Here is a 63631-nt window from a genome sequence, read left to right on the forward strand (position 1 = left end):
TGACACATAAGTTTTGGGACAAGCACTTGACAAATAGCCTGTATGAATGTCTAGCTTAAGTTTGTCATGGCCTATCTGTTTAAATGCCTGTTTGTATACTCCGAAGGCTTGTCATTAATTTCCAAGCACAATTTTGTTCATTTTATTTTGATTTTAGTACTTTCCTATGGCTAAGCAGCACTGCTTCTCACAGTGCCACAAAAGCCTGCATCTACCAAGTCTGATGCACAGGTTCAGTGCACAGCCCCAGTGGCATGGAAATCTACGCAGGTGGCATTCATGCCTAAAACGAAAAGTGTTGGTGTGCAAACAGGGCATGCAGCACAGGAACCTGGTACGTGTGTAAAGGAGCACTTGTCACCTTTTTCAAAAATAAGAAAGAAAGATATTGTAATGCATGCATTGCGATTTTGAGAGTAGTTGGTGTTTATCTCTGTAACAGCAGCACTAATTATACATTATTTTGCCATTACGTGTGATTTTCTAGCCTAACATTCTTTGTGTTCTAGGAACGAGTACTAACAATATTGTCATTAGCCCCGCTGCTGACCCGAAATATATAGGTTCGATCTGGGCCTAAGCGGTCGCATTTCGGTGTAGGCGAAATGCTAGAGGCCCGTGTACTGTGCGATGTCGGTGCACATTAAACAACCCCAGATGGTAGAAATTTTCTGGAGTCCTCCACTACGGCGTTGCTTATAGCGTGAATCGTTTTGGGACGTTAAACTCCATAAACCAAACCAGCAAGCACACTAGCGTGAGGTCTTGTTTGGAATCCTTTAACAATTATGTGAATTGTTTGTTGAGCAGCACTCTTCTCTGAGAGAAGCGTCAAGGTGGTTTATTGTTGTTGGGAAGCCAGAGATAACCTTCTTTCAAGTAGCTGTAAGCGAGCTAGTTGTTGAGTTGTTCATTACCAGGGAGCAGCCTCAGCATAAAAGTTGTGTTTTGCTCAGCAGTTGGACACCATTGTACTGTGCCTAAAGAAAGAGAAATCATATGCTTCTCTGGTGTAAACTTACCAGTATGCACACAAAAGGCTGCTTTCTTTGCACTGAACAGTCGAGGTACACCAATGTAATGTATCTCTGATACTAGACACACGCACTGCTCATGTGTGGTACAACTCTGCCTTTCTGGATAATTATTTTGACAATGTTTGCAACTGCACCTTGCTCTTAATTCTCCTGCAAATTGCATAATCTCAGACACACATCAAAGTTGCGGATATTTTGCTGCAAGAGGACACACCTCCGAGGTGTTCGTCGCCAAACTGAGATAGGTTATCTGCCACATTCGAAGAGAATCATCATGAAAGCATTTACCAACCAAGTTTGAACACCTCAGCAGCGTAAGTGTATTAATAAGCAAGACCTAGGCACACATATAAAAGCTCAGCAGCATGTAGGTAAATTCGTCAATGGCCAAATTTGCTTCAGTAGAACCTCTGCGTAACATCAACATCCAAATATTTTTGGTGCACCTGATGGTGGTCGTTCTTTAGGAATTATGGTAGTTGTCAATTGAGCATATTGTTTCATTATATACATGACAATACTAAACTGCCTGCAGGTCTTCCTCTGAACCATCACCACCTCGGAGGTTCATTGTTTATGAGGACTGCTTGCTGCCATCACCCTACACAGTCTTCACTTAAGGTGTGTAACTGAGTCTCCCTTATCCATAGCAGCGGTTGCAGTAATCTTTTTTCAGGTGATCACAGTAATATGATAAATATGCTGTTTTATACTTTCCTGCCATCATTAATTGTTTAATCTTGTCCTGTTTGTTTTTCCAGGTCATCGGCTTTCTTGTTGTGGTGACAGCATGTCCAAATATGCCCAGAACTAAGTGGTATAGCCAATATCCAACCAACACAGAGGCGGATTGGACATGGCAACGTGCTTCTGGCCTCTGCCATTTTGTTGACAAGATGCAGCTCAACGCAGTCCCTGCGACTCGTGGAGAATGCCGGCATCTTCTCCTTTTCAAAGCGCACATACGACAGAAACCAATAGGACATCTTGTTCCAGCAGTGTATAAGGTTTGCATGTTTAATTTAAAAATGCCTTGATTACTGCTATTGTAAATGTGGACATTATATATTCTTTCTTCAAATATGTTTTCAAGCACTGTGTGCTGAAAATTTAGTATGTCTGTGTGACATCTTTTAGATTCTGCTAATTTTCTTGCTGCGATGAATGTTTTATTCACACCGCTGTAGCATTCTTTTTGTTCTGGAGTTAGTGTTTTAGCTGGAGTACTGTTATGTGTACAGTCATGACCACAACTTGCTTTGATTATATAACTACTTTTACTACATAAGAATTGTATGGCACCTAATAGATATGCATGAGGATGCCTTTTGTCCTACAAAATGCAGCGCAAACCTTCCATTGTTTCATTGATGTCATTCTTCGAGGTTTTCCGTTCGTATTCACACACATCGATAATGTCCTTGTCGTTAGTTCCTCTCCCGCTGAGCATCTCCGTCATCTGCGCCTCGTCTTTGAATGTTCTGCCGACAGCGGATTCAAACTTAACACTGACAAATGTGTGTTTGGCGTTTCATTCTTGGCATTCCTGGGACATCTCGTCGACGCCCACAGTATCCAACCTCTTCCCGACAAGGTCAAGGCAGACGCGGACTTCCCCTACCCAAACTCGCTATGTCAGCTCCACAGTTTCCTTGGCATCGTCAGCTACTACAGATGCTTCATTCCTGGACGGGCTGTCGTTGTACAACATCACAAAAGTTTACTTTAGATGGCCAAACCAAACGCACATGTTTTCTCCTGGATTGAGGCTGCCAATGCTGCATTCATTGCTGTCAAGGAGCGTCTCGCCTTCACCACCCTTCTAGTTCACCTGCCACATATCGCACCCACGAGCGTCACGGTCACTTTCAGGTTCCGCTGTTGGCGGCGTCCCGCAGCAATATCTTAACAGTGAGTGGTGCCCTCTCGGTTTTTTCACGAAGAAGCTCTGGACTTCAGAGCAGCAGGACAGTACTCTTCGGCAGAGAGCTGATCGTGGCATACATCACTGTGAAACACTACCGTTATTTTGTTCATGGAAGGCCGAAATTTTGTGATCTTCACGGACCACAGACCACTCACGAGCGCTTTCTCTTCATCCGAGACCACCTACTCACCCACGGAAACTCGACATTGGGCCTTCCTGTTGGAGCTTTCACCGACATCCGGCACATCAAGGGCGCCCATAACATTTCTGGCGATACCCTCAGCCATGTTTGTTTCTTGCAAACACATTCTTTTACCCAGCAAGTCATGGCCCGTTATCAACAGCAGGATGAAAACCTTCAAGCAGTTTGTTCATCATCCTCGCACCTGCGCCCTGTACATTGTACTCATCCTAGAGTCGACCTTATTTGCGACGTGAACCCTGTCACTGGACACACATGCCCTTATATAGGTACCCGTGCTTCTATGCCGCAACCTTTTCAGCGATGTTCACCACCTTTCTCATCTAAGTATCCGTGCCTCTCAGCGTATTGTTGCGGAGCATTTCGTGTCGCCGGGCCTCAACGCCGACGTTCGCATCTGGGCTCAGGCGTGCCTTGTTGCCCGCCAGCTGTTCAAAATTTATCGTCACACTGTGACTCCTCTATGAAGTTTCTAGCCTCCGGACTCCCATTTTGCAGTTATTCACATCAATCTGGTCGGACCATTACTATCATCACACGGTTACCGTTATATACTCACCGTAATTCACTGTTTTACGCGCTGGCTGGAAGACAGCCTTATACCGGACATCAATGTGGAAACGGTTGCCTCCGCCCTCATTTCCCCGTGGATGGCCCGTTTCGCCGTTTCGGCGTGCCAAGGGAGATCATCACCGACCGAGGCCGCCATTTCGAGTCTGCACTTGTCGCCAGTTTGACCCAGGTTCTCGGCATCACCCTCCTCAATACTACCGCTTACCGTCCTCAAGCCAACAGTTCGGTCAGGAGGTTACATGCAGCCGAAGGCATCGCCACCTCCTTGCCAGTTGTCCTTTTAGATCTTAGTACGGCCATCAAGGGAGATCTCGGAAGTGCCCCTTCTCATCTCGTCTATGGCACATCGTTGTGTCTACCAGCTGATTTCGTGTGAGCGCCTGCCCAAAGCGTTGTCTGTCTCGTCCTGGAATACATTATATTGAACGTCTAACCATTCTCCTGTCCCGTATCACCGCACCTCCGACACGTGCTCACCAGTGCAAGCTGACATTTGTCCACTGTGATTTGTGAGACAGCGCCTATGTTTTCTTATGCGTGGATTGTGCTTGCCGTCTGCTTCAGGCACCCTATACTGGACCCCATCTCGTCGTCGCGCGGGGTGACAAAACGCCGTGTGTCATCAGTTATGACACAGTCATCACCGTCAACCACATAAAGCTTGCCCACGTCGACAACACCGTGCTTCCTTAATCAGCTGCCCTTTCACTTCTCTTTCCACTTGTTCTCAACAAGACATCTCCCTACCCTCTTTAACCCAGCAGGAAGACTTTGCTGGGACAATTAAATCTCCTGAGGGGGAGGCATTGTGGTGACATGTTAGCGCTGTGCGCTGTGAGGTGAAGAACTAAAAGAAGAGACACGCAGCGGCTGGAATAAACCAGTTTGGCTGCAGTTGTTGTGGAACCAATACCTTCTACTGCAGCATAGCAGCCAGTCACACTGGATCAGTGCTGTGGAGAAGAGAACTGCGAAGTGCAAGGGACGCTTGCAGACCTAACATTTACCTTGAAGTGTTGTTGGACGTTGCAGACTATGTAGTTTGAACTGGGCCAGAATTTTATCTTACTCATTGAGTGTAAGACAGCAGAACCTTGTGCTATACTTTTGTACGTTCTATAGAGGCAGTAAAACTGCTCAGTGAGGCATGTAAATGGATCCTTTAGGTGCTCATCCTTAGCACTCGAAGGATGAGGTGTGAATATTTGCACAGGATGGTGTATGCAGGGCCAAAGTACACGCAAGTAGAACTACAGCACAAATACTTTCTGCAGCTGAAGCTTCAGAAACATTTTCTGATAATCAAGCAGCTGTAGCAAACCTAAGAGACAAGAGAAATCGTAGCAGTAAAAAGTAGGAGGGCCACAGAAAATAGCTTCCACTCATCATAAAGTAGGTCCGAGTAGCGCCGCCAGAAGACCGGACGTGTTGGGGTCAGGATGAAGTAGCATTTATAACCCGTAATTGTCTAAGCTGCATGATACCTGCCCTCTACATAGAAGCTGTCTTTTGCTTTCTTTCTCGTTGTAAAGTTGATTCCACAGTCGAAGGCTTAGTGACATTTTGTACTGTTTTCTTTGGAGAAATTGTTCTGTCCAATCAAAACTTCCGAAGTCTGTCATCCTTTTGGTGTGTGTTCATGTGCTTGCTTAGTATCATAGCCTCTGAAAATCCCACAGGTGTATGCTTTCCGAAATAATGTCTTGCATGTGTGCTCATTGTACTACTGCATTAGCAGGTTCATTTAGATGTTAGGGTGTTGGGTAAAAAGTATGTTTTTTAACCGTTTGTAATGCAACTCCGCCCTCCAAGTATGGACCTGGTTCCTGTGTTACGATTTTTTTTGTATTCTGACACGTTGAATCAGTGTTACGCGTCTGATGGCCAAGGCAATTTTTACACAGAATCACACGTGACAGGTGCTATGCAGCACGTGATGATGATGATAATGATGAATTTTTATGGCGCAAAGGCGTCTGAGGCCAAATAGTGCCATGGCACAAGGGATTATCGATTTCTCAAGGTGGGGTCAAATACCCATTTCCCAAGCATTTCACCCTAAATAAGCCGAGCACCAGACCAGGGGAAAGCTTCTAGCCATTGTATCACCGGTGGGTACCCGGCGGCACTGGGGATCGTGCCCCGCACCTCCCTCATGCCCGGAGGATGCTCAAACACTCGGCCAGTGCTGCGCTCGTCTATGAAGCACGTGTCGTGTGAAAGTTCTTTATATTTGTGCAGGGCAGAAAGTGGATGACAAAAGAGAGGTAACACATATTGGTTCAGGTGGAGATGTTTTGGAAAAAGAAGTATTTTTTGAAAAATATTAAGTGAAGTAAACGGCCAAAATGACAATAAAATGGGACAAAAAAGGCAACTAGAACCAGGTGTGGAACTATAGGCTGCAGTGTTTGCAAATGGTTAGGGAAGCCTGTCTTGTTTCATCTCATCCTGCAAGGTCGGCGAGCACTTAGATTTTACTTTTTTATTTATTTGGTTAGTTCGCACCTAAAGGCTCTCTTTCATGGGTATCACGTGGCGGGTTAGTGTACAGGGCGTATCCAGATCCAGAACAGCAACAAAGATATATTGTTTACCTTCTGAAAGGCTTCTTCTGCTCTGCAAGTGCGATGATCAGTTTGCATTATGAAAGTCAACTTGATAGCGCCACAAGAGCAACATTGGAGAAATTAATGAGAGTTTGGGACAGCTTTAAAAAATTGAAACGTTCTTCCAAATATCACACAGTGCCCTTCATGTCTGGCAGTTATATATTCTTGCACAGGTGGCAGGAACTCTGCAAACAACACCCATGAAGCACTGAGTAAAATGGGCTATGCATTTGACCTGACATATTGTCGTAATGGCCCCAACTGCTCGCAACTGATTTTTGTTTTATATAGATTAGACGATTTAGGCTGGGCTATCTTAAACAGGTATAGACAGCGCAGTGCTTGGTTTTCTAGTAGCTTGAAGGTTGTCTTTTTTTCTCATACAGTGCTGGCCAGTGATTGAATATCTCTGATGATGCCCCCGTGCATAATCCTGCAGCTGTTCCAGCGAGCCTACAGTGGGATACAGCCCTGCAAAAGTTTAACACTTACCTGCTGCTCACTTCTATTGTTGGCAGGTCTGGCACTGCCGCAAGAGGTAGCCCCAGAATGGATGCTTAGCGTTATTTGAAAATAGAAACACTTTTTTTTACTCAATATTGTTTTCATAACTCACCTCTTACTATAAAACACTTTGAATGGGTTGCCACCACACCTGCCATGCTTGATGCGCTAGCTTGCTTCAGGAGATATTTGGCCATGCGCAGGTTCTTATTTACCAGGGTATAGCTTTCTCGAGAGTTCAGGTTAAATTGACAGCATTCCTATCGATCTGCTGTGCTCACTGATGTGCGCAACACCTGCATAAAGAAAATGTAGCTGCCTGCTCAAAATTCCCCAAATCAAGCTAAAATTTGAAATCTTTCACAGAACTGCGAGAAGCTGGCGCTCCTAGTGATACTACACCCTGGCTTTCTCGACTTTGGAAGTTCCTTTCACAGTGAAAGCTCCTTGATACACGCAAACAGTCTCTGCTTAATCGTTCATAATGTCTGCCAACTATTACCACTCTTTTTCATTTTGTTCCTTCGTCTGCTTAATTTTATTTAGCTGCAATTTGTTCCTTTTCCAAATTACCTTCATTCAATTAGAACAAGTGTCACCTTTCTGCTGTCCTTGTCTTTCAAAAAGGTGCCCACTGTATCTTGTCCAACCCTCAAGTCTTCATTACTTGCACTATTTGCTGTGTGAAGTGCGCTCAGGTTGTTCTGTATTGCTTGTACAAAACTACATTATTGTACTGCTGATCAGGGTAACATTTGTTTGCTTTTCCTTTCAAACAGAGGTGAGCAAATGGGAGAAAAACAAGAAAATGGGAGAGGGTTTGATCCTATTAAACTGGTTCGTCCGGATAACATGGATATTGAGGAAGTGCTGACATGATAATAATCAATGCTTTGCAGAAGGCAAGGCATGTGGGATTTATGCACTTCTCAGGAATTTCCAAAAGTGCATGCAACTGAGGAAGTCCATTGTACAACGATGTCTGTCATTGTACCAGCATATGCTTTGCACAGACTGGCTCGACTAGGGGTCATCCCTAACGCATAGGAGCTAATGCAGGTATAGCTGTTCTGTCATTTTACTGTTGGGTATGAAAATGTGTGTTCATTCATATTGATTACAGAGCAGTGGGATATTTTATCACATGTACAAACCCTGTTATATGGTGTGAATTTCGGCAGTCGTATTGCTAAAGGCAGCATTTCTTGAATATGTTGTATGTGTAGCGAGGACAGCCCAAAGTATGTATATGTATACGAAGTGCACATTTCTCCGAAATATCACATCTAATAATTCAGCCTAATGTACACATAATTTTTTTGTTTTAGATGCAGTTCATTGTTTCGCTTTGCATTTTGATGTGAAATAAATAACTGTACACCTTGTTACCCTCAGTGGGCACAGTTCATTTCTGAAACTGATTTATTGCAGGTAGCGAAACCCACAGTATCGCTGTGCGGGGAAAGCATTTCTCATTTCTCCTACGACACAGCTTGGCAGAACTCTGCGATTCCTCCTCACAAGGCGACGCCAAATCCAGCGCACAAACTGTCGTTATGCCGCGTACCAGTAACGACTGAAAAAAATAGTCGCTGCATTATGATGATGATGTGAAAAACACAAAAAAACTGTTAGCTACAGAACTCTGATTCAGTTTTTCTATTAGTTGTTCAATATCAGTGGCAAGGGCCAGCAATCGAGGTGCCAGACGAGGTGTATAGACAGAATAAGAGAGTACGTTGCGATATTATGTAGGAAGCTATATTTTCACTGCTTTCAGCCTTGCTGTCAGGATTTTCAAAATTTCAACAACTGTCCTCAAACTTTAAAACATTGCTCATACGAAGGTGGCTGCATTCAAACTGCATAGCTGCAAGCGAAATGGTGGCGTAGTTAGGTTTGAAGATGAAGACAAACGTGGAGTTTAATGCAAGAGACACAAATGTCATCATTGAAACTGATACAGGAGTGGATCATGACAAAATCGCAAGTGCTTCGCATGTATGATCAAACAGCCCAAGGAATATGCGTCTTACAAGCCCCTTCTTGTTTCTTATCCAGGCCGTGCACTTCATCGCTGTGAAGCTTTCACCAGGCGAAATATGCTTCGGTTTTCCTGTCGAAGCGACCGAACATCACGTTTTCTTGACCAACCAGTCAGCGGAAAACACCTGCGGAACTGAAAATCCGGACCTGCCCGCCTGGAATCTACCACACGCTGATTATCACCAGCCACCATCGTCTACGTCACCAGCTCCGACGGGTATAAAGACGGACCTGCGGTGCAGCCTTGTCAGTGGGCGCGGCGGAAGCCCAAGGAATATGCGTCTTACAAGCCCCTTCTTGTTTCTTATCCAGGCCGTGCACTTCATCGCTGTGAAGCTTTCACCAGGCGAAATATGCTTCGGTTTTCCTGTCGAAGCGACCGAACATCACGTTTTCTTGACCAACCAGTCAGCGGAAAACACCTGCGGAACTGAAAATCCGGACCTGCCCGCCTGGAATCTACCACACGCTGATTATCACCAGCCACCATCGTCTACGTCACCAGCTCCGACGGGTATAAAGACGGACCTGCGGTGCAGCCTTGTCAGTGGGCGCGGCGGAAGCCCAAGGAATATGCGTCTTACAAGCCCCTTCTTGTTTCTTATCCAGGTGAGGGACAAGCGTCCTGTCCACGTTTACCATAGCGATGATGCCTTTCTTTTGCTTCTGCCGTGCCCACGGCCCCTGAGCGTAGTGCTTTTGACGACTTACCATTGTTTCGTGGACTTGCTTTGTTCTTGTGGTGACGTCGAACTTAATCCTGGACCTGGCAATGAAACTATGTTTAAACAAATTCTGGCTGAACTGAATGTCCTAAAGCAAACCACGCAGTCAGTACATCAACAACTTGGCGAAACAAATAACAGGATAGCTGCTATCGAAGGAAAACTGGACGGATTGACTTCTACTGTTACATCTTATTCACAGAGAGTCGACGAGATGCAAAAAACTGTGGAAACTTTGCTTCGTAAGGTTGACGACTTAGAAAACAGAAGCAGGAGAAATAATCTAATTGTCTACGGTGTGCCAGAAAATAATGAAGAGCAGCACGAGGACCTAGAGGCAATTGTGTCTGAAAAAATTCTCAACGACATACTGAAGGTGCCTAATGTAGCTATCGAGCGAATTCACAGACTTGGAAGACCTGCGGAAAAGAAATGCCGCCCACTAATCTTTAAACTGTTGAACGGAAGGGACAAGGGAAGGATCCTTCAAAATTGCAGCAAGCTAAAAAACACGAAATACGTCATCTCGGAAGACTTTTCGCCACGGGTTCAGTCGATACGTAAGAAGCTTTGGAACAGCGCCCAACAGCAAAAAGCAAATGGTGCGAAGGTCGGGCTCTTTTTTGACAAGATAAAGATCAACGGAAAACTGTTCCGATGGGACGAAACTCTCGAGGAAAGAGTGCCCGTAAATGATCCCTGACCAGTCTGTTCGGACGCTCGCAAATATCACAGACATGTGCAGACTGTGAAGTTACCCAACCAATGCCTCAAAGTCCGCCCCACTGCGGGCCCTTTTTCTTTGTTGAACATTAATGCCAGAAGCATATGGAATAAATGCGATGACTTAGAAGGTCTTCTTATCACACACGACGCTGACATCACAATCATAACCGAGACTTGGTTGAACGAAGCTATTCCTGATTCAGAAGTAATACCCAACACTCATGAGATAGTACGGCACGACCGTAGCAGACGGGGAGGGGGCGTAGCCATAGCTATAAAAAAGGGACTAGATTACACAGTTATTCCTCATAATACAGGCATCGAAATGGTTTGGATATTGCTTCGGTTTAATAATTTGAACATTTTTATTGGTTCTGTGTATAGACCCCCGGATGCAGACGTCTCGGTTCTAGAACGACTGCACGAATTTTTGTTAGAACATGGTAAAAAATATGCTTATGTAATGATGTGTGGTGACTTTAATTTACCAAAAATCAACTGGGAACTTCTGCGTACTGTAGCTTCATGTCAACATTCTGATCTTTTGCTTGATATCGCCTTTGCAATTAATTTAAAGCAGGTCGTGCAGGGGCCGACACGTACTGCATCAGGTTCAAGCTCCCTTCTAGACCTTGTGTTTGTTACCGATACTATTGAAAAACTTGGCTTCTCCGTTGAAATCATACCAGGCATTTCTGATCACAAAGCTGTACTCTTCAAAAGTAACATGATGCGACCGCCTGTCCCTGAGTTAAGAAAACCATTTCTTGACTTCAACAATGCCCTAGACGAAAGTATCTTAGATTTATTGGAACAAGACTACGATGAATTCGTTGAGAAACACGCGGCTGGTCTCATGAAAGTTAATGACCTATGGGTGCACTTCAAGTTTATTGTACACAAATGTATCACAAGATACGTGCCGACTAAACTTAGAAAAATGAATCGCAGTAGTCCCTGGATTACTCGCGAACTGCTCCAGCTCAAGCGACGTATCAAGCGTCTAGGATCCAAGCGATTTAAAACAGGGCACATTTCCCTACAGTCACTACGCACAGAGTTGCGCATGAAAATTAAACAGTCTAAGTACACTTTTTTTAACGTTAAAATGCATAACTTTCTCACCACAGACCCACACAAATTTTGGATACACTTAACAAAGAAGAAGGATACAGTTAGTAAAATTCGTTTGAATAACAGAGAATGTAAGGATCCTTACGACATTGCATCAGCTTTCAATAATTACTTTTCTTCAGTGTTTTCTACTGACAGTAGGCAGGAGCCTGAATTTCAATCCACGTGCCTTATCTTACCAGACCTGCAAATATCTGTCGAAGGAGTTTTTTCAGCTCTACTCAGTTTAGACAAAAAGAAGTCTCCTGGGCCCGATGGCATTCCAAATGCGTTTCTCTCCCGCTACGCAGAATGGTGCGCGAAATATCTTGTCATCATTTACAATGAAAGTCTTCTAAATTCAGAAGTTCCGGCTGACTGGAAGACTGCAAAGGTCGTCCCTATCCACAAATCGGGTGACAAACTTTGTCTAAACAACTACAGGCCAGTTTCACTCCTTTGTACCTCGGGTAAGGTTATGGAGCATTTCATTTTCAAGCACTTGATTTCTTTTCTAGAAAGTAGTAACTTCTTTTCTAGTAACCAGCATGGGTTTCGGCGTGGCCTGTCCACCGTAACACAACTAATTCACACAACCAATGAACTTTTGGCATGCATTGATAAGGGTGGGCAAGTAGATGCAATATTTCTCGACTTCGCGAAGGCCTTTGATCGCGTTTCGCACCGTAATCTAATAATAAAGCTCAAATATCTATTACAAAATCAGCGTCTTGTTCAATGGCTAGATTCCTACCTCTCTGAACGGCACCAGTACGTCCAGATCTCAGGTTCCAATTCTGTGCCAGCTCCAGTTCTCTCAGGAGTACCCCAGGGCTCTGTTCTCGGTCCACTATTGTTCCTTATTTACTTAAACGACTTAAACTTCGACTCCCCTGTACGGTGCCGTTTTTTCGCTGACGACTGCGTTGTATATCTGCCTATTCAAAATGCGGAGGATCAATATGTGCTGAATGACTACCTTTCAGAGGTCTCAAGGTGGTGCCTAGTCTGGCAAATGTCACTAAACACGTCTAAGTGCTCAAAAATGACATTTACGCGTAAAAAGTGCGCTCTTAATTACACATACACAATAAACGGTGCAGCTGTCTCCCCCGTAAACGAATACAAATACTTGGGGGTTGTATTCAATAGCAACTTGGGTTGGAGTTCGCACATCGGGCATATAGTCTCAAAGGCGTCCAACAGGCTTTGGCTGTTAAGAAATCGTCTAAAGCACTGCACATCTAAAACTAAATTAGCAGCTTACACTGCACTCGTACGGCCATTACTGGAATACGCAGATGTGGTTTGGGATCCGCACACCCAAGTAGATGTACAGCGCATTGAAGGCGTTCAAAGGAAGGCGCTTAGATTTATCTACAACGCATATGGAAGGCACGTTTCGGTTACTAATCTATTGAGGGAATCTGAACTGCAGACACTTCAATCTCGTCGCAAGTTGCACCGACTAAAAATGTTGCATGGGATTGTTAATAACTTAACAAACATTCATTTTGAGACCTACATGGCATACAACACTTCACGACCAACGCGCAATAAACACAATTTGACAATCATGGTGCCACAGTGCCGAACGAAAGCGTATCAGTTTTCTTTTTTTCCAAGAACGATATTGGAATGGAACAGGCTTCCGTGTGACGTGGTCCGTTTGACAGACCAGAAATCTTTTTTATCTGCTGTCATATCGTCATTTTAAGCGCAGTGTGTTCGTTCATGCTCTTTTGTTTGCTTTCTTTTGTATTTTAGGTAACCGAGTGCATTTAACTTTGCTCTTTGTCTTTCTATAAAACCCTGTGTGTTAGCTTTTGCTTCTTTATCCGCATTTTTACTTGCTTTGTTTTGTCGCGATGTACGATGTATCCTTGTACCGCTCCTGCCTTGGCCACCAAATGGAGGCTGGCAGTATTGAATAAATAAAAAATAAATAAATAAATAAAATAAATCCAGTTACTTGTTGATCTCTGGTGCGTTGACGAGGGCCGGTCTGTCTTCAAGTAGTGCCAAATATGCAAATGCCGTGCGTAGATGTTAAGGGACCCCCTGTACAAACATGTTGCTGCTGGTGATGCACAGCGCGTACTCGGGGATGGGGACAGCTTCATCAGGGATTTCACAGCAGCGCAGACTCGAGCACGGTGTCCATGGCGCGACAGCGGCCACATTCACACCGAGGATAAACGTCGTTATTATTATTGCTACTACTGCAAAACTGCACTTACAAGCCGTCGCATACGCAGCCGAAGGCAATTTCGGAAAGACCTCTTTGTGCATGCATTGGCCGCGTTTTTGCGAGTTCTCGCATTAGTGCACGTTCGCCACGAACCATGCGACAAGCGCAAGATCGTGTGTTTCACGGTGCAGGAACGAAAATATAAAAGAAACGAGTAGAGGTGTGCGAATGGATTGCGGGAGCGGCAAAATTATGCCCCTCAATCTCGTAAAGTCTACGCCACTATACATGTACCTGGTAAAAACACGTGAAAACAGTTAAGGGTAGAAATGCAATCCAAACGGTGCAATGGGTGCTCGAGACAAAATATATAACATCACTTACGCAAACAGCAAAGACCGAGCTACAACATGCGGGGATGCACGTGTTAGTGGCCTCGTTTAAATTTTCTCCGCGATATGTTTGACTGGTAGTGAATGACATATTGGCAAAGAGATCGGGCACTGCAGTTTGGCGAAAACAAAAAAATAACCCTTAGATGAGCAGCAAAATAACACGACAAAAACACTGCTTGCCAGTTGACATTGCCTACACGCTTGGCGTCCGCCGGCGCAACCTGAACTTCGTCGAGCTTGACGTCTGCCTCCTCTTCGGAATCGCTCGCCAGCGGGTCAAATATAAAGTTGTTCTCGTTGCCTCAAATACGATGGCACATACCCATGGTGGGGGATTGGCCAGGGTTTGGTGCAGATCCAAAAGACATAAAACTCACCCATGTTTATCTCAAGCGGTGAAATAATGAAGTGGTTGTCGGGGTTCGCAAACGCGACGTCTTCTTCATCGTCTGTGTCGTCCTCCGATGCCTCATAATCAGTGTCCTCGCCAAAATAAAATTATTCGCCTTCCGACTCGGACCTATTCGCCATTAATTTGCGACTTGCCCTGCTCCCGTCTCTCCGTCGTCTCCGTGTTTATGCGCACCACGTGCCTGTCAAGCAGAAGACGTGCCCAATCGACGTCACGGTTTTCAGGGCCCACGTGACAGCGCATTGTCTGGTTTTGGACGTCGCGTAGAAACCTGGCAACTACGAACCGAAACCGAAACTGGTGGGTACAAATAGTACGATTATTAATTATATAATACGATATCCTCCTAACATTGTGTACCATGCTTACAGAATCTCTACGCATTATTTACAACCGAGAGGTGCAACAAAAAGATGTGGTCTCTCTACCCCTTTAAGAGACCCGTTTGCTGTGCGATGTCAGTGCACACTATAGGGCAACCCCAGGTAGCCAAATAATCTGGAGCCCTTCACTGCGGCGCCTATAATAGCCTGAGTTGTTTGGGACATTAAACACCATAAACGAAATAAGGCCGCTTAGTTATTCAGTTGTATTCGACTAATACAACTCAAGAACGAAGCTGCAAACGCTACTCAAAAGGCGGCCCTTCAGCCAATGGCGCAAGTCGGACGTCATCGGACGTCGTCTGTCAGACAACGCCATTGGCTGGAGCGCGTCCTTAGAGGAGAGTCTGTGGCTTCGTTTTCGACATAGCTTTTGAGTTACTATAAGCAAAGTGTAACTGGCAACCGGCCCCATTAACAGGGTATGCCTTAATATCAGGGTAACGCCAGTGAAAGGACTTCAGTTAGGGATCGCTAATTCGATAGACTCTGAAATTGGAGGAGAGTATTGAATTGTGGAATGGTTGCTTTAGTTTTCTTTAAAGGGGTTTAACGTCCTAGAGCGACTCGGCCTATGAGAAACGGTTGCACCTTGTCGCCGCTACCGTGGTGTATATATAGAGAATAGACGAGGAGAGGATAGTTGCGGGTTTTATTTAGCTTATTGACAAACTAATGCCGCAGCTACACCAGGCTTTGCCGTAGGCTATATAAATAATGCATTAGTAATCAAAAAACGTGCTCTCCCCAGACCGCACTCCGGATCTCTAGCGCAAGACTGGTGGGAAGTTGGGACAGTTTCGCCATACGGTGCACGCTGCCCATCAAACAAATACCCGCATGTGAACTTTCCGCCAGTGGCGGACACAGTCGAACTTCGTTACGTGCTAGAACATATGCAGCAGAATTTTTTGGACACCATAAGAGCACGAAAATCGCTGAACGCTTCCAGTTGCCAGAGTTCTTGTGAATTGAGCGCTTTGTGGGCTACAGATCAATAAAATATCTTCCAACGATTCATTAGCAGCGTCTGGTAGTGTCCCTTTCGCAGTGCTACGCATATCCTGGGTACGAAACAATGTATATACTCTGTTAATGAGCACAGAGTCTAGAGTGAAAATGAGCTCCAAGTAAACAGTCGATGATTAAATAAAATAAAGCAGAGGATTGAGTATGCGCTCCAGAAACACAAATATGATTACTGCCACCCCCTCTCCCCCCTCCCCCACCCCAAATCTCCGCGCATCTTGTTCTTCACTTCCGGCCCTATTTGGCTGCTCTCTGAATGTCGGATTGGCCGCTCTTGGCTCGCTTGCGCTTGCTGCCTCTTCGAGCGACCCTCAAGGGAGACTGCAGCTGCCACTTTTCGGCCGCGAAGTCGTGCATCGTGTTGGCCGGCTGCAGCTCCGTCGTCTCCGGCAGCGCCAGCGCCATCACTCCGAAGAAGAGCAACAGCGCGGCCGCCGTGGCGTACATCAAGCCCTTCATGTCGGCCGACTGAATCTCGTTGAGGAAGGGCGCTATGAAGCAGCCCACACACCCGCACGTGTAGCTGAATGCCAGCCCCGCCCCGCGAACCACCGTCGGGTACAGCTCGGCCGTCAGGATGAACAGGGTGACTGCGCAGAGGTCCCACAGCAGCATCCACACCACGATCAAGGCCGCCAGGACGTAGCCGGGAGCGCGAACCGTGTGCCCAATGGCCAGTGCTCCGGTCACGACGGCCATGATGATCAAGCTTAGGCTGAGCGTCCTGCGCCGCCCGGCGTACGTGATGACGATCACGTTCATGATGATCGCGGCCAGCCTGAGCAGGACCAACGCGATCTGTGCCCAGTGGTTGGAGCGCATGACTTGGCCCGTTAGGAGTTTGTAGTAGACGGCGAACCCGACGAGCCAGCACCCGAAGGCAACCAAGGACCGGTGGCGCAGGGACTGGTTCCGCACAAGTTCGGTGACGTGCACGTCTGCGATTAACATGCACGTGTTAAGAAATTACCGAGTGACGTTCGAAACAGTGGTTTTTGGTGTCCGGAGACAGCCTTCGAGGATCTCGAGGCTTCGAAAGTGTTTACACACCTTCGGTACTCTGTACTCATCAGACGAGAATACAGTTTCCTTAAAACTGCCTTGTCTGGAGTTTATTTACTTGTCGCTTGACTTCCATTTGATCGCCATGGCATTTTTGGGCTTCAAATCGAATAAAGGCTGAAAATGTCTGAGGGGGCCCGTACGAATAGTTGTAAGGGGCTTGAAGCTTTACAGGGAACAGTTATGTTTGAAGGATTGTAATGACACTTACAGTCTGGGACTAACTTGTAATTCCTCACCCCGCTAGTAAATTATTGCAGAGAGACACTCGAATCGATGTGGTCGACATATCGAGTATGTACGGACTTCGGGCTCCAGTTATAGTCCTTAGGAGTCGCTCAGTAAAAAAAAACGGGGAGGAGGGGGGGGAGCCAAGGAAAGGCGAGGTGGTTGCTGTTCTTTGGCTGCTGGTCAATAGAACAGGAAAATTGTCGTTGCGTAAGTGAATGAGTTGGTGCGTAGGTCAGGGACTCCAAAACAGCGGAGGGAAGGGGAGACGGTTTACAGAGGAAAAGGCACCCCCCTCCACTGCTTCAATTCAAGGACGTGGTTTATGTAAAGCATGGTGTGGCAGAGCTACTTGGCTTCACAGGCAAAGATTTTCGCTAAAATAAACTGAACCAATCATGTTTCAACAAAAATCATTGAGACACGTCCAAAGTTGCTGAGCTTGATTTAGTTAAACATTACATGCAACGAAAGAACGAAACGGTAAATTCCCCATAAGAGTTCCTCCAGCCAATGGCATCGAACGAGTTTCACGATGTCGTGGTTAATCCGTGTTTAATTCCCTGCAATGGTAGCCCAAATGGGATCAAGCATGCTTTAACTGAGCATGACAGGGGATAAGATAAAAAGATTATTACCGCGATGCTATAAAACTCGATCGGCGCCATGGGCTGTGGACTCTCCTTTGGGAGGAATTTGGCGTTTCGATCTTGAAATGTTCTAGGTAGCATCAAGATGGACGTCTCTGGTTGCTTGCGGCTCTGCTGCTTGTATGCGGGGTGGTGTCGCGTGAAGATAATACTCGCATTTGTTTAAAAAAAAGTCATCCATGGCAATGCGGATCATCACCGCCGGTTATTCTTCCTTGTTCTTTTTCAGTTGTCGCATTTGCCGCCAAATACTGTTTGACTATTGCGCCTGTGTTGTATGTAGCTTAACGGAAGCCACCAACTATAGGCACAGGGTGGTCGTCACGTGATTGTACGGGCTGTGTGAGCGGGGTGGTCACGGGGGACTGAACCGCGAGGTGCTGTTGTCACACTCGGACGTACGGAAGCTGTGGAGGGTCACGCCTGCTGCCACGTTAACGACAGACACCCGCACACTAAATGTTAACGCTATAAACAGAACGTGTGGCAGGCTACATTGCGATGTACGGTCTTTGTCAAACGCATACGGTTAAAGGAAGCTTGCTTCTGGGCCACGCCGCGTAGCTTGTTATGCATTGACAGCGTTCGAAATCTTGTAGCTAAGGGGAACTCTAATTCTCCCCTTTCCGAAGATTAGGCCTTGCACGGATGCTGCCGGAGTTCGAAGCTTAGAAGCAAACCCCTCTGGGTTCTACATTTTACAAAGACAGTACACGCTTGCCGAGAAGTTTGTATCTAGTCGTAAATAAAGGACAGAAAATCGTTACCAAGACACCAAAAAGGATGAATGACTAACGAAAGCGTTAGGTCGAGCCTTTTCATCTTGTGGTCGTATTTTTATCGCTACCTGTTGTTTTGTGAAGCTGAAGTTTCGTAGGCTATCTAAATTCTTCCCGAGTGCCTCAGCGTGGCTCGCTCTGGAAACTTGAGCCCCATAGAACAATATTTCAGTTCCTTAATCAGACTCCTCGTTATTATTTCAGTTCCTTAATCAGACTCCTCGTTATTAAAGGGCTCTGCCTCTATGATGTCCGGTAACCACCAGAGTCCAGTCGACTGATATGATCAAGCGACGCTTCAGATCACCTTTGTCGCGGGAAACCATGCTTTATCCCATCACCAAATCTGAATTTCGTTGGGCAGACCCATACGGATTCACGACCGAGTTGATACATAACGGTTATATAAAAGGGTGGAGAAAAAAATCACAGGGACACCTCATTAGTTAGTGTTGGCAGTGCGATAGCACTATAAGCTGTTAATGTCTTTACCAAAAATGATGTCACGTGTGGTCTCGTGACGTCACTTCCCCTAAGCCATTAGGAATTATCCATTTTGATTATGTCTCTTCCTTGGAGCCATTGGGCGCATTTGTGGCCGACGGCACGTTTTTTTCTCCGATGAGGCTTTTAATCCTACCGCATTAATACGAGACATACATCTAATTCCAGCTCACACAATGATCTGACTCGAAGTTGTTTCTCACAAAGCGCCCGCAGTAGCTCATGGGTTATGACGCTCGGCTGCTGACCTAATAGACGTGGGTTCGATCCCGGCTGCGGTGCTCGAATTTCGATGGAGGCGAAATGCTAGAGATTCGTGCAATGTGCTATGCCAGTGCACTTCAAAGAAGCCTCGGAGGCCATAATTTTTGGAGCCCTTCACTGCGGCGTCAATCATACCCTGAGTTGCCTTGGGACGTTAAACCCTCACAAACCAGTCCGCGGTCACAACCAAGCATAGAATTGCAAATAGCTGATGCGTGAACGCTTGGCGTGCTATCGTCTCTTAATGCTGGGTTTCCTATTTCTGCGCTGTTTTTTGGAGGAAAGTTATCTCACCTTGCATTGTGTTCCGATTTGTAGGAATGCATTATCATCGGAAAATTTGGAGGGGGAACTAAAGCTCCACCGAAGTATATGACACGATAGCGTTAACGAGTTATTGTCCATATATGTGGAATTGGTCAATCTCAACTTTACATTCATAGGTCCCTGGGAGCCGTCACATCGCTTCGTCCGCAGTGTGGTTAAGGGATGAACCACTGCCCTGCGATGGGAGGGGCTGCCACCGGTGGGGATTGTGAGACCCTAGTTGTTCTTCCCCAACAACACCTCGCGATCAAGCATTCATTTAACGGCCACCTGCCACGGTCGTCACTTTGCTCACTGTCCTGTGGGCAGGTTGTAATGACGCCACAACGTCGCGTAACATACGTGACCCACCTAGGTTTCATTCTCTCGCAGGAGGCCACCTGGGCCACCCTACGCCTGCGCCCACTACGCCGATGCCGGATTTTCTGGGTAACGGGGCCATTACCGCTATCGCGTTGTTATAACTGACTTCCGTGTTTTAGAAGGCAAAGACGAGCACCTTGAGGACCCGAGAAAATGTCAGAGCTGCCGGGGTCCTGCTGCTGTTCCTGCTGCCGTTTGAGCTCGACCCTCAGCGCAGACAGGCGATGCTTGAAAGCGTCCGGGTCGGCGTTGTTGACGCGTGCCGCCCACGACAGCACGTCCTCTGCGCGTCGCATCTTCAGTACAGCCAGGAGCCAGCACGGCGACTCCTCCATCAGGTACACTCCAAGAACCAGGCCGCAGGTTGGCACCATGGACACAATCTGGACGGCCTTCCAGTCGGTGACCATGCCTAGCACGACAGCTTGATAGACGAAGGCCAGAAGCGCGCCGCCGGCTACGGCGCAGCTGCAAAAGAGGGCCCGGTGCTGCGTGTCGGTCACCTCGAACAGCACCACGGTGGACGTGACGACGACGCTGGCGGCCGCGGCGGACAGGAGGGCGCGGAGAGCGGCGAAGGCGATTAGTGTCTTGGCGAAGGCCACTCCTATGCCGGAGAACATGAGCAGGAACATCCAGATGCACAGCACGGGGCGCCTCCCGATCCTGTCAGCAGCGATCCCTGAAAACGGCAAAGCAATCACTCCTCCGAACATGTAGGCAGCTATCAGGACCGTCATGATCCAATCACGCTCACAGACGATGTTCCACTCTCTGATGATCGAGGCGGCCTCTACCTCGAAGTCCCAACCGGCGTCGCAGGGAATCGTACTCCTTTCTTCAAAGCCGTCTTCTTCCTCAAAAGGGAGCGGCGGCTCGTACCGAAGACACTTGTGGCGAGTCACGCCGTCAGCCTCGAGTGGCACGCTGGTGTTCCTCCATATCTCAGCTGGCACATGGGCGTACTCTGCTGGCGGCCGACACCAGTGGTCCGCAGGGAGTGCCAGGCTGTTGATCGCAGCTGCTTGCAGCACCGTAGTGAAGAAGGCCAGCGTGGTGCAGAGCAGAACGAGCCTCTGGAACCAGCCGTGGCCGAAAATGAGGATGTGGTCCAGTGGCGACGTGAGCACGGTAGAGGTGGCTGCTGTGACGGGGGCGGAGACCGTGTTGCCAGCCTCCTGCGGAGCTTCGGGGTTCTGCTGTGGCATCGGCGGAGGTGCGGAAGGACGGTGGCTGGAGCGCCGACTTTTCTTCGTCGAGTGAGGCTCCCTTTCAACGTTGGCCATATCTGCAGTGACGGGGGAGGCGGTGTGCGACGTCTGTGCCCGGTGAATAGGAACCAATTGCAATTATGGCGGCGCCTCCGTTGGGAACGGCCTTGCTCGTGAGCAGGCGCCGTTTTTTCTTCTTCTTTCTTCACTCGAGGCTTTGTGTGCGCAATAATGTCTTCTGAGCGGTATCTGAAGGCGTGAACAAACTTCACTTACCGGCACTGACATCGATTACGTGAGACATAAAATGCGAACCTAGTTAAGAAGAGACTGGAAAAGAAAACAAAATAGAAAAAAAACATTGCATAAACCGCAATTTTTTCTAGCTGCGCAACTTTGAAATTCGTAGGTGATTCTCCTACACAACGTGTGGACAAATGTACCAATTACAACCAACAATAAAAGGTGGGGCACGCGTGATCAGCTGCCCGTGGCAGCCGGGATTCGAAAGCGTATCACGCATATGCCGAATTAACCGGCGCACGTAGCTCCGGCGTCGATCATAATCCCACACTAGAACAGTTTAATTCCTTCTCGGCGGCCGTCACCACAGACATAGTCAGCGTGCGCCGACCCAATCAGCAAATAACATGCGCCATAATCAGAAATTTTAGACGAACGCATCTTTCTTTGGGAAATAGTTTATCAACGCAATTTTTTTTTCCTACATCGTTTGACTCCGCTATATCAATCAATATAATCCGTATATTTCGCCACGGCAGTGTTTCATTTTTTTCATTAACGTTTTTACTTTGCATCAAACCTCTGCGACAGGACGTTTGTTCCAAAGAAAACGTGGCAAACAGAGAGGGAGACTAGTTCAGGTGTTGAACTGTGTTGAGGTATTACAGAGTCGCTGTGCATGAACGGGTTCTTCTTTTGGTGAGCTTCTGGTTCTGTCATTTAAGTGTTCTCGGAGCTAGAAGCATGGATTTGGAAAGGCTGGCAGTGATGGGCAGCCAGCTGGAACTGACAGACACTGATCTCAGAAAATGCGTGGAAGATCAGGAGCGCGAAGAACGGCCGTTTGCCCGGCAGACTACGGAGGATGAGCGCAAGGCTGCGAAGGAGGCTGACGAATTTCGACAGGAAAGATGATTTAGAGACTTATTTTAGACGATTTGAAAGCCTTTCGAGGAATCAGAAGTGGCCGTAGGGCCGATGGTCTACAGCACTGGCTGCATGCACAAGTGGGGAAGCACTGAGTGTTTACGGGCGGTGGCCACCGGGTGATGTAGCCGATTATTCCAAGGTAAAAACAGCACTTTTGAAGCGATTTCGGTTCACCGCGTATGGCTTTCGGGAGAAATTCAACTCTGCAAACCCGAAGAACGGCGAAGACGCAGCTCAGTTCTCAGCGCGTCTTCGCCACTACTTTGACCGCTGGATCGAGCTTTAAGGTACCAAGACTGAGTTTCAGGAACTCAGGGAGCTCTGGATTAAGGAAAGGTTCCTACATGGCTGTCGTTCCAACATGGCGCCTTACCTGAAGGAAAGAAAGGCGAAATCGTTGGGAGAGATGCTGTATCTCGCTGACCAGTTTTGAGAAGCGCAAGGTAGTCTGAATCTCTCCAGATCGAAGAAGGCCAACCTAGACGATGCCGAGAGGCCCGAATCTGACGAGAAAAGAGTACATCAACGAGCAGCGCCATATTGTTACCTTTGCAACCACATTGGGCATCAGGCGTCACACTGCCGTACCCACACCAGTAAATATCACAACCTTACTTGCTTCACGTGTGGGCGAAGGGGGCACAAGGCACATGCGTGCCGCTCAGCGGTAAATGATAGGCCACAGGCAGCGTCCGTGTACTCACTGGCCAAGAGCCCAAATGAGGAGATCATTCGTGATGGCTACGTGGAGCTCAAAAATGGAAACAGAATTCCCGTTGTGAACGCAGTCATGATGACGCGACCAATGTTTCTCGCCGAAGGACTCGCGGTGGCGGCCGGAACATTGGGGGGCAAGGGATGTCGGTATTACGGGATACCGGATGCAATACGGCGATCGTGAGAAGAAAGCTAATCCACGATGGCCAGATCGCAGGCGAGAAGAGGGCCGTTTATTCATTTACTGGAGCAGCTCTCGTTTATTCATTTACTGGAGCAGTCTACTGAGGAGGAGGCCTTGTGGTGGCATGTTAGCGCCGTGCGCTGTGAGGTGAAAAGCTAAAACAAGAGACACGCAGCGGCTGGAATAAACCAGTTTGGCGGCAGCTGTTGTGGAACCAATACCTTCTACTGCAGCATAGCATCCAGCCACACTGGATCAGTGCTGTGGAGAAGACAACTGCGAAGTGCAAGGGACGCTTGCAGACCTAACATTTAGCTTGAAGTGTTGCTGTACGTTTCAGACTATGTAGTTTGAACTTGACCAGAATTTTATCTTACTCATTCAGTGTAAGACAGCAGAATTTTCTGCTATGCTTTCGTAAGTTCTATGCAGGCAGTAAAACTGCTCACTGAGGCACGTAACTTCATCCTTTAGCTGTTCAGCCTTAGCACTCGAAGGATGAGGTGTGAATATTTGCACACGATGTTGGATGCAGGGCCAAAGTAGACGCAAGTACAACTACAGCACAAATACTTTCTGCAGCTGAAGCTTCAGAAACATTTTCTAAAAATCAAACAGCTGTAGCAGACCTAAGAGACAAGAAAAATCGTAGCAGTAAAAAGTAGGAGGACCACAGAAAATAGCTTCCACTCATCATAAAGTAGGTCCGAGTAGCACGGCCAGAAAAGAGGCCGTGTTGGGGTCAGGATTAAGTAGCATTTATAAACCGTAATTGTCTAAGATGCATGATGCCTGCCCTCTAAAAAAAAGCTGTCTTTTGCTTTCTTTCTCGTTGTAAAGTTGCTTCCACAGTAGCAGGATTTGTGACATTTTGCCCTGTTTTCTATGGGCAAATTGTTCTGTCCAATCAAAATTCCCGAAGTCTGTCATCCTTTTGGTGCGTGTTCTTGTCCTTGCTTAGTAAAGCCTCTGAACGTCCCACAGGTGTATGCTTTCCGAAGTAATGTCCTGCATGTGTGCTCATTGTACTATTGCATCAGCAGGTTCTTTTAAATGCTAGGGTGTTGGGTAAAAAGTATAGTTTTTAACCGTTTGTAATGCAGCATAGCCCTCCAAATATGGACCTGGTTCCTGTGTGACGTTTTTTTTTTGTATTGTAACACGTTGAATAAGTGATCTGATGGCCAAGGCAATTTTTACACAGACTCACAGGTGACTAGTGCTATGAAGCACTTGATGATGGTGATGATGAATTTTTATGTTGCAAGGGCATCTGAGGCCAAAGAGCGCCATGGCACATTATCGATTTCTCAAGGTGGGGTCAAAGACCCATTTTCCAAGAATTTGACCCTAAATAAGCCTAGCACCAGACCACGGGAAAACTTTTACCCATTGTATCACCGGTGGGTACCCGGCGGCACTGTGGATCGAACCCCGCACCTCCCGCATGCGAGGCGGATGCTCAACCACTCGGCCACCGCTGCTGTTGTCTATGAAGCACGTGTCGTGTGAAAGTTCTTTATATTTGTGCAGTGCAGATAGTGGATGACAAAAGAGAGGTAACACAAATAGTTTCAGGTGCAGATGTTTTGGAAAAAGCAGTAATTTGTGGGAAAATACTAAGCAAGCAAACGACCGTATTAACAATAAAATGAAACAAAAAAAGGCAACAAGAACCAGGTGTGGAACTATAGGCTGCAGTGTTTGCAAATCGTTAGGGAAGCCTATCTTACTTCATCTCACCATGCAAGGTAGGCGAGCACTTAGATTTTACTTTTTATTTATTTGGTCAGTTCGCACCTAAAGGCTCTCTTTCATGGGTATCACGTGGGGGCGTACGTTGTTGGGCTAGTCGGTCAATCATAGTAAATACAAGGAGGGGGTACTGCGCACAAAAAGACAAGGACAAGAAGATAACACAACAGGCGCAGACTCGCGACTAACTTTATTGACAACACGACACTCCTTAAATAGTTTCAAACTGTCACATCACACACATGAGGAAACCAAAAACTTGTCTTCATTCTGATACAGTTTCATTCTGATAATAGTTTCAAACTGTCACATCACACACATGTGAAAACCAAAAACGTGTCTTCATTCTGATACAGTTTGATAGAAGGGTCACTTACGCAATCTTTATCCTTCTGTTTGATACAAAACGCCTCCGCCAACTCACGCGCCACCTGGTCACGGCTCCTCCTCAAAACTTTTGTATCTGTCAGCAAAGGCAGGCAAGGTTTATTGCGCGTAGCATCCGGGCATGCGCCACAATGCAGGGGTAAATTCGACCCTGTCCCTGATTTCATGGAACGCTCGTGTTCCCTTAAGCGCTCATTCAGACATCGGCCTGTCTGACCGATGTATACCCTGCCACAGGTGAGGGGAATCTGGTATACGACACCCGTCTGGCACCTGACAAAACGAGTGGCATGACGCTTCTCGCAGTCCGCTTTCCTCTTCCCCCCGGACATGACCTGAGGGCACAATGAGGCCAACTTGCATGGGGCGGTAAAAAATACCGGCACTCCGTAGCGTTTCGCCACGTTCTTCAAGTTGTGGGAAATTCTGTGGATATACGGTAGAACCACTGGCCTCATTTCCTTAGAACGGCCACTATCCCGGCACGTACTATCTTTCAGTTTGCGCAGGAGCTTCTCTGCCACTGCAACAATGATTGAAGCAGGAAAACCAGCCTTCGTCATCCTAATTACCTGATTATTGAGGCTCTCGTGCATCAGGTGAGCGCAAGACTTAGACAAGGCGCCCTGTAAGCAATACGTTCCGATAGCCCGTTTAACAGTCTTTAAATGTGCTGACCTGAAAGGCAACAGGTCTTTCCGTGCACGTGGTAAGTACATCCAGCAAACGTGATCTGGTGTTAAAGTCAGGTTAATATCTAAAAACTGTAGCTTGTCATGTTCCGGTAACTCGTGAGTAAAGGTCAGACCCTTCCCATGTCGTCTGAAAATCGACAAAAATTCTTCCACAATCACAGTGTGCGTCGCGTCAGGTCGATCTTTAAGAAACACTAAATAGTCATCAACGTACCTAAATATTTTCAGAGTTGTCTCATCGTCAAAATAGCGCACCAGATCACAGTCAATGCTGGACAAGAAGATGTCAGCCAGTACAGGTGCCACACAGGAACCAATGCAGATTCCTTTGCGCTGAACAAGGACCTGATCGTTAAAAGATACAAAAGTAGAACCAAGATAAAACTCAAGTAAAGACATAAAATTGTTCAGCGTTATACCGCAGGCATTCTGAAAAGCTATTACACCCCTATCTTCAATACAAGACCTGACGGAGCAAAACAGGGCATCGTGGGGTATTGAAAAGAACAGGTTTTCAACGTCAATTGAAAAGGCGTAGCCTACAGGTGGAGCATCCTGTAGGTAGGCGACTATATCATCCGAGTTCCTAGTCAAGAATGGGTCTTCCACTACCACCAATTTCAAACACTTTTGAATAAACACACTTACTTCACGCTGCCAAGTACCTTTTTCACTTACTATGCACCTAAAGGGCTTGTCAACCTTATGTGTTTTAACAGTGAAAAACAGTTCTAAGCTATCGCGCTTGGAGTTAATAACTGCTCTAGACAGTTTATCTAAAGCAAGGTCCTTGCACAGCACTGAAGCTTGGGTCTTTACCTTTGACGGTTTCACCTTCTTCCGAACAAAGTTCTTCTCGACTGCTTGAGCAGCTTTTTCACCAAATATCCCCGAAGGCAGGACGACGAAGCCTCCCTCTTTATCAGCTTGCAGAAGGGCCAAGCCGTTGTCTTTGAAGAAATAGACAACTTCGAAGAAATAGGCAACTTCTTTTACTGATGTCTTGAGGCTTGAAGTGCTCCCACTCGCAGACCTCCGTGGCCTAGCAGCGGTCCGTAGAAGGCTGTCAACACCATCTAGTAGGCACCGCTCCTGGTCCTCATCAGATACCTTCCGCGCCAGCTGCCGGTTCAATGAAAGCAGCTCATGCGCAGGCACACTAGGCTCAATGCTGAACTTCGGTCCTTTCTTCAGCGCCTCAACAATTCCACTCGGTAACTCGGCATCGGCCAGTACTGGCACGGAACCACCATTATCCTTGGATCTTCGCCTATCTTTGGGAAGTCGTAATAGGAGACATTTCCACCAGAAATCCACTGCCTGGGCTGTCTGACGTCGTAAGGCCCGTAGCCTTACTTCTCCTACCCATTCGGGGTTTGTCCGGAACGCGAGCAGACGCAACCAGTCGTATAGGAGCCTGATCTGACGCCAAAGTTCAGATCTTAGAATTTTGCACACGCGTCTAACATGACCTGTTGCCTTTCAGGTCAGCACATTCCAAGACTGTTAATCGGGCTATCGGAACGTATTGCTTACAGGGCGCCTTGTCTAAGTCTTGCGCTCACCTGATGCACGAGAGCCTCAATAATCAGGTAATTAGGATGACGAAGGCTGGTTTTCCTGCTTCAATCATTGTTGCAGTGGCAGAGAAGCTTCTGCGCAAACTGAAAGATAGTACGTGCTGGGATAGTGGCCGTTCTAAGCAAATGAGGCCAGTGGTTCTAACGTATATCCACAGAATTTCCCACAACTTGAAGAACGTGGCGAAACGCTACGGAGTGCCGGTATTTTTTACCGCCCCATGCAAGTTGGCCTCATTGTGCCTTCAGGTCATGTCCGGGGGGAAGAGGAAAGCGGACTGCGAGAAGCGTCATGCCACTCGTTTTGTCAGGAGCCAGACGGGTGTCGTATACCAGATTCCCCTCACCTGTGGCAGGGTATACATCGGTCAGACAGGCCGATGTCTGAATAAGCGCTTAAGGGAACACCAGCGTTCCATGAAATCAGGGACAGGGTCGAATTTACCCCTGCATTGTGGCGCATGCCCGGATGCTACGCGCAATAACCCTTGCCTGCCTTTGCTGACAGATACAAAAGTTTTGAGGAGGAGCCGTGACCAGGTGGCGCGTGATTTGGCGGAGGCGTTTTGTATCAAACAGAAGGATAAAGATTGCGTAAGTGACCCTTCTATCAAACTTTATCAGAATGAAGACAAGTTTTTGGTTTCCACATGTGTGTGATGTGACAGTTTGAAACTATTATCAGAATGAAACTGTATCAGAATGAAACTGTATCAGAATGAAGACAAGTTTTTGGTTTCCACATGTGTGTGATGTGACAGTTTGAAACTATTTAAGGAGTGTCGTGTTGTCAATAAAGTTAGTCGCGAGACTGCGCCTGATGTGTTATCTTCTTGTCCTTGTCTTTTTGTGCGCAGTACCCCCCTCCTTGTATTTACTATCACGTGGGGGGTTAGTGTACAGGGCGTATCAGGATCAAGAACAGCAACAAAAATATATTGTTTACCTTCTGAAAGGCTTCTTCTGCTCTGCAAGTGCGATGATCAGTTTGCATTATGAAAGTCAAATTGATAACGCCACAAGAGCAACAATGGAGAAATTAACGAGAGATTGGCACAGCTTTAAAAAATTGAAACGTTCTTCCAAATATCACACAGTGCACTTCATGTCTGGCAGTTATATATTCTTGCACAGCTGGCAGGAACTCTGCAAACAACACCCATGCGGCACTGAGTAAAATGGGCTATGCATTTGACGTGACTTATTGTCGTAATGGCCCCAACTGCTCGTCGCGCATTTTTGTTTTATATAGACTAGATGATTTAGGCTGGGCTATTTTAAACGGCTATAGACAGCGCAGTGCTTGGCTTTCTTGTAGCTTGAAGGTTTTCTTTTTTTCTCCTATAGTGCTGACCAGTGTTTCAATATCTCTGATGATGCCCCAGTGCATAATCCTGCACCTGTTGCAGCGAGCCTACAGCGGGATACAGCCCTGCAAAAGTATAACACTTACCCGCTGCTCACTTCTGTTGCTGGAAGGTGTGGTACTGCCGCAAGAGGGAGCCCTAGAATGGATGCTTAGCGTTGTTTGAAAATAGTAACACTTTTTGTTACTCAATATTGTTTACGTAACTCCCCTCTTACTATAAAACAGTATGAATGGGTTGCCACCACATCTGCCATGCTTGATGCGCTAGCTTGCTTCAGCAGATATTTGGCTATGCGCAGGTTCTTATTTACCAGGGTATAGCTTTAGCGAGAGTTCAGATTAAATTGACAGCATTCCTATCGATCTGCTGTGCTCACTGATGTGCGCAACACCTGCATAAAGGAAATGTACCTGCCTGCTCAAAATTCCTCATATAAAGCTAAAATTTGAAATCTTTCACGGAACTGAGTTAAGCTGGCACTCCTAGTGATACTACACCCTGGCTTTCTCAACTTTGGAAGTTCCTTTCACAGTCAAAGCTCCTTGATACACACAAACAGTCTCTGCTTAATCGTTCATAATTTTTGCCAATTATTACCACTCTTTTTTATTTTGTTCCACCGTCTACTTTATTTTATTTAGCTGTATTTGTTGCTTCTTCGAAATTACCTTCTTTCAATTAGCAGAAGTGTCACCTTTCTGCTGTCCTTTTCCTTCAAATATGAGCCCACTGTATCTTGTCCAACCCTCAAGTCTTCATTACTTGCACGTATTTGCTTTGTATGAAGTGCGCTCAGGTTGTTCTCCTGTATTGCTTGTAGAAAGCTACATTATTGTACTGTTGATCAGGGTAATATTTGTTTGCTTTTCCTTTCAAACAGACGTGTGCAAATGGGAGAAAAACAAGATAATGGGAGAGGGTTTGATCCTATTAAACTGGATCGTCCGGATAACATGGATATTGAGGAAGTGCTGACATGATAATAATCGATGCTTTGCAGAAGGCAAGGAACGTGGGTGTTATGCACTTCTCAGGAATTGTCAAAAGTGCATGCAACTGAGGAAGTCCATTGTACAGCGATGTCTGTCATAGTACCAGCATATGCTTCGCACAAACTGGCTCGGCTAGGGGTCATTCCTTACGGATAGGAGCTAATGCAGGTATAACTGTTCTGTCATATTACTGTTGGGTATGAAAATGTGTGTGTTCATTCATATTTATTACAGAGCAGTGGGATGTTTTATCACAGGTACAAACCCTGTTATGTGGTGTGAATTTCGGCAGTCGTATTGCTGAAGGCAGCATTTCATGAATATGTTGTAAGTGTAACGAGGACAGCCCAAAGTATGTATATGTATATGTATACAAATTGCGCATTTGTACGAAATATCAGATCTAATAATTCAGCCTAATGTACATATAATTATTTTTTTATTTACCTCCAGTTCATTGTTCTGCTTTGCATATTGATGTGAAATAAATAACTATACACCTTGTTACCCTCAGTGGGCACAGTTCATTTCTGAAACTGATTTATTCCAGGTAACGAAACCCACAGTATCGTTGTGAGGGGAAAGCATTTCTCATTTCTCCTACGACACAGCTTGGCAGAACTCTGCGATTCCTCCTCACAAGGCGACGTCAAATACAGCCCACAAACTGTCGTTACGCCGCGTACTTGTAACGAGTGCAAAAAATAGTCGCTGCATTATGATGATGATGCCAAAAACACACAAAAAAATCTATTAGTTTACAGAACCCTGATTCAGTTTTTCCATTAGTTGTTCAATATCAGTGGCAAGTGCCAGCAATCGAGGTGCCAGACGAGGTGTATAGACAGAATAAGAGAGTACGTTGCGATATTATGTAGGAAGCTATATTTTCACTGCTTTCAGCCTTGCTGTCAGGATTTTCAAGATTTCAACAACTGTCCTCAAACTTTAAAACATTGTTCATACGAAGGTGGCTGCTTTCAAACTGTATAGCTGCAAGCGAAATGGTGGCATAGTTAGGTTTGAAGATCAAGACAAACGTGGAGTTTATTGCAAGAGACACAAATGTCATCATTGAAACTGATACAGGAGTGGAGCATGATAAAATCGCAAGTGCTTCGCATGTATGATCAAACAAGAAACATCCAGTTACTTGTGGATCTCTGGTGCGTTGACGAGGGCCGGTCTGTCTTCCAGTAGTGCCAAATATGCAAGTTGCCGTGCGTAGATGTTAAGGGACCCCCTGTACAAACATGTTGCTGCTGGTGATGCACAGCGCATACTCGGGGATGGGGACAGCTTCATCAGGGATTTCACAGCAGCGCAGACTCGAGCACGGTGTCCATGGCGCGACAGCGGCCACATTCACACCGAGGATAAACGTCGTTATTATTATTGCTACTACTGCAAAACTGCACTTACACGCCGTCGCATACGCAGCCGAAGGCAATTTCGGAAAGACCGCTTTGTGCATGCATTGGCCGCGTTTTTGCGAGTTCTCGCATTAGTGCACGTTCGCCACGAACCATGCGACAAGCGCAAGATCGTGTGTTTCACGGTGCAGGAACGAAAATATAAAAGAAACGCGTAGAGGTGTGCGAATGGATTGCGGGAGCGGCAAAATTATGCCCCTCAATCTCGCAAACTCTACGCCACTATACATGTACCTGGTAAAAACACGTGAAAACAATTAAGGGTAGAAATGGAATCCAAACGGTTCAATGGGTGCTCGAGACAAAATATATAACATCACTTACGCAAACAGCAAAAACCGAGCTACAACATTCGGGGATGCAAGTGTTAGTGGCCTCGTTTAAATTTTCTCCGCGATATGTTTGACTGGTAGTGAATGACATATTGGCAAAGAGATCGGGCACTGCAGTTTGGCGAAAACAAAAAAATAACCCTTAGATGAGCAGCAAAATAACACGACAAAAACAGTGCTTGCCAGTTGACATTTCCTACACGCTTGGCGTCCGCTGGCGCAACCTGAACTTCGTCGAGCTTGACGTCTGCCTCCTCTTCGGAATCGCTGACCAGCGGGTCAAATATAAAGTTGTTCTCGTTGCCTCAAATACGATGGCACATACCCATGGTGGGGGATTGGCCAGGGTTTGGTGCAGATCCAAAAGAGATAAAACTCATCCATGTTTATCTCAAGCGGTGAAATAATGAAGTGGTTGTCGGGGTTCGCAAACGCGACGTCTTCTTCATCGTCTGTGTCGTCCTCCGATGCCTCATAATCAGTGTCCTCGCCAAAATAAAATTATTCGCCTTCCGACTCGGAGCTATTCGCCATTAATTTGCGACTTGCCCTGCTCCCGTCTCTCCGTCGTCTCCGTGTTTACGCGCACCACGTGCGTGTCAAGCAGAAGACGTGCCCAATCGACGTCACGGTTTTCCAGGCCCACGTGACAGCGCATGGTCTGGTTTTGGGCGTCGCGTAGAAACCTGGCAACTACGAACCGAAACCGAAACTGATGGGTACAAATCGTACGATTATTAATTATATAATACGATATCGTCCTTCTAACAATGTGTACCATGCTTACAAAATCGCTACGCATTATTCACTACCGAGAGGTGCAACACAAAGATGTGGTCTCTCTACCCCTTGAAGAGACCCGTTTGCTGTGCGATGTCAGTGCACAGTATAGGGGAACCCCAGGTAGCCAAATAATCTGGAGCCCTTCACTGCGGCGCCTATAATAGCCTGAGTTGTTTGGGACATTAAACACCATAAACGAAATTAGGCCGCTTAGTTATTCAGTTGTATTCGACTAATACAACTCAAGAACGAAGCTGCAAACGCTACTCAAAAGGCGGCCCTTCAGCCAATGGCGTAAGTCGGACGTCATCGGACGTCGTCTGTCAGACAACGCCATTGGCTGCAGCGCGTCCTTAGAGGAGAGTCTGTGGCTTCGTTTTCGACATAGCTTTTGTGTTACTATAAGCAAAGTGTAACTGGCAACCGGCCCCATTAACAGGGTATGCCTTAATATCAGGGTAACGCCAGTGAAAGGACTTCAGTTAGGGATCGCTAATTCGATAGACTCTGAAATTGGAGGAGAGTATTGAATTGTGGAATGGTTGCTTTAGTTTTCTTTAAAGGGGTTTAACGTCCTAGAGCGACTCGGCCTATGAGAAACGGTTGCACATTGTCGCCGCTACCGTGGTGTATATATAGAGAATAGACGAGGAGAGCATAGTTGCGGGTTTTATTTAGCTTATTGACAAACTAATGCCGCAGCTACACCAGGCTTTGCCGTAGGCTATATAAATAATGCATTAGTAGTCAAAAAACGTGCTCTCCCCACACCGCACTCCAGATCTCTAGCGCAAGACTGGTGGGAAGTTGGGACAGTTTCGCCATACGGTGCACTCTGCCCATCAAACAAATACCCGCATGTGAACTTTCCGCCAGTGGCGGACACAGTCGAACTTCGTTACGTGCTAGAACATATGTAGCAGAATTTTTTGGACACCATAAGAGCACGAAAATCGCTGAACGCTTCCAGTTGCCAGAGTTCTTGTGAATTGAGCGCTTTGTGGGCTACAGATCAATAAAATATCTTCCAACGATTCATTAGCAGCGTCTGGTAGTGTCCCTTTCGCAGTGCTACGCATATCCTGGGTACGAAACAATGTATATACTCTGTTAATGAGCACAGAGTCTAGAGTGAAAATGAGCTCAAAGTAAACAGTCGATGATTACATAAAATAAAGCAGAAAATTGAGTATGCGCTCCAGAAACACAAATATGATTACTGCCACCCTCTCTCCCCCCTCCCCCACCCCAAATCTCCGCGCATCTTGTTCTTCACTTCCGGCCCTATTTGGCTGCTCTCTGAATGTCGGATTGGCCGCTCTTGGCTCGCTTGCGCTTGATGCCTCTTCGAGCGACCCTCAGGGGAGACTGCAGCTGCCACTTTTCGGCCGCGAAGTCGTGCATCGTGTTGGCCGGCTGCAGCTCCGTCGTCTCCGGCAGCGCCAGCGCCATCACTCCGAAGAAGAGCAACAGCGCGGCCGCCGTGGCGTACATCAAGCCCTTCATGTCGGCCGACTGAATCTCGTTGAGGAAGGGCGCTATGAAGCAGCCCACACACCCGCACGTGTAGCTGAATGCCAGCCCCGCCCCGCGAACCACCGTCGGGTACAGATCGGCCGTCAGGATGAACAGGGTGACTGCGCAGAGGTCCCACAGCAGCATCCACACCACGATCAAGGCCGCTAGGACGTAGCCGGGAGCGCGAACCGTGTGCCCAATGGCCAGTGCTCCGGTCACGACGGCCATGATGATCAAGCTTAGGCTGAGCGTCCTGCGCCGCCCGGCGTACGTGATGACGATCACGTTCATGATGATCGCGGCCAGCCTGAGCAGGACCAACGCGATCTGTGCCCCGTGGTTGGAGCGCATGACTTGGCCCGTTAGGAGTTTGTAGTAGACGGCGAACCCGACGAGCCAGCACCCGAAGGCAACCAAGGACCGGTGGCGCAGGGACTGGTTCCGCACAAGTTCGGTGACGTGCACGTCTGCGATTAACATGCACGTGTTAAGAAATTACCGAGTGACGTTCGAAACAGTGGTTTTTGTTGTCCGGAGACAGCCTTCGAGGATCTCGAGGCTTCGAAAGTGTTTACACACCTTCGGTACTCTGTACTCATCAGACGAGAATACAGTTTCCTTAAAACTGCCTTGTCTGGAGTTTATTTACTTGTCGCTTGACTTCCATTTGATCGCCATGGCATTTTTGGGCTTCAAATCGAATAAAGGCTGAAAATGTCTGAGGGGGCCCGTACGAATAGTTGTAAGGGGCTTGAAGCTTTACAGGGAACAGTTATGTTTGAAGGGTTGTAATGACACACAGTCTGGGACTAACTTGTAATTCCTCACCCCGCTAGTAAATTATTGCAGAGAGACACTCGAATCGATGTGGTCGACATATCGAGTATGTACGGACTTCGGGCTCCAGTTATAGTCCTTAGGAGTAGCTCAGTAAAAAAAAAACGGGAGGGGGGGGGGGGAGCCAAGGAAAGGCGAGGTGGTTGCTGTTCTTTGGCTGCTGGTCAATGGAAGGTCAGGGACTCCAAAACAGCGGAGGGAAGGGGAGACGGTTTACAGAGGAAAAGGCACCCCCCTCCACTGCTTCAATTCAAGGACGTGGTTTATGTAAAGCATGGTGTGGCAGAGCTACTTGGCTTCACAGGCAAAGATTTTCGCTAAAATAAACTGAACCAATCATGTTTCAACAGAAATCATTGAGACACGTCCAAAGTTGCTGAGCTTGATTTAGTTAAACATTACATGCAACGAAAGAACGAAACGGTAAATTCCCCATAAAAGTTCCTCCAGCCAATGGCATCGAACGAGTTTCACGATGTCGTGGTTAATCCGTGTTTAATTCCCTGCAATGGTAGCCCAAATGGGATCAAGCATGCTTTAACTGAGCATGACAGGGGATAAGATAAAAAGATTAATACCGCGATGCCATAAAACTCGATCGGCGCCATGGGCTGTGGACTCTCCTTTGGGAGGAATTTGGCGTTTCGATCTTGAAATGTTCTAAGTAGCATCAAGATGGACGTCTCTGGTTGCTTGCGGCTCTGCTGCTTGTATGCGGGGTGGTGTCGCGTGAAGATAATACTCGCATTTGTTTAAAAAAAAGTCATCCATGGCAATGCGGATCATCACCGCCAGTTATTCTTCCTTGTTCTTTTTCAGTTGTCGCATTTGCCGCCAAATACTGTTTGACAATTGCGCCTGTGTTGTATGTAGCTTAACGGAAGCCACCAACTATAGGCACAGGGTGGTCGTCACGTGATTTTACGGGCTGTGTGAGCGGGGTGGTCACGCGGGACTGAACCGCGAGGTGCTGTTGTCACACTCGGACGTACGGAAGCTGTGGAGGGTCACGCCAGCTGCCACGTTAACGACAGACACCCGCACACTAAATGTTAACGCTATAAACAGAACGTGTGGCAGGCTACATTTCGATGTACGGTCTTTGTCAAACGCATACGGTTAAAGGAAGCTTGCTTCTGGACCACGCCGCGTAGCTTGTTATGCATTGACAGCGTTCGAAATCTTGTAGCTAAGGGGAACTCTAATTCTCCCCTTTCCGAAGATTAGGCCTTGCACGGATGCTGCCGGAGTTCGAAGCTTAGAAGCAAACCCCTCTGGGTTCTACATTTTACAAAGACAGTACACGCTTGCCGAGAAGTTTGTATCTAGTCGTAAATAAAGGACAGAAAATCGTTACCAAGACACCAAAAAGGATGAATGACTAACGAAAGCGTTAGGTCGAGCCTTTTCATTTTGTGGTCGTATTTTTATCGCTACCTGTTGTTTTGTGAAGCTGAAGTTTCGTAGGCTATCTAAATTCTTCCCGAGTGCCTCAGCGTGGCTCGCTCTGGAAACTTGAGCCCCATAGAACAATATTTCAGTTCCTTAATCAGACTCCTCGTTATTATTTCAGTTCCTTAATCAGACTCCTCGTTATTAAAGGGCTCTGCCTCTATGATGTCCGGTAACCACCAGAGTCCAGTCGACTGATATGATCAAGCGACGCTTCAGATCACCTTTGTCGCGGGAAACCATGCTTTATCCCATCACCAAATTTGAATTTCGTTGGGCAGACCCATACGGATTCACGAGCGAGTTGATACATAACGGTTATATAAAAGGGTGGAGAAAAAAATCACAGGGACACCTCCTTAGTTAGTGTTGGCAGTGCGATAGCACTATAAGCTGTTAATGTCTTTACCAAAAATGATGTCACGTGTGGTCTCGTGACGTCACTTCCCCTAAGCCATTAGGAATTATCCATTCTGATTATGTCTCCTCCTTGTAGCCATTGGGCGCATTTGTGGCCGACGGCACGTTTTTTTCTCCGATGAGGCTTTTAATCCTACCGCATTAATACGAGAGATACATCTAATTCCAGCTCACACAATGATCTGACTCGAAGTTGTTTCTCACAAAGCGCCCGCAGTAGCTCATGGGTTATGACGCTCGGCTGCTGACCTAATAGACGTGGGTTCGATCCCGGCTGCGGTGCTGGAATTTCGATGGAGGCGAAATGCTAGAGATTCGTGCAATGTGCTATGCCAGTGCACTTCAAAGAAGCCTCGGAGGCCATAATTTTTGGAGCCCTTCACTGCGGCGTCAATCATACCCTGAGTTGCCTTGGGACGTTAAACCCTCACAAACCAGTCCGCGGTCACAACCAAGCATAGAATTGCAAATAGCTGATGCGTGAACGCTTGGCGTGCTATCGTCTCTTAATGCTGGGTTTCCTATTTCTGCGCTGTTTTTTGGAGGAAAGTTATCTCACCTTGCATTGTGTTCCGATTTGTAGGAATGCATTATCATCGGAAAATTTGGAGGGGGAACTAAAGCTCCACCGAAGTATATGACACGATAGCGTTAACGAGTTATTGTCCATATATGTGGAATTGGTCAATCTCAACTTTACATTCATAGGTACCTGGGAGCCGTCACATCGCTTCGTCCGCAGTGTGGTTAAGGGATGAACCACTGCCCTGCGATGGGAGGGGCTGCCACCGGTGGGGATTGTGAGACCCTAGTTGTTCTTCCCCAACAACACCTCGCGATCAAGCATTCATTTAACGGCCACCTGCCACGGTGGTCAGTTTGCTCACTGTCCGGTGGGCAGGTTTTCATGACGCCACAACGTCGCGTAACATACGTGACCCACCTAGGTTTCATTCTCTCGCAGGAGGCCACCTGGGCCACCCTGCGCCTGCACCCACTACGCCGATGCCGGATTTTCTGGGTAACGGGGCCATTACCGCTATCGCGTTGTTATAACTGACTTCCGTGTTTTAGAAGGCAAAGACGAGCACCTTGAGGCCCCGAGAAAATGTCAGAGCTGCCGGGGTCCTGCTGCTGTTCCTGCTGCCGTTTGAGCTCGACCCTCAGCGCAGACAGGCGATGCTTGAAAGCGTCCGGGTCGGCGTTGTTGACGCGTGCCGCCCACGACAGCACGTCCTCTGCGCGTCGCATCTTCAGTACAGCCAGGAGCCAGCACGGCGACTCCTCCATCAGGTACACTCCAAGAACCAGGCCGCAGGTTGGCACCATGGACACAATCTGGACGGCCTTCCAGTCGGTGACCATGCCTAGCACGACAGCTTGATAGACGAAGGCCAGAAGCGCGCCGCCGGCTACGGCGCAGCTGCAAAAGAGGGCCCGGTGCTGCGTGTCGGTCACCTCGAACAGCACCACGGTGGACGTGACGACGACGCTGGCGGCCGCGGCGGACAGGAGGGCGCGGAGAGCGGCGAAGGCGATTAGTGTCTTGGCGAAGGCCACTCCTATGCCGGAGAACATGAGCAGGAACATCCAGATGCACAGCACGGGGCGCCTCCCGATCCTGTCAGCAGCGATCCCTGAAAACGGCAAAGCAATCACTCCTCCGAACATGTAGGCAGCTATCAGGACCGTCATGATCCAATCACGCTCACAGACGATGTTCCACTCTCTGATGATCGAGGCGGCCTCTACCTCGAAGTCCCAACCGGCGTCGCAGGGAATCGTACTCCTTTCTTCAAAGCCGTCTTCTTCCTCAAAAGGGAGCGGCGGCTCGTACCGAAGACACTTGTGGCGAGTCACGCCGTCAGCCTCGAGTGGCACGCTGGTGTTCCTCCATATCTCAGCTGGCACATGGGCGTACTCTGCTGGCGGCCGACACCAGTGGTCCGCAGGGAGTGCCAGGCTGTTGATCGCAGCTGCTTGCAGCACCGTAGTGAAGAAGGCCAGCGTGGTGCAGAGCAGAACGAGCCTCTGGAACCAGCCGTGGCCGAAAATGAGGATGTGGTCCAGTGGCGACGTGAGCACGGTAGAGGTGGCTGCTGTGACGGGGGCGGAGACCGTGTTGCCAGCCTCCTGCGGAGCTTCGGGGTTCTGCTGTGGCATCGGCGGAGGTGCGTAAGGACGGTGGCTGGAGCGCCGACTTTTCTTCGTCGAGTGAGGCTCCCTTTCAACGTTGGCCATATCTGCAGTGACGGGGGAGGCGGTGTGCGACGTCTGTGCCCGGTGAATAGGAACCAATTGCAATTATGGCGGCGCCTCCGTTGGGAACGGCCTTGCTCGTGAGCAGGCGCCGTTTTTTCTTCTTCTTTCTTCACTCGAGGCTTTGTGTGCGCAATAATGTCTTCTGAGCGGTATCTGAAGGCGTGAACAAACTTCACTTACCGGCACTGACATCGATTACGTGAGACATAAAATGCGAACCTAGTTAAGAAGAGACTGGAAACGAAAACAAAATAGAAAAAAAACATTGCATAAACCGCAATTTTTTCTAGCTGCGCAACTTTGAAATTCGTAGGTGATTCTCCTACACAACGTGTGGACAAATGTACCAATTACAACCAACAATAAAAGGTGGGGCACGCGTGATCAGCTGCCCGTGGCAGCCGGGATTCGAAAGCGTATCACGCATATGCCGAATTAACCGGCGCACGTAGCTCCGGCGTCGATCATAATCCCACACTAGAACAGTTTAATTCCTTCTCGGCGGCCGTCACCACAGACATAGTCAGCGTGCGCCGACCCAATCAGCAAATAACATGCGCCATAATCAGAAATTTTAGACGAACGCATCTTTCTTTGGGAAATAGTTTATCAACGCAATTTTTTTTTCCTACATCGTATGACTCCGCTATATCAATCAATATAATCCGTATATTTCGCCACGGCAGTGTTTCATTTTTTTCATTAACGTTTTTACTTTGCATCAAACCTCTGCGACAGGACGTTTGTTCCAAAGAAAACGTGGCAAACAGAGAGGGAGACTAGTTCAGGTGTTGAACTGTGTTGAGGTATTACAGAGTCGCTGTGCATGAACGGGTTCTTCTTTTGGTGAGCTTCTGGTTCTGTCATTTAAGTGTTCTCGGAGCTAGAAGCATGGATTTGGAAAGGCTGGCAGTGATGGGCAGCCAGCTGGAACTGACAGACACTGATCTCAGAAAATGCGTGGAAGATCAGGAGCGCGAAGAACGGCCGTTTGCCCGGCAGACTACGGAGGATGAGCGCAAGGCTGCGAAGGAGGCTGACGAATTTCGACAGGAAAGATGATTTAGAGACTTATTTTAGACGATTTGAAAGCCTTTCGAGGAATCAGAAGTGGCCGTAGGGCCGATGGTCTACAGCACTGGCTGCATGCACAAGTGGGGAAGCACTGAGTGTTTACGGGCGGTGGCCACCGGGTGATGTAGCCGATTATTCCAAGGTAAAAACAGCACTTTTGAAGCGATTTCGGTTCACCGCGTATGGCTTTCGGGAGAAATTCAACTCTGCAAACCGGAAGAACGGCGAAGACGCAGCTCAGTTCTCAGCGCGTCTTCGCCACTACTTTGACCGCTGGATCGAGCTTTAAGGTACCAAGACTGAGTTTCAGGAACTCAGGGAGCTCTGGATTAAGGAAAGGTTCCTACATGGCTGTCGTTCCAACATGGCGCTTTACCTGAAGGAAAGAAAGGCGAAGTCGCTGGGAGAGATGCTGGATCTCGCTGACCAGTTTTGAGAAGCGCAAGGAAGTCTGAATCTCTCCAGATCGAAGAAGGCCAACCTAGACGATGCCGAGAGGCCCGAATCTGACGAGAAAAGAGTACATCAACGAGCAGCGCCATATTGTTACCTTTGCAACCACATTGGGCATCAGGCGTCGCACTGCCGTACCCACACCAGTAAATATCACAGCCTTACTTGCTTCAAGTGTGGGCGAAGGGGGCACAAGGCACATGCGTGCCGCTCAGCGGTAAATGATAGGCCACAGGCAGCGTCCGTGTACTCACTGGCCAAGAGCCCAAATGAGGAGATCATTCGTGATGGCTACGTGGAGCTCAAAAATGGAAAGAGAATTCCCGTTGTGAACGCAGTCATGATGACGCGACCAATGTTTCTCGCCGAAGGACTCGCGGTGGTGGCCGGAACATTGGAGGGCAAGGGATGTCGGTATTACGGGATACGGGATGCAATACGGCGATCGTGAGAAGAAAGCTAATCCACGATGGCCAGATCGCAGGCGAGAAGAGGGCCGTTTATTCATTTTCTGGAGCAGCTCTCGTTTATTCATTTACTGGAGCAGTCTCCTGAGGAGGAGGCCTTGTGGTGGCATGTTAGCGCCGTGCGCTGTGAGGTGAAAAGCTTAAAGAAGAGACACGCAGCGGCTGGAATAAACCAGTTTGGCGGCAGCTGTTGTGGAACCAATACCTTCTACTGCAGCATAGCATCCAGCCACACTGGATCAGTGCTGTGGAGAAGACAACTGCGAAGTGCAAGGGACGCTTGCAGACCTAACATTCAGCTTGAAGTGTTGCTGTACGTTTCAGACTATGTAGTTTGAACTTGACCAGAATTTTATCTTACTCATTCAGTGTAAGACAGCAGAATTTTCGGCTATGCTTTCGTAAGTTCTATACAGGCAGTAAAACTGCTCACTGAGGCACGTAACTTCATCCTTTAGCTGTTCAGCCTTAGCACTCGAAGGATGAGGTGTGAATATTTGCACACGATGTTGGATGCAGGGCCAAAGTAGAGCCAAAGTAGACGCAAGTACAACTACAGCACAAATACTTTCTGCAGCTGAAGCTTCATAAACATTTTCTAAAAATCAAACAGCTGTAGCAGACCTAAGAGACAAGAAAAATCGTAGCAGTAAAAAGTAGGAGGACCTCAGAAAATAGCTTCCACTCATCATAAAGTAGGTCCGAGTAGCACGGCCAGAAAAGAGGCCGTGTTGGGGTCAGGATTAAGTAGCATTTATAAACCGTAATTGTCTAAGATGCATGATGCCTGCCCTCTAAAAAAAAGCTGTCTTTTGCTTTCTTTCTCGTTGTAAAGTTGCTTCCACAGTCGCAGGCTTAGTGACATTTTGCCCTGTTTTCTATGGGCAAATTGTTCTGTCCAATCAAAATTCCCGAAGTCTGTCATCCTTTTGATGCGAGTTCTTGTCCTTGCTTAGTAAAGCCTCTGAACGTCCCACAGGTGTATGCTTTCCGAAGTAATGTCCAGCATGTGTGCTCATTGTACTATTGCATCAGCAGGTTCTTTTAAATGCGAGGGTGTTGGGTAAAAAGTATAGTTTTTAACCGTTTGTAATGCAGCATAGCCCTCCAAATATGGACCTGGTTCCTGTGTGACGTTTTTTTTTGTATTGTAACACGTTGAATAAGTGATCTGATGGCCAAGGCAATTTTTACACAGACTCACAGGTGACTAGTGCTATGAAGCACTTGATGATGGTGATGATGAATTTTTATGTTGCAAGGGCATCTGAGGCCAAAGAGCGCAATGGCACATTATCGATTTCTTAAGGTGGGGTCAAAGACCCATTTTCCAAGAATTTGACCCTAAATAAGCCTAGCACCAGACCACGGGAAAACTTGTACCCATTGTATCACCGGTGGGTACCCGGCGGCACTGTGGATCGAACCCCGCACCTCCCGCATGCGAGGCGGATGCTCAACCACTCGGCCACCGCTGCTGTTGTCTATGAAGCACGTGTCGTGTGAAAGTTCTTTATATTTGTGCAGTGCAGATAGTGGATGACAAAAGAGAGGTAACACAAATAGTTTCAGGTGCAGATGTTTTGGAAAAAGCAGTAATTTGTGGGAAAATACTAAGCAAGCAAACGACCGTATTAACAATAAATTGAAACAAAAAAAGGCAACAAGAACCAGGTGTGGAACTATAGGCTGCAGTGTTTGCAAATCGTTAGGGAAGCCTATCTTGCTTCATCTCACCATGCAAGGTCAGCGAGCACTTAGATTTTACTTTTTATTTATTTGGTCAGTTCGCACCTAAAGGCTCTCTTTCATGGGTATCACGTGGGGGCGTACGTTGTTGGGCTAGTCGGTCAATCATAGTAAATACAAGGAGGGGGTACTGCGCACACAAAGACAAGGACAAGAAGATAACACAACAGGCGCAGACTCGCGACTAACTTTATTGACAACACGACACTCCTTAAATAGTTTCAAACTGTCACATCACACACATGTGGAAACCAAAAACTTGTCTTCATTCTGATACAGATTCATTCTGATACAGTTTCATTCTGATAATAGTTTCAAACTGTCACATCACACACATGTGAAAACCAAAAACTTGTCTTCATTCTGATACAGTTTGATAGAAGGGTCACTTACGCAATCTTTATCCTTCTGTTTGATACAAAACGCCTCCGCCAACTCACGCGCCACCTGGTCACGGCTCCTCCTCAAAACTTTTGTATCTGTCAGCAAAGGCAGGCAAGGGTTATTGCGCGTAGCATCCGGGCATGCGCCACAATGCAGGGGTAAATTCGACCCTGTCCCTGATTTCATGGAACGCTGGTGTTCCCTTAAGCGCTCATTCAGACATCGGCCTGTCTGACCGATGTATACCCTGCCACAGGTGAGGGGAATCTGGTATACGACACCCGTCTGGCACCTGACAAAACGAGTGGCATGACGCTTCTCGCAGTCCGCTTTCCTCTTCCCCCCGGACATGACCTGAGGGCACAATGAGGCCAACTTGCATGGGGCGGTAAAAAATACCGGCACTCCGTAGCGTTTCGCCACGTTCTTCAAGTTGTGGGAAATTCTGTGGATATACGGTAGAACCACTGGCCTCATTTCCTTAGAACGGCCACTATCCCGGCACGTACTATCTTTCAGTTTGCGCAGGAGCTTCTCTGCCACTGCAACAATGATTGAAGCAGGAAAACCAGCCTTCGTCATCCTAATTACCTGATTATTGAGGCTCTCGTGCATCAGGTGAGCGCAAGACTTAGACAAGGCGCCCTGTAAGCAATACGTTCCGATAGCCCGTTTAACAGTCTTGGAATGTGCTGACCTGAAAGGCAACAGGTCGTTCCGTGCACGTGGTAAGTACATCCAGCAAACGTGATCTGGTGTTAAAGTCAGGTTAATATCTAAAAACTGTAGCTTGTCATGTTCCGGTAACTCGTGAGTAAAGGTCAGACCCTTCCCATGTCGTCTGAAAATCGACAAAAATTCTTCCACAATCACAGTGTGCGTCGCGTCAGGTCGATCTTTAAGAAACACTAAATAGTCATCAACGTACCTAAATATTTTCAGAGTTGTCTCATCGTCAAAATAGCGCACCAGATCACAGTCAATGCTGGACAAGAAGATGTCAGCCAGTACAGGTGCCACACAGGAACCAATGCAGATTCCTTTGCGCTGAACAAGGACCTGATCGTTAAAAGATACAAAGGTAGACCCAAGATAAAACTCAAGTAAAGACATAAAATTGTTCAGCGTTATACCGCAGGCATTCTGAAAAGCTATTACACCCCTATCTTCAATACAAGACCTGACGGAGCAAAACAGGGCATCGTGGGGTATTGAAAAGAACAGGTTTTCAACGTCAATTGAAAAGGCGTAGCCTACAGGTGGAGCATCCTGTAGGTAGGCGAGTATATCATCCTAGTTCCTAGTCAAGAATGGGTCTTCCACTACCACCAATTTCAAACACTTTTGAATAAACACACTTACTTCACGCTGCCAAGTACCTTTTTCACTTACTATGCACCTAAAGGGCTTGTCAACCTTATGTGTTTTAACAGTGAAAAACAGTTCTAAGCTATCGCGCTTGGAGTTAATAACTGCTCTAGACAGTTTATCTAAAGCAAGGTCCTTGCACAGCACTGAAGCTTGGGTCTTTACCTTTGACGGTTTCACCTTCTTCCGAACAAAGTTCTTTTCGAGTGCTTGAGCAGCTTTTTCACCAAGTATCCCCGAAGGCAGGACGACGAAGCCTCCATCTTTATCAGCTTGCAGAAGGGCCAAGCCGTTGTCTTTGAAGAAATAGACAACTTCGAAGAAATAGGCAACTTCTTTTACTGATGTCTTGAGGCTTGAAGTGCTCCCACTCGCAGACCTCCGTGGCCTAGCAGCGGTCCGTAGAAGGCTGTCAACACCATCTAGTAGGCACCGCTCCTGGTCCTCATCAGATGCCTTCCGCGCCAGCTGCCGGTTCAATGAAAGCAGCTCATGCGCAGGCACACTAGGCTCAATGCTGAACTTCGGTCCTTTCTTCAGCGCCTCAACAATTCCACTCGGTAACTCGGCATCGGCCAGTACTGGCACGGAACCACCGTTATCCTTGGATCTTCGCCTATCTTTGGGAAGTCGTAATAGGAGACATTTCCACCAGAAATCCACTGCCTGGGCTGTCTGACGTCGTAAGGCCCGTAGCCTTACTTCTCCTACCCATTCGGGGTTTGTCCGGAACGCGAGCAGACGCAACCAGTCGTATAGGAGCCTGATCTGACGCCAAAGTTCAGATCTTAGAATTTTGCACACGCGTCTAACATGACCTGTTGCCTTTCAGGTCAGCACATTCCAATACTGTTAATCGGGCTATCGGAACGTATTGCTTACAGGGCGCCTTGTCTAAGTCTTGCGCTCACCTGATGCACGAGAGCCTCAATAATCAGGTAATTAGGATGACGAAGGCTGGTTTTCCTGCTTCAATTATTGTTGCAGTGGCAGAGAAGCTTCTGCGCAAACTGAAAGATAGTACGTGCTGGGATAGTGGCCGTTCTAAGCAAATGAGGCCAGTGGTTCTACCGTATATCCACAGAATTTCCCACAACTTGAAGAACGTGGCGAAACGCTACGGAGTGCCGGTATTTTTTACCGCCCCATGCAAGTTGGCCTCATTGTGCCCTTAGGTCATGTCCGGGGGGAAGAGGAAAGCGGACTGCGAGAAGCGTCATGCCACTCGTTTTGTCAGGTGCCAGACGGGTGTCGTATACCAGATTCCCCTCACCTGTGGCAGGGTATACATCGGTCAGACAGGCCGATGTCTGAATGAGCGCTTAAGGGAACACCAGCGTTCCATGAAATCAGGGACAGGGTCGAATTTACCCCTGCATTGTGGCGCATGCCCGGATGTTACGCGCAATAACCCTTGCCTGTCTTTGCTGACAGATACAAAAGTTTTGAGGAGGAGCCGTGACCAGGTGGCGCGTGAGTTGGCGGAGGCGTTTTGTATCAAACAGAAGGATAAAGATTGCGTAAGTGACCCTTCTATCAAACTGTATCAGAATGAAGACAAGTTTTTGGTTTCCACATGTGTGTGATGTGACAGTTTGAAACTATTATCAGAATGAAACTGTATCAGAATGAAGACAAGTTTTTGGTTTCCACATGTGTGTGATGTGACAGTTTGAAACTATTTAAGGAGTGTCGTGTTGTCAATAAAGCTAGTCGCGAGTCTCCGCCTGTTGTGTTATCTTCTTGTCCTTGTCTTTTTGTGCGCAGTACCCCCTCCTTGTATTTACTATGATTGACCGACTAGCCCAACAACGTACGCTCTTAAACTATGTTTCTTCTACCTTGGGCCCTTTCTTTTGTGTTGCTCCTTCAAACTGTCATGTTTCAACTGTGATTAGCGCCATTGTAGGTGCGACCTGCCGCACAAGGTTTTTGGGTTTCTGTCTGAAGAGAGGCCTGGTGCCGTCGGAATTCATCGCTCTGTTTGGGTACATGGTGCCCTCTGCGGGACATGTTAGACACGTGTGCAAAATTTTAAGATCTGAACTTTGGCGTCAGATCAGGCTCCTATACGACTGGTTGCGTCTGCTCGCGTTCCGGACAAACCCCGAATGGGTAGGAGAAGTAAGGCTACGGGCCTTACGACGTCAGACAGCCCAGGCAGTGGATTTGTGGTGGAAATGTCTCCTATTACGACTTCCCAAAGATAGGCGAAGATCCAAGGATAACGGTGGTTCCGTGTCAGTACTGGCCGATGCCGTGTTACCGAGTTGAATTGTTGAGGCGCTGAAGAAAGGACCGAAGTTCAGCAGTGAGCCTAGTGTGCCTGCGCATGAGCTGCTTTCATTGAACCGGCAGCTGGCGCGGAAGGCATCTGATGAGGACCAGGAGCGGTGCCTACTAGATGGTGTTGACAGCCTTCTACGGACCGCTGCTAGGCCACGGAGGTCTGCGAGTGGGAGCACTTCAAGCCTCAAGACATCAGTAAAAGAAGTTGCCTATTTCTTCGAAGTTGTCTATTTCTTCAAAGATAACGGCTTGGCCCTTCTGCAAGCTGATAAAGAGGGAGGCTTCGTCGTCCTGCCTTCGGGGATATTTGGTGAAAAAGCTGCTCAAGCAGTCGAGAAGAACTTTGTTCGGAAGAAGGTGAAACCTTCAAAGGTAAAGACCCAAGCTTCAGTGCTGTGCAAGGACCTTGCTTTAGATAAACTGTCTAGAGCAGTTATTAACTCCAAGCGCGATAGCTTAGAACTGTTTTTCACTGTTAAAACACATAAGGTTGACAAGCCCTTTAGGTGCATATTAAGTGAAAAAGGTACTTGGCAGCGTGAAGTAAGTGTGTTTAATCAAAAGTGTTTGAAATTGGTGGTAGTGGAAGACCCATTCTTGACTAGGAACTCGGATGATATAGTCGCCTACCTACAGGATGCTCCACCTGTAGGCTACGCCTTTTCAATTGACGTTGAAAACCTGTTCTTTTCAATACCCCACGATGCCCTGTTTTGCTCCGTCAGGTCTTGTATTGAAGATAGGGGTGTAATAGCTTTTCAGAATGCCTGCGGTATAACGCTGAACGATTTTATGTCTTTACTTGAGTTTTATCTTGGGTCTACCTTTGTATCTTTTAACGATCAGGTCCTTGTTCAGCGCAAAGGAATCTGCATTGGTTCCTGTGTGGCACCTGTACTGGCTGACATCTTCTTGTCCAGCATTGACTGTGATCTGGTGCGCTATTTTGACGATGAGACAACTCTGAAAATATTTAGGTACGTTGATGACTATTTAGTGTTTCTTAAAGATCGACCTGACGCGACGCACACTGTGATTGTGGAAGAATTTTTGTCGATTTTCAGACGACATGGGAAGGGTCTGACCTTTACTCACGAGTTACCGCAACATGACAAGCTACAGTTTTTAGATATTAACCTGACTTTAACACCAGATCACGTTTGCTGGATGTACTTACCACGTGCACGGAAAGACCTGTTGCCTTTCAGGTCAGCACATTCCAAGACTGTTAAACGGGCTATCGGAACGTATTGCTTACAGGGCGCCTTGTCTAAGTCTTGCGCTCACCTGATGCACGAGAGCCTCAATAATCAGGTAATTAGGATGACGAAGGCTGGTTTTCCTGCTTCAATCATCGTTGCAGTGGCAGAGAAGCTCCTGTGCAAACTGAAAGATAGTACGTGCCGGGATAGTGGCCGTTCTAAGGAAATGAGGCCAGTGGTTCTACCGTATATCCACAGAATTTCCCACAACTTGAAGAACGTGGCGAAACGCTACGGAGTGCCGGTATTTTTTACCGCCCCATGCAAGTTGGCCTCATTGTGCCCTCAGGTCATGTCCGGGGGGAAGAGGAAAGCGGACTGCGAGAAGCGTCATGCCACTCGTTTTGTCAGGTGCCAGACGGGTGTCGTATACCAGATTCCCCTCACCTGTGGCAGGGTATACATCGGTCAGACAGGCCGATGTCTGAATGAGCGCTTAAGGGAACACCAGCGTTCCATGAAATCAGGGACAGGGTCGAATTTACCCCTGCATTGTGGCGCATGCCCGGATGCTACGCGCAATAACCCTTGCCTGATACAAAAGTTTTGAGGAGGAGCCGTGACCAGGTGGCGCGTGATTTGGCGGAGGCGTTTTGTATCAAACAGAAGGATAAAGATTGCGTAAGTGACCCTTCTATCAAACTGTATCAGAATGAAGACAAGTTTTTGGTTTCCACATGTGTGTGATGTGACAGTTTGAAACTATTATCAGAATGAAACTGTATCAGAATGAAGACAAGTTTTTGGTTTCCACATGTGTGTGATGTGACAGTTTGAAACTATTTAAGGAGTGTCGTGTTGTCAATAAAGTTAGTCGCGAGACTGCGCCTGTTGTGTTATCTTCTTGTCCTTGTCTTTTTGTGCGCAGTACCCCCCTCCTTGTATTTACTATCACGTGGGGGGTTAGTGTACAGGGCGTATCAGGATCAAGAACAGCAACAAAAATATATTGTTTACCTTTCTGAAAGGCTTCTTCTGCTCTGCAAGTGCGATGAACAGTTTGCATTATGAAAGTCAAATTGATAACGCCATAAGTGCAACAAAGGCGAAATTAACGAGAGTTTGGCACAGCTTTAAAAAATTGAAACGTTCTTCCAAATATCACACAGTGCACTTCATGTTTCGCAGTTATACATTGTTCCACAGGTGGCAGGAACTCTGCAAATAACACCCATGCGGCACTGAGTAAAATGGGCTATGCATTTGACGTGACTTATTGTCGTAATGGCCCCAACTGCTCGTCGCGCATTTTTGTTTTATATAGACTAGATGATTTAGCCTGGGCTATTTTAAACAGGTATAGACTGCGCAGTGCTTGGCTTTCTTGTAGCTTGAAGGTTTTCTTTTTTCTCCTATAGTGCTGGCCAGTGTTTGAGTATCTCTGATGATGCCCCAGTGCATAATCCTGCAGCTGTTCCAGCGAGCCTACAGTGGGATACAGCCCTGCAAAAGTTTAACACTTACCTGCTGCTCAATTCTATTGCTGGAAGGCCTAGTACTGCCGCAAGAGGGAGCCCTAGAATGGATGCTTAGCGTTATTTCAAAATAGTAACACTTTTTGTTAATCAATATTGTTTACGTAACTCACCTCTTACTATAAAACACTATGAATGGGTTGCCACCACATCTGCCATGCTTGATACGCTAGCTTGCTTTAGCAGATATTTGGCCATGCGCAGGTACTTATTTACCAGGGTATAGCTTTAGCGAGAGTTCAGGTTAAATTGACAGCATTCCTATCGATCTGCTGTGCTCACTGATGTGCGCAACACCTGCATAAAGGAAATGTACCTGCCTGCTCAAAATTCCTCATACAAAGCTAAAATTTGAAATCTTTCACGGAACTGCGTTAAGCTGGCGCTCCTAGTGATACTACACCCTGGCTTTCTCAACTTTGGAAGTTCCTTTCACAGTCAAAGCTCCTTGATACACACAAACAGTCTCTGCTTAATCGTACATAATTTTTGCCAATTATTACCACTCTTTTTCATTTTGTTCCACCTTCTACTTTATCTTATTTAGCTGTATTTGTTGCTTCTTCGAAGTTACCTTCATTCAATTAGCACAAGTGTCACCTTTCTGGTGTCCTTGTCCTTCAAATATGAGCCCACTGTACCTTGTCCAACCCTCAAGTCTTCATTACTTGCACGTATTTGCTTGGTGTGAAGTGCGCTCAGGTTGTTGTTCTGTGTTGCTTGTACAAAACTACATTATTGTACTGCTGATCAGGGAAACATTTGTTTGCTTTTCCTTTCAAACAAAGGTGTGCAAATGGGAGAAAAACAACATAATGGGAGAGGGCTTGGTCATATTAAACTGGTTCGTCTGGATAACATGGATATTGAGGAAGTGCTGACATGATAATAATCAATGTTTTGCAGAAAGCAAGGCATGTGGGATTTATGCACTTCTCAGGAATTTCCAAAAGTCCATGCAACTGAGGAAGTCCATTGTACAACGATGTCTTTCATTGTACCAGCATATGCTTGGCACAAACTCGCTCGGCTAGGGGTCATTCCTTACGCATAGGAGCTAATGCCGGTATAGCTGTTCTGTCATTTTACTCTTGGGTATAAAAATGTGTGTGTTCATTCATATTGATTACAGAGCAGTGAGATATTTTATCACAGGTACAAACCCTGTTATGTGGTGTGAATTTCGGCAGTCGTATTGCTGAAGGCAGCATTTCATGAATATGTTGTAAGTGGAGCGAGGACAGCCCAAAGTATGTATATGTATATGTATACAAATTGCGCATTTGTCCGAAATATCAGATCTAATAATTCAGCCTAATGTACATATAATTTTTTTTTATTTACCTCCAGTTCATTGTTCTGCTTTGCATCTTGATGTGAAATAAATAACTGTACACCTTGTTACCCTCAGTGGGCACAGTTCATTTCTGAAACTGATTTATTCCAGGTAGCAAAGCCCACAGTATTGCTGTGAGGGGAAAGCATTTCTCATTTCTCCTACGACACAGCTTGGCAGAACTCTGCGATTCCTCCTCACAAGGCGACGCCAAATCCAGCGCACAAACTGTCGTTACGCCGCGTACTGTAACGACTGCAAAAAATGATGATGCCAAAAACACAAAAAAAAATGTTAGTTACAGAACCCTGACTCAGTTTTTCCATTAGTTGTTCAATATCAGTGGCAAGTGCCAGCAATTGAGGTGCCAGGCGAGGTCTATAGACAGAATAAGAGAGTACGTAGCGATATTATGTAGGAAGCTATATTTTCACTGCTTTCAGCCATGCTGTCAGGATTTTCAGAATTTCAACCACTGTCCTCAAACTTTACAACTTTGTTCATACGAAGGTGGCTGCATTCAAACTGTATAGCTGCAAGCGAAATGTTGGCGTAGTTAGGTTTGAAGATCAAGACAAATGTGGAGTTTAATGCAAGAAACACAAATGTCAACATTGAAACTGATACAGGAGTGGAGCATGATAAAATCGCAAGTGCTTCGCATCAAACAAGAAACATCCAGTTACTTGTGGATCTCTGGTGCGTTGACGAGGGCCGGTCTGTCTTCCAGTAGTGCCAAATATGCAAGTTGCCGTGCGTAGCTGTTAAGCCACCCCTGTACAAACGTGTTGCTGCTGGTGGTGCACAGCGCATACTCGGGCGGGGATGTGGGCAGCTACTTCAGGGATTTCAAGGCAGCGCAGACTCGAGCACGGTGTCCATGGCGCTACAGCGGCCACATTCACACCGAGGATAAACGTCGTTGTTATTATTATTACTACTACTACTACTATTGGAGCACGCAAAACTGCACTTACAAGCCGTCGCATACGCAGCCGAAGGCAATTTCGGAAAGACCGCTTTGTGCATGCATTGGCCGCGTTTTTCGAGTTCTCGCATTAGTGCACGTTCGCCACGAACCATGCGACAAGCGCAAGATCGTGTGTTTCACGGTGCAGGAACGAAAATATAAAAGAAACGCGTAGAGGTGTGCGAATGGATTGCGGGAGCGGCAAAATTATGCCCCTCAATCTCGTAAAGTCAACGCCACTATACATGTACCTGGGAAAACACGTGAAAACAGTTAAGGGTAGAAATGAAATCCAAATGGTGTAATGGGTGCTCGAGACAAAATATATAACATCACTTACGCAAACAGCAAAGACCGAGCTACAACATGCGGGGATGCACGTGTTAGTGGCCTCGTTTAAATTTTCTCCGCGATATGTTTGACTGGTAGTGAATGACATATTGGCAAAGAGATCGGGCACTGCAGTTTGGCGAAAACAAAACAATAACCCTTAGATGAGCAGCAAAATAACACGACAGAAACACTGCTTGCCAGTTGACATTGCCTACACGCTTGGCGTCCGCTGGCGCAACCTGAACTTCGTCGAGCTTGACGTCTGCCTCCTCTTCGGAATCGCTGGCCAGCGGGTCTAGAATAAAGTTGTTCTCGTTGCCTCAAATACGATGGCACATACCCATGGTGGGTGATTGGCCAGGGTTTGGTGCAGATCCAAACAAGATAAAACTCATCCATGTTTATCTCAAGCGGTGAAAGAATGTTGTTGTTGTTGTTAGCCTATCAAAAGAATGAAGTGGTTGTCGGGGTTCGCAAACGCGGCGTCTTCTTCATCGTCTGTGTCGTCCTCCGATGCCTCATAATCAGTGTCCTCGCCAAAATAAAATTATTCGCCTTCTCACTCGGAGCTATTCGCCATTAATTTGCGACTTGCCCTGCACCCGTCTGTCCGTCGTCTCCGTGTTTACGCGCACCACGTGCGTGTCAAGCAGACGACGTGCCCAATCGACGTCACGGTTTTCCGGGCCCACGTGACAGCGCATGGTCTGGTTTTGGGCGTCGCGTAGAAACCTGGCAACTACGAACCGAAACCGAAACTGATGGGTACAAATCGTACGATTATTAATTATATAATACGATATCGTCCTTGTAACATTGTGTACCATGCTTACAGAATCGCTGTGCATTATTTTCTACCGAGAGGTGCAACACAAAGATGTGGTCTCTCTACCCCTTGAAGAGACCCGTTTGCTGTGCGATGTCAGTGCACACTATAGGGGAACCCCAGGTAGCCAAATAATCTGGAGCCCTTCACTGCAGCGCCTATAATAGCCTGAGTTGTTTCGGGACATTAAACACCACAAACGAAATAAGGCCACTTAGTTCTTTAGTGTTATTCGACTAGTACAACTCAAGAACGAAGCTGCAAACGCTACTCAAAAGGCGGCCATTCAGCCAATGGCGTAAGTCGGACGACGCCATTGGCTGGAGCCCGTCCTTAGAGGAGAGTCTGTGGCTTCGTTCTCGACATAGCTCTAGAGTTACTATAAGCAAAGTGTAACTGGCAACCGGCCCCATTCAGAGGGTATGGCTTAATATCAGGGTAACGCCGGTGAAAGGACTTCAGTTAGGGACCTCTAATTCGGAACACTCTGAAATAGGAGAGTATTGTTGTTGTTGTTGTTAGCCTATCAAAAAATGGCACATACCCACACTGGGGGATCGGCCAAGAATCGGGTGGCTATTCAACTGAACTCAGTTAACAAAAAGGAAAAGCACATGGGAGCATAACACCGGTGAATTTTTCGTCAAGAACAGAAAAGGGATGAGTGTTTTGATTTTAAAATTTTAAGAATAATAATAAAGAGAGTGATTAAATAATAATGATTTAGTCAAAATGTAATAATTGATAGAAAAGAAAAGGTTGAAACACTTAGCAAGGCAGTCGGTTAGATTCTATCAGGAAATTTTGAACAGCGGTGCAAACAGATCTGTGGCTGAACCCAAATGTGGTGGCGCCAAATGATAGCAAGAGCGGGCTGCTCTTGCTTTAGTTGCTTTAGTTTTCTTTAAGAGGGTTTAACGTGCTAGAGCGACTCGGCCTATGAGAAACGGTTGCACCTTGTCGCCCCTACCGTGGTATATATATATAGAGAATAGACGAGGAGAGCATAGTTGCGGGTTTTATTTAGCTTATTGACAAACTAATGCCACAGCTACACCAGGCTTTGCCGTAGGCTATATAAATAATGAATTAGTAATTAAAAAATGTGCTCTCCCCACCACGCACTCCGGATCTCTAGCGCAAGACTGGCGGGAAGTTGGACAGTTTCGGCATACGGTGCACTGTGCCCATCACTCAGTTACTCGCATGTGATCTGTCCGCCGCTGGCGGACACAGTCGAATTTCGTTACGTGCTAGAACATGTGTTGCAGAATTTCTTGAACCACATCAGAGCACGAAAATCGCTGAACGCTTCCAGTTTCCAGAGTTCTTGTGAATTGAGCGCTTTGTGGGCTACGGATCAATAAAATATTTTCCGACGATTCATTAGCAGCGTCCGGTCGCGTCCCTTGCGCAATTGTACCCATATCCTGGGTACAAAACAATTTATATACTCTCTTAATGAGCACAGAGTCTAGAGAGAAAATGATCTCCAAGGAAACAGTCGATGATTAAACAAAATAAAGCGAAAGGATTGCATATGCGCTCCAGAAACATAAATATGATAACTGCCGCCCCCTCTCCCCCTCCTACCCCACCCCAAATCACCGCTCATTTTGTTCTTCACTTGCAGCCCTATTTGGCTGCTCTCCGAATGTCGGATTGTCCGCTCTTGGATCGCTTAAGCTTGCTGCCTCTTCGAGCGACCCTCAGGGGAGACTGCAAATGCCACTTTTCGGCCGCGAAGTTGCGCATCGTGTTGGCCAGCTCTAGCTCCGTCGTCACCGGCAGCGTCAGCGCCATCACTCCGAAGAAGAGGAACAGCGCGGCCACCACGGCGTACACCAAGCTCTTGATGTCGGCCGACTGAATCTCGTTGAGGAGGGGCGCTATGACGCAGCCCACGCACCCGCACGTGTAGCTGAAGGAGAGCCCCGCCCCGCGAACCAACATCGGGTACAGCTCGGCCGTCAGGATGAACAGGGTGACGGCGCAGAGGTCGAACAGCACCATCCACACCACGACCAAGGCCGCCAGGACGTAGCCGGGAGCGCGAACCGAGTGCCCAATGGCCAGCGCTGCGTTCACGACCGCCATGATGATCAAGTTGAGGCTGAGCGTCCTGCGCCGCCCGGCGTCGGTGATGATGATCACGTTCACGATGATCGCGGGTAGCCTGAGCAGGACCAGCGCGATCTGTGTGCCGTGGCTGGAGCGCATGACTTGGCCCGTTAGGAGTTTGTAGTAGACGGTGAACCCGACGAGCCAGCACCCGAAGGCGACCAAGGACCGGTGGCGCAGGGACTGGTTCCGCACAAGTTCGGTGCCGTGCACGTCTGCGATTAACATGCACATGTTAAGAAATTACCGAATGACGTTCGAAGCAATACTTTTTGGTGTCTGCAGACAGGTTTCCAGGATCTCGAGGCTTCGAAAGTGTTTACACACCTTCGGTACTCTGTACTCATGAGACGAGAATACAATTTCCATCAAACTGCCTTGCCTGGAGTTTTTTTACTCGTCGCTTGACTTCCATTTGATCGCCATGGCCTTTTTGGGCTTCCAATCGAAAAAAGGCTCGAAAGTTCTGAGGGGGCCCGTACAAATCGTTGTAATGGGCTTGAAGCTTTACAGGGAGCAGTTTTTTTTGAAGGGTTGTAATGACACTTACAGTCTGGGACTAACTTGTAATTCCTCACCCCGCTAGTAAATTAGTGCAGAGAGAGACTCGAATCGATGTGGTCGACATATCGAGTATGTACGGACTGCCGGCCCCAGCTATAGTCCTTATGAGTAGCTCAGTAAAAAAAAAAAGGGGGGGGGGGGGGAGGCGGATCCAAGGAAAGGCGAGGTGGTTCCTGTTCTTTGGCTGCTGTTCAGTGGAACAAGAAAATTGTCTTTGGGTAAGTGAATGCGTTGGTGCGTAGGTCAGAGACTTCACCCGCTTCAATTCTAGGACATGGTTTATGTAAAGCTTGGTGTGGCAGTGCTAGTTGGCTTCACAGGCAGGCAAAGATTTTCGCTACAATAAACTGAACCAATCATGTTTCAACAAAAATCATTGAGACATGTCCGATGTTGGTGACAGCGATTTAGTTAGATATCACATACAACGAAAAAAACAACACGGCATATTCCCCATAAAGGAAGTACTCCTGCCAATGGCATCGAACGATTTTCATGATGTTGTGGTTAATAAGTGTTTAAATCACTGTAATGGTAGCCCAAATGGGATCAACCAGGCATTACCTGAGCATGACAGGGGATTAGCCACAGATTATTACCGTGATCCTATAAAAATCGAAAGGCGCCATGGGCTGTGGGCTCTCCTTTGGGGGGAATTTGCCGTTTCGTTCTTGAGATGTTCTAAGTAACAAATGGGTGCACGTCCCTGGTTGCTTGCGACTCTGCTGCTTGTATGCGTGGTGGTGTCGCCTGAAGATAATACTCGCGTTTGGTTAAAAAAAGAAGTCATCCGTGGCAATGCGGATCATCACCGCCAGTTTTTCTTCCTTCTTCTCTTTCAGTTGTAGCATTTGCCGTGAATTACTTTTTAACTATTGCGCCTGCGTTGTAGGTAGCTTAAGGGAAGCCACCAACTATATGCACAGGGTGGTCGTCACGTGATCGGACGGGCTGTGTGAGCGGGGTGGTCACGGGGGACTGAACCGCGAGGTGCTGTGGTCACACTCGGACGTACAGATGCTGTGGACTGCCTCGCCAGCTGCCACGTTTACGACAGACACCCGCACACTAAAAGTTAAGGCTGTAAACAGAACGTGTGGCAGGCTACATTGCGATGTGCGGTCTTTGTCAAACGCTTACTGCTCAAGGAAGCTTGCTTCTGGGCCACGCCGCGTAGCTTGTTATGCATTCAGAGCGTTCGAAATCTTGTAGCTAAGGGGAACTCTAATTCTCCCCTCTCCAAAGGTTAGGACTAGCACGGATGCTGCCGGAGTTCGAAGCTTAGAAGCAAACCCCTCCGGGCTCTACATTTTAAAAAGGTTGTACACGCTCGCCGAGAAGCTTGTATCTAGTCGTAAAGGACAGAAAGTCGTTTCGATGCCACCCACAAGTATGAATGACTAACGAAAGCTTTCGGTCGAGCCATTTCATCGTGTGGTCTTTTTATCGCTATCTGTTGTTTTGTGAAGCTCCAGTTTCGTAGGCTGTCTAAATTCTTCCCGTGCGCATCAGCGTGCGCCGGTTTGTAACGTTGAGTCCCATAAAACAATATTTCTATTCCTTAATCAGACGCCTTGTTATTAAAGGACTCTGCTCTATGATGTCCGGTGACCCCAGGGTTCCGTTGAACCATATGATCAAGCGTCGCTTCAGATCACCGTTGTCGCGGGAAATCATGCTTTATCCCGTCACCAAATCTGAATTGCGTAGGGCAGACGCATACGGATTCACGAGATAGTTGATACATAACGGTTATGTAAACGGGTGCACAAAAAATTCACACGGACACCTCATTAGCTAGAGTGTTGGCAGAGTGATAGCATTATAAGCTGTTAATGCCTTTACCAAATATGATGTCACGTGTGGTCTCGTGACGTCACTTCTCCTAAGCCATTAGGAATTATCCATTTTGATGATGTCCCTTCTTTGTAGCCATTGGGCACATTTATGGCCGACGGCACGTTTTTTTCTCCGATGAGGCTTTTAGTTCTACCGCATTAACACGAGCCATACATCTAATTCCAGCTCACACAATGACATGACTCGAAGTTGTTTGTCACAAAGCGCCCGCAGTAGCTCATGGGTTATGGCGCTCGGCTGCTGACCTAATAGACGTGGGTTCGATCCCGGCCGCGGTGCTCGAATTTCGATGGAGGCGAAATGCTAGAGAATCGTGTAATGTGCGATGCCAGCGCACTTCAAACAAGCCTAGGAGGTCAAAAATTTCCGGAGCCCTTCACTACGGCGTCCTTCATAGCCTAAGTTCGTTTGGGACATTAAACACGCATAAACTAGTCGACTGTCACAACCAAGCATGTAATTGGAAATAGCTGATGCGTGAACGCTTGGCGTGTTATCGTTTCGTAATGCTCGGTTTCCTATTTCTGCGCCATTTTTCGAATAAAAGTGATATCGCCTTGCATTTTGTTACGATTTGTAGGAATGCAATATCATCGGAAAATTTGAAGGGAAATCTAGAGCTCTACAGATGTATATGACGCGATAGCGTTAGCGAATTATTGCCCATATATGTGGAATTAGTCGTTCACAACTTTACATTCATAGGTCCCTGGGAGCCACCACATCGCTTCGTCCGCAGTGTGGTTAAGGGATGAACCACTGCCCTGCGATGGGAGGGGCTGCCACCGGTGGGGCTTGTGCGACCCAAGTTGTTCTTCAGCTACAACATCTCGCGATCAAGCATTCATTTAACGGTCACCTTCCCCAGTGGTCAGTTTGCTCACAGTCCGGTGGGCGGGCTGTAATGACGCCACAAAGTCGCGTGACCTACGTGACCCACATAAGTTGCTTCTCTGGCGGGAGGCCACCTGGGCCACCCTACGCCTGCGCCCACAACGCCGACATCGGATTTTCTGGGTAACGGGGCCATTACCGCTATCACGTTGTTATAACTGACTTCCGTGTTTTAGAAGGCAAAGACGAGCACCTTGAGGCCCCGAGAAAATGTCAGAGCTGCCGGGGTCCTGCTGCTGTTCCTGCTGCCGTTTGAGCTCGACCCTCAGCGCAGACAGGCGATGCTTGAAAGCGTCCGGGTCGGCGTTGTTGACGCGTGCCGCCCACGACCGCACGTCCTCTGCGCGTCGCATCTTCAGTACAGCCAGGAGCCAGCACGGCGACTCCTCCATCAGGTACACTCCAAGAACCAGGCCGCAGGTTGGCACCATGGACACAATCTGGACGGCCTTCCAGTCGGTGACCATGCCTAGCACGACAGCTTGATAGACGAAGGCCAGAAGCGCGCCGCCGGCTACGGCGCAGCTACAAAAGAGGGCCCGATGCTGCGTGTCGGTCACCTCGAACAGCACCACGATGGACGTGATGACGACGCCGGCGGTTGAGGCGGATAGGAGGGCGCGGAGAGCGGCGAAGGCGATTAGTGTCTTGGCGAAGGCCACTCTTATGCCGGCGAACATGAGCAGGAACATGCAGATGCACAGCACGGGGCGCTTCCCCATCCTGTCAGCAGTGATTCCTGAAAAGGGCAAAGCAATCACTCCTCCCAACATGTAGGCAGCTATCAGGGCCGTCATGATCCAATCACGCTCACAGACGATGTTCCACTCTCTGATGATCGAGGCTGCCTCTACCTCGAAGTCCCAACCGGCGTCGCAGGGAATCGTACTCCTTTCTTCAACGCCGTCTTCTTCCTCGGAAGGGAGCGGCGGCTCGTACCGAAGACACTTGTGGCGAGTCACGCCGTCAGCCTCGAGTGGCACGCTGGTGTTCCTCCATATCTCAGCTGGCACATGGGCGTACTCTGCTGGCGGCCGGCACCAGTGGTCCGCGGGGCGCGCCAGGCTGTTGATCGCAGCTAGTTGCAGCACCGTAGTGAAGAAGGCCAGCGTGGTGCAGAGCAGGATGGGCCTCTGGAACCAGCCGTGGCCGAAAATGAGGATGTGGTCCAGTGGCGACGTGAGCACGGTAGAGGTGGCTGCTGTGACGGGGGCGGAGACCGTGTTGCCAGCCTCCTGCGGAGCTTCGGGGTTCTGCTGTGGCAACGGCGGAGGTGCGGAAGGACGGTGGCCGGACCGCCGACTTTTCTTCGTCGAGTGAGTCTCCCTTTCAACGTTGGCCATATCTGCAGTGACGGCAGCGGCGGTGTGCGACGTCTGTGGCCGGTGAATAGGAACCAATTGCAATTATGGCGGCGCCTCCGTTGGGAACGGCCTTGCTCGTGAGCGGGCGCCGTTTCTTCTTCTTTCTTCGCTCGAGGCTTTGTATGCGCAATAATGTCTTCTGAGCGGTATCTGAAGGCGTGAACAAACTTCACTTGCCGGCACTGACATCGATAGCGTGAGACATAAAATGCGAACCTAGCTAAAAATAGACTGTAAAATAAAACCAGACAAGAAAAAAAAAGATTGCATAAACCGGAATTTTTTTTTCTCAAGCTGCGCAACTTTGAAATTCGTAGGTATTTCTACGGCGCTTATCAACACACACAACGCGTGGACAAAGGTACCAATTTCAACCAACAATAAAAGGCGCTACACGCGTGATCAGCAGCAAGTGACAGCCGGGATTTGAAAGCGTATCGCGCGTACGCCGAATTAACCGGCCCACGTAGCTCCGGCGTCGATCGTGTGCCCACTCTAGAACAGTTTAATTCCTTTACGGTCGCCGTCACCGCAGAAAAAGTCAGCGCGCGCAGACGCAATCAAGAAATCACACGCGCGATAATCAGAAATTTTGGACGAACGCCTCTTTCAATGGGAAATAAATTATCAACGCAATTTTTTTTCGTACATCGTATGACTCCACTATATCAATCAATATATTCCGCAGATCTCGCTAGGGCAGTCTTGCATTTTTTCCTTTAATATTTTTGCTTTTCCTCGAACGTCCGCGGCAGGACGTTTGTTCCAAAGAAAACGTGGCAAACAGAGAGGGAGACCTGTTCAGGTCTTGAACTGCGTTGAGGTATTACAGAGTCGCTGTGCATGAACGGGTTCTTCTTTTGGTGAGCTTCTGGTTCTGTCATTTAAGTGTTGTTGGAGCTAGAAGCATGGATTTGGAAAGGCTGGCAGTGATGGGCAGCCAGCTGGGACTGACGAACACTGATATCAGAAAATGCGTGGAAGATCAGGAGCGCGAAGAACGGCCGTTTTCCCGGCAAACTGCGGAGGATGAGCGCACGGTTGCGAAGGAGGCGGACGAATTTCGACAGGAAAGATGATTTAGAGACTTATTTTAGACGATTTGAAAGCCTTTCGAAGAATCAGAAATGGCCACAGAGCCGATGGTCTACAGCGCTGGCTACATGCACAAGTGAGAAAGCACTCAGTGATTGCGGGCGGTGGCCACCGGGTGATGCAGCAGATTATTCCAAGCTAAAACCAGCCATTTTGAAGCAATTTCGGTTCATCGCGGACGGCTTTCAGGAATATTTCAACTCTGGACTACCGGAAGGATGGCGAAACTGCACCTCAGTTTTCAGCGCGTCTTCGCCACTAATTTGACCGCTGGATCGAGCCTTCCGGTACCAAGACTGAGTTTCAGGAACTCAGAGAGCTCTTGAATAAGGAAAGGTTCCTACATGGCTTTCATTTCAACATGGCGCTTTACCTGAAGGAAAGGAAGGCGAAGTCGCTGGGAGAGAGGCTGGATCTCGCTGACCAGTTTTGAGAAGCGCAAGGAAGTCTGAATCTCTCCAGATCGAAGAAAGACAACCGAGACGATGCCGGGAGGCCCGAAACTGACGAGAAAAGTGTCAGTCAACGAGCAGTGCCTTATTGTTAATTTGCAACCGCATTGGGCATCAGGCGTCACACTGCCGTACCCACACCAGTAACAATCACAACCTTACTTGCTTCAAGTGTGGGCGAAGGGGGCACAAGGCACATGCGTGCCGCTCAGCGGTAAATGATAGGCTACAGGCAATGTCCGTGTACTCACTCGCCAAGAGCGCAAATGAGGAGAGCATTCGTGATGGCTACCTGGAGCTCAAAAATGGAAACAGAATTCCCGTTGTGAACGCAGTCATGATGACGCGACCAATGTTTCTCGCCGAAGGACTCCCGGTGGCGGTCGGAACATTGGAGGGCAAGGGAATGTCGGTATTACGGGATACCGGATGCAATACGGCGATCGTGAGAAGAGAGCTAATCCACGATGGCCAGATCACAAGCGAGAAGAGGCCCGTTTATTTAGTTACTCGAACAGCTAAGATGCTGCCTGAGGCTCGGGTTGAGATCGATACGCCGCATTTTTTGGCGGATTATCACGGCACTCTGCATGAGAGAGGCTCACGGCGTGAAGACGCTCTGCTCACGGCGTGAAGACGCTTGGCTACATTTGTTTGCTTCACTACTCTACGAACAGCGGGAAAGCCGGGAACGCGTGCGTCATTATGTGTCTTCGCCAGTGACTGCCAGAAACGGAAAGTGCTGCTGTTGGGGAACAAGTGGCAAACGCCGAAGGAACGCGCCCAGGCGCAGAAGTGTTTCCACTCTCACAGTTCTCGTCACCGTCTGGAGCACAGTTCGGCCGCGTCAGCAAATCTCATGAAGAATGAAGAAAGGCCGACGATTCATTCTGGTGTGCGAACGCGTGGTTCGTCCACTGGATGGTGAGGGGACGCAGTGTCCGGGAGTGAGCTGAGCGACCTCAATAAACCATGGTACTTTTATTTTTTTGTTCGGGCGACTCAATTTCTGAGTGTTTTACATTTCGTTGCGCTTTTCTCAGTCAATCGCTCAATTTCCTTTCCTTAACTTTCCGGTTTCTACTATAGTGTCAGGTTCAACATGACTGCCGGTTAAACCCTTGCCAACTATAAGTACATTTCGGCACGGTGAAGTTTTCGCGTAGTTGTGCTCTGCCATAACTACGCTCGTGGAAACCTGAGTTTGAAGCTTTTTGACATGAGATGTGTTTAGGAGGTGTCCTGATGGCCACCTACACTTCCAAAGGTATCCTCGTGAGGTTTGTCCACTGTCCGTATTTGGAATGACTTGCTTGACCGCAGCAGCAGGCATGGCCGGTTTGTGCCGTGGGGGCCAGCAGCTGGTGGCTGAGGCCAGACAGATCAGATCACAAGGGAAGAAGCATGCAGAAGAAATCTTGGAAGCTAGACCGCGAAATAGGAAAGAAGTAATCTGACGCTAAAATGGTAGTGCGATAGCGACCCATGCAGTATGCAATAACGGCACATAATGGTGCTCAGCACAACCTTGAGGCGCTTTGTTTTACAGTAAGAGCGATAGCTATATTTACAACTGATACTTGTCGAAGTTCAAGATAGCACGTTGTTGGATGAGTTGTTTGTTCAGAGTTAGCAACGAAACTGCGCAAAAAAGGCTCGGACGAGACAGCGAACCTTGCATCCGGGACTTCGTTGTACCATCTGGTATTTTCTTGGCTGGCGTTGATCGGTGATGTGGTCAAATTATCTGAGTTTTGTAGCATAAGCTACGTTGGCCGAGATTGACCAGTTTCGCGTGCATTCTGTAGAGCCGTGCTGCGCATGCGCGAGGAGCAGTGACGTCTCAAAGGTGAAATAAAAAAACGCTGCGCCGAAGGTGGGAATCGAACCAGGACCTTTGGGGTTTGAGGCAGAGACGCCTCCACTCCGCTATGACGACTCGATTTTTAACCTTGATTAAAAGTGCAAAATAAATAAGCGCGGGCTATCCCACATAATGAAGTTTAATATGGATAGAATCGAGCATGCTCTAAAGAATATAATTGATTTTTTGGGAAAGGAAATGCGCAGTATCTGTCTCATATATCGTTGGACACATGAAACGCGCCGTAAACGAAGGGATAAAGAAACGGGTGAAAGAAT

At 47.6% G+C, this 63631-nt stretch overlaps 4 protein-coding genes across 4 annotated transcripts; 1 reads left to right on the forward strand and 3 right to left on the reverse strand.

Annotated features, from left to right (window-relative positions):
- The first annotated feature begins 8906 nt into the window (after positions 1-8906).
- Positions 8907-13380, forward strand: LOC144121671 (uncharacterized). The gene has a single exon (XM_077655006.1). It carries the CDS (start codon positions 9178-9180, stop codon positions 10327-10329), a length of 1152 nt encoding a protein of 383 aa, XP_077511132.1. The 5' UTR covers positions 8907-9177; the 3' UTR covers positions 10330-13380.
- Positions 13381-16112: 2732 nt separating this feature from the next.
- LOC144119935 (solute carrier family 22 member 7-like) lies at positions 16113-21338 on the reverse strand. The gene is made up of 2 exons (XM_077652436.1): positions 20189-21338; positions 16113-16813 (listed from the first exon to the last, which is right to left on the reverse strand). Exons 1-2 carry the CDS (start codon positions 21336-21338, stop codon positions 16113-16115), a joined length of 1851 nt encoding a protein of 616 aa, XP_077508562.1.
- Positions 21339-33948: 12610 nt separating this feature from the next.
- Positions 33949-45939, reverse strand: LOC144119936 (solute carrier family 22 member 7-like). Its single transcript, XM_077652437.1, has 5 exons — positions 45922-45939; positions 44814-45116; positions 44250-44339; positions 37983-39165; positions 33949-34649 (listed from the first exon to the last, which is right to left on the reverse strand). Exons 1-5 carry the CDS (start codon positions 45937-45939, stop codon positions 33949-33951), a joined length of 2295 nt encoding a protein of 764 aa, XP_077508563.1.
- An 8835-nt stretch (positions 45940-54774) lies between these two features.
- Positions 54775-59989, reverse strand: LOC144119937 (solute carrier family 22 member 7-like). The gene is made up of 2 exons (XM_077652438.1): positions 58772-59989; positions 54775-55475 (listed from the first exon to the last, which is right to left on the reverse strand). Exons 1-2 carry the CDS (start codon positions 59919-59921, stop codon positions 54775-54777), a joined length of 1851 nt encoding a protein of 616 aa, XP_077508564.1. The 5' UTR covers positions 59922-59989.
- Positions 59990-63631: the final 3642 nt, after the last annotated feature.

The sequence above is a fragment of the Amblyomma americanum genome, chromosome 2 (assembly GCF_052857255.1).
Source record: "Amblyomma americanum isolate KBUSLIRL-KWMA chromosome 2, ASM5285725v1, whole genome shotgun sequence".
NCBI classification, from domain to species: Eukaryota; Metazoa; Arthropoda; class Arachnida; order Ixodida; family Ixodidae; genus Amblyomma; species Amblyomma americanum.

What these genes read in the sequence shown, in the direction of transcription:
- LOC144121671 (XM_077655006.1), top strand. Translation starts at nt 9,178, where the DNA reads ATGCGTCTTACAAGCCCCTTCTTGTTTCTTATCCAGGCCGTGCACTTC.
- LOC144119935 (XM_077652436.1), bottom strand. Translation starts at nt 21,338, where the DNA reads ATGGCCAACGTTGAAAGGGAGCCTCACTCGACGAAGAAAAGTCGGCGC. An exon ending in CATTTTCTCGGGTCCTCAAG is followed by an intron (nt 16,814 to 20,188) that starts GTGCTCGTCTTT and finishes TGTTAATCGCAG; the next exon opens with ACGTGCACGTCACCGAACTT.
- LOC144119936 (XM_077652437.1), bottom strand. An exon ending in AGAAGGTGAAACCGTCAAAG is followed by an intron (nt 44,340 to 44,813) that starts GTAAAGACCCAA and finishes TTTAACGATCAG; the next exon opens with GTCCTTGTTCAGCGCAAAGG. An exon ending in CCAGCATTGACTGTGATCTG is followed by an intron (nt 39,166 to 44,249) that starts GTGCGCTATTTT and finishes CACCGGGCACAG; the next exon opens with ACGTCGCACACCGCCTCCCC.
- LOC144119937 (XM_077652438.1), bottom strand. Translation starts at nt 59,921, where the DNA reads ATGGCCAACGTTGAAAGGGAGACTCACTCGACGAAGAAAAGTCGGCGG. An exon ending in CATTTTCTCGGGGCCTCAAG is followed by an intron (nt 55,476 to 58,771) that starts GTGCTCGTCTTT and finishes TGTTAATCGCAG; the next exon opens with ACGTGCACGGCACCGAACTT.